Source organism: Thamnophis sirtalis, unplaced genomic scaffold (genome assembly GCF_051295495.1).
Source record: "Thamnophis sirtalis isolate CommonGarterSnake01/CBP01778 unplaced genomic scaffold, rThaSir2_p1.2 scaffold_8, whole genome shotgun sequence".
NCBI lineage: Eukaryota > Metazoa > Chordata > Lepidosauria > Squamata > Natricidae > Thamnophis > Thamnophis sirtalis.
The window spans coordinates 418,958-487,443 of NW_028261388.1; the positions used below are offsets into that span (position 1 = coordinate 418,958).

The 68,486-nt window shown below is 49.6% G+C and overlaps 8 protein-coding genes, 2 non-coding genes and 1 pseudogene across 10 annotated transcripts; 6 read left to right on the plus strand and 5 right to left on the minus strand.

Annotated features, from left to right (window-relative positions):
- Positions 1-2,613: 2,613 nt before the first annotated feature.
- Positions 2,614-3,576, plus strand: LOC106539511 (olfactory receptor 52P1-like). The gene has a single exon (XM_087720925.1). It carries the CDS (start codon positions 2,614-2,616, stop codon positions 3,574-3,576), a length of 963 nt encoding a protein of 320 aa, XP_087577051.1.
- Positions 3,577-7,198: 3,622 nt separating this feature from the next.
- Positions 7,199-8,122, plus strand: LOC106556755 (olfactory receptor 51V1-like). The gene has a single exon (XM_014075740.2). The coding sequence runs from the start codon at positions 7,202-7,204 to the stop codon at positions 8,120-8,122; it is 921 nt and encodes a 306-aa protein (XP_013931215.2). The 5' UTR covers positions 7,199-7,201.
- A 7,564-nt stretch (positions 8,123-15,686) lies between these two features.
- LOC106556754 (olfactory receptor 52P1) lies at positions 15,687-16,797 on the plus strand. Its single transcript, XM_087720926.1, has one exon. The coding sequence runs from the start codon at positions 15,838-15,840 to the stop codon at positions 16,795-16,797; it is 960 nt and encodes a 319-aa protein (XP_087577052.1). The 5' UTR covers positions 15,687-15,837.
- Positions 16,798-22,027: 5,230 nt separating this feature from the next.
- On the minus strand, positions 22,028-24,958 carry RPS11 (ribosomal protein S11). The gene is made up of 5 exons (XM_087720934.1): positions 24,880-24,958; positions 24,593-24,724; positions 23,976-24,051; positions 23,057-23,186; positions 22,028-22,202 (listed from the first exon to the last, which is right to left on the minus strand). Exons 1-5 carry the CDS (start codon positions 24,892-24,894, stop codon positions 22,079-22,081), a joined length of 477 nt encoding a protein of 158 aa, XP_087577060.1. The 5' UTR covers positions 24,895-24,958; the 3' UTR covers positions 22,028-22,078.
- LOC148044234 (small nucleolar RNA SNORD35) lies at positions 22,532-22,626 on the minus strand. The gene has a single exon (XR_015697605.1). It is a non-coding gene; the product is annotated as a small nucleolar RNA SNORD35 (small nucleolar RNA).
- Positions 23,292-23,378, minus strand: LOC148044235 (small nucleolar RNA SNORD35). The gene has a single exon (XR_015697604.1). It is a non-coding gene; the product is annotated as a small nucleolar RNA SNORD35 (small nucleolar RNA).
- Positions 24,959-28,034: 3,076 nt separating the features above from the next.
- LOC106556787 (olfactory receptor 52P1-like) lies at positions 28,035-28,975 on the minus strand. Its single transcript, XM_014075795.2, is given in 2 exon segments — positions 28,035-28,165; positions 28,168-28,975. Coding segments are annotated over 2 exon segments (939 nt in total).
- A 2,717-nt stretch (positions 28,976-31,692) lies between these two features.
- LOC106556753 (olfactory receptor 51H1-like) lies at positions 31,693-37,627 on the plus strand (annotated as a pseudogene).
- A 2,496-nt stretch (positions 37,628-40,123) lies between these two features.
- Positions 40,124-42,882, plus strand: LOC106556752 (olfactory receptor 51E2-like). Its single transcript, XM_014075737.2, has 2 exons — positions 40,124-40,553; positions 41,793-42,882. The coding sequence occupies exons 1-2, from the start codon at positions 40,541-40,543 to the stop codon at positions 42,791-42,793; spliced, it is 1,014 nt and encodes a 337-aa protein (XP_013931212.2). The 5' UTR covers positions 40,124-40,540; the 3' UTR covers positions 42,794-42,882.
- A 3,224-nt stretch (positions 42,883-46,106) lies between these two features.
- LOC106556771 (olfactory receptor 52D1-like) lies at positions 46,107-48,103 on the plus strand. Its single transcript, XM_014075757.2, has one exon. It carries the CDS (start codon positions 46,182-46,184, stop codon positions 47,247-47,249), a length of 1,068 nt encoding a protein of 355 aa, XP_013931232.2. The 5' UTR covers positions 46,107-46,181; the 3' UTR covers positions 47,250-48,103.
- Positions 48,104-52,060: 3,957 nt separating this feature from the next.
- LOC106556751 (olfactory receptor 52K1-like) lies at positions 52,061-53,053 on the minus strand. Its single transcript, XM_014075736.2, has one exon. The coding sequence runs from the start codon at positions 53,051-53,053 to the stop codon at positions 52,061-52,063; it is 993 nt and encodes a 330-aa protein (XP_013931211.2).
- Between the last annotated feature and the right edge of the window lie 15,433 nt (positions 53,054-68,486).

A 68,486-nucleotide genomic window follows, 5' to 3' on the forward strand; every position in this document is an offset into this window, starting at 1 on the left:
TCTCTATTCTCTATTCTCTATTCTCTATTCTCTATTCTCTATTCTCTATTCTCTATTCTCTATTCTCTATTCTCTATTCTCTATTCTCTATTCTCTATTCTCTATTCTCTATTCTCTATTCTCTGTTCTGTTCTATTTCTATTCTATTCTATTCCTGTTCTGTTCTGTTCTCTTCTCTTCTCTTCTATTCCTCTTCCTATTCTTTGTTCTACTCTATTCTTATTTCATATTCCATTCCATTCTCTTGGGTTTCCAAAACCTGAGAAGGTAACCCAGAGGGGAGGGGGATGTTTCCCTTGTCCCAACCAAGATCATATTTTTCTCTTCCACTGTTTCATTTCCTTTAAAATCCATTGGAGCCAAAGGAAGACCAGTTTCCCAGGGTTTTGCAATGACCCCTCCAGGGACTAACAGACAAAGTCTGGATCAACATGGCTTCCAGTCCACCCGTGTGCCCAACTGGTCCCTCCGTGCCAGTCTGCAGAGGCTCCTGCCCTCCCTGGGCCAACTTCAAGGCCGGCAATGCTGCAGGGAGGGCTCTTCAATTCCCCCCAGAGGGGAAGACGTAAAAAAGCAACAAGGAACCAGAGAAGGGCAGAGCCTGAGTTCCAGGCAAGGGTTTTGCTTGCTCTGTTCAAGACAATAAATAGCTATTTCTCATGGAAGGCGCAACACTTGTGCTACACAAGAGGGGCCCCCGGAGGATGCCTGGCACCCCACTCGAAAGGACCCCACAAAGCTGCCTCTGCCTGGTGAGTGTTCAAGCCCAAGAGGTGCAGAAGTCCAAGCATCATCCTCTTTGCTAGCATAGTTGGCTTCCTGGCTCACTTCCTAAATTGGTAGCCCACATTTGTCTGCTTCTTCTGGAGGCTAACGCATGTGAGAGTGGTTGCAGGAATTGGGCGTGTCTGGTTTAATGGAAAGAAGGACTGGGGGAGATGCGTTCCAATAGTTGAGGGGCTGCCACAAAGAAGAGGAAGGGCTCCACCTCTTCTCCAAAGCCCCTGAAGGCCCAGACAAGAAGCAACGGATGGAAACTAACCAAGGAAAGAAGGAATTGAGGAGAAACTTCCTGACAGTGAGAACAATAAGCCAGCTACAACATCTGAAGCTGTTCCATCACTGCAGGGGGATATTTAAGAGGATTTTGGACAACCATTTGTCTGGAATGGCATAGGGCTTCCTGCTTGAGCAGGGGTTGGACTAGGAGACCTCCAAGGTCCCTTCCAACCCCCTTATTCTATTTTTCACTTGTGAAGTTGCCCCTTTAATCCCCCCCCCCAAAGCACATGGCTGTCCCTGTGAGACCGGAGCTGCCCATTTCTTTTGAAGCTCTTCCAAGCTTCTGCTGGAGAGGATTTATTTATAGGACCAGCCCATAGTTGAGCCTAGAACAAGATTTGCATCGTATCTTAGGAGGCTGAGAATGAGAAGGTCCTTGGTGCTCTCTGGGCTTGGCTGTTTCCTTGCAGACGTTTCATGATCAAACTAGGCAGCATCATCCAGTGCTAGGAAGACATGGGATTTGCAGAGTGGTGGAGAAGGAGGAGAAGAGTGAGGTCTATGGGCTTGCTTGTTTTCTTGAAGACGTTGGTTGTGTTCAGTGGTAGATTACAACTGATGATGTGAGTTAGTGTGGGTCATGAAACGTCTTTGAGAAAACAACTGAGTTCAGAGAGCATCAAGGACCTCACTGTTCTCCTCCTTCTCCTTCTCCACCTCTCTGCAAACCCCACGTCTTCCTAGCACTGGATGATGTTACCTAGTTTGATAATGAAACATCTGCAAGAAAACAACCAAGCTCATTTCAGTCCTGAGCTACGAAGATTCTGGGCTTCCTGCAGCTCTGAGCTTCCTCGTCCAACAGCCGACTTTCTCAACTGAAAGCCACAAACAGCCAGGCACCCCGTGAATTCCACCCATAGCTCAGTGCACACATCCTGGAGAGAGGGACGTTCCCCAAGGCTGGGCTCCAATGGAAGTGTGAACATCTGAAAGCTTGGAAGACGAAACCTCTGGTCCCAAAGACCAACTTCATCCTCTGCCTCTTCCTCTGTTGCCATTTTTTTTTCCTAGAAAAGGTTTCTATGTTTTGCTCTTTATATACATTTATAGGTACACATTCACGTAGTTATTCTTTTTTACATTCGTCATTCTTATGCATTTGTTGTTCTATTTACAGGCTCACAAGATTCCTTTTGGATGGCTTTCTTTACCATCCCTTCCACCTGTTGTAACACCACCTTCCTTTTCCCTTTCTTTTCTCCCTCCCTCCCTTCTCTACTTTCTTCCTTCCTCCTCTCCTTTCCCTTCCTTCTTCCCTTACCTCTCCCCTACTCTTCCTCCTCCGCTTCCTACCTCCTCCCCTTCTCCCTTCCATCTTCCTCTCCTTACCTCTATCTTCCTTCCCTCCTCTCCTCTCCTCTCCTCCTGCTGTAGTTACATGTATCGTTAAATAGGTATCTTCTTTCTTATATTTCCCTGGAAGGAGACCCAATAAAAATGTCTCCGGTCTAGCCTCCATCTTTTGTCTTCCTCTGTTGTGATTGACAGGTGCTATGATCTTCAGTGAAGCTGGTGGTCTAAGGGATTGGTGCATCTTACATGATCTGAATGATGGGCAACCTGACATACTCCTGGTCCTTCACCTTTGTGTTGCAAGGCATCCCAGGGCTGGAGGAATACCACCTGTGGTTCTCTCTGGCGGTTTGCACGGGCTACGTGATCACTATTGCTGGGAATTCTATCATTTTACTAGTCGTAGTATCAGAAGCAGCCCTCCACAGGCCCATGTACTACTTCCTCTGCATGCTGTCCGCTATTGACTTAGCAGCCACGACCTCTACGTTGCCCAAGATGCTTTCCATCTTCTGGTTCCAGGCTGGGGAGATCCAGTTTAATACCTGTTTGGCCCAGATGTTCTTCATCCATGCTTTGTGTATGATGGAGTCAGCGGTGCTGCTGGCCATGGCCGTGGATCGCTACGTGGCCATCTGCTTCCCTCTCAGGTACAATTCTTTCTTCACCGGCTCCCTGGCTGCCAAGATGGAGGTGGCAGCTGTTGTCAGGGCGACTCTGCTGATGTGCCCATGTCCTTTCCTGATCAAGAGGCTGACCTTCTGCCGGACAAACGTCATCCACCACACCTACTGTGAGCACATGGCTGTGGTGAGGCTGGCCTGTGGAGACACCAGGATCAACAGCGTTTATGGGCTGAGTGCGGCCTTGGTGGTCATTGGGGGGGACCTTCTAGGCATTGGCCTCTCCTACTTCTTCATTGTCCGTGCAGTGCTGCGCCTTTCCTCCAATGAGGCCAGGCTGAAAGCTTTTGGCACGTGTGGATCCCACCTCTGTGTCATCACAATCTCATACAGCCCAGCCCTCTTCTCCTTTTTCACTCACCGCTTTGGCCACAACGTGGCTCCCCATGTTCACATCCTGCTGGCCAACTTCTACCTTCTTGTTCCTCCCATGTTGAATCCCATTGTCTACGGAGTGAGGACCAAGGAGATTCGGGAACAGGTGATTCGAGTGCTCCTCCCAAACAAGGCCATGGTCAAACCTAGAACTCTCTGAACCAGGTCCCGGAATCTCCTCCTCCTCTTCTCCTCTTAGCTGCTCGGTTGGGGATCCAGTGTTTGTAGACCACCTCAGCTACAAGGTGAACTAGTGGCTCTTAACTAGAGGTTGACTAAAGCATGCAGGTAATAGTTAGCCCAACTGCTTTGGCTGCCAAGGCTGCCAAAATGTATAATCACCAGATTTAGAACTTAATTTTCTCCCTTCACCTTGATTGCTTACGCCAGAAATAAGATGCTGGGAGAAAGAGAGGAATAGAAGTTGAGGGAAGATGCAGATGTTCAGAGTGGATACAGGCATTTGTGCTCAAGTCCTGCTTGTGCGGAGGTTGTGAAAGACTCTCTCAGAAGGAACTGGACGGATCCAATACAGCAGGAAGCCTCTGGACCAGGCCTGGTCCTAACTCCCAAAGGTCAGAAGTGCCCCGGAGAAGGTCACGGAGGAAACATCCAGCGAGATCAGACAAGAATCACCAAACAACAACCAGTGATAAGGAAGTTAACCGTTAACTGCCATTCAGTGAGTCACAATAGACCCAGCAATTTTCAGCTGACAAGCTGACGTGAGAAGGAATATGTACGGGATGTTTTGGGCAAAGGAGAAGAGGACCAGCTGTTGAAGACCCCAATCCATGGGCATAACTGTCATCTACAGAAGATGCTCTTCTCTTCCCCAATTCTTGGACAATCCCTGGGCCTGAGTGTGGCAGGGCCAGTGAATATGTCTCTGTATGCACATGTCCTCGTGTGATGCTGAAGAAATTGTGAATAATAAAGCTTGTGTAGGTTGACAGAGATTCTGTGTGTGCTTTGTGTTCCCCGGAGGCCTCATCATTGCTCCCCATCCTAAATTCCTCTGTCTCCAATGAAAATGAGTAACTCTAAAGGAAGGGACGATAGACTAAAAGAGGGCATGCAAATCTTCTTTGGCGGTGGGTGCTCCCCCATTTTACTGAAACAGTTGACAATTTTAAGTTTGGTATCATCTACACCCTTCTTGTTAGCAACTAATAGAAAACTGGGCGTTGTCCTGTTATTCTCCATCCCAACTCTGGATTCATTTTACCCAGGACAATTCGAACCAATATTTATTTATTTAGCATACGGCAATGATACATTAGTCAGGAGAGAGTAATGTGTTAATAGAGAGTAGCTTTTTGGCTGCCTGGTAGTCCGTTCGGTTCCTGCTTCTGCTCTACCCACTGGGAACCAGAGGGGACAAACTAGCATTCAGAACGGCTAAGGGCATTTGGCAGCCTCATCTGGGGTTTTTCCCTCCACCTACTTGGGGAAGTTTCAGCATTGGCTGGAGCCCCCCGTACTGCATGAAGCACTATTATTTTCCCACCAAAGTGGTACTTATTTATCTATTTGCTGTAACATACTTTCAAACTGCTAGGTTGGCTGAAGCTGAGGCAAGTACGGGGGGCTCATCCCGTCCCGTGGTGCTGGGACTTGAACCCCTGAGCACAGATCTCCTCTAGTATGTTCAAGCCACTACTCCACCACACCTCCTTTGAATCAATAATAAAATGTTTGGCTGTGATTTTTTGGGGGGTGGTTGTGAAGTTTGCTGCTTCCTCACCCCCCCCACATACAGAAAAATCAGGCCCAACAATCAAAATGAAAACAGTAAAGGAATTCGGAGACAGGAGCTGACGTCGCAACGGAAAGACACAGGTTGAGATATGAAAACTAATAACAAAATATTAGTCAAATTTAGTTAAAATTAGAGCATTATGTTAAAAATGAAGTGATAATGGATATAGTTAGATAAATAATTGGTGATAACAATGTACACATATGTATTGGTTTGATAAGAGGAAATTTGGTATAAATTCTAAATGGTGATCATGAAAGGAAGTTTAGAAACTCTGTTATGTATAAAAGCTTATAATATTAAAAAAGAGTAAGTCAAATTTAGTTAAACTAAGACAGAAAAATAAAAAATGAAAATGATGTTGTTAAATAAATGATTGATAATGATAATAATGTAATATTTGTATTGACATGATAAAAGGGAAATTGGATATAAATTGTAAACAGTGATTAAGAAAGGAGGTCTAGAAACTTTGTTATTAAACATAATTAATTTTTATTTAGAAGTGTCATAAAGATGTAATTGTTGCTGGATGATATTGAGGATAACGGAATGCCATCATGTGGTTTTGCTTTAAATTTTGGAATATTTTATATAAAGGGACGTAAAAACAATTTTATAGTCATATGAAGACTGAGGTATGATGATAGTAATATATATAACTATATTTGATTTAAAACATATAACTTGATATGAATTGTAGGTGATGACTGCGGAAGGGATGCACGAAAGCTCACTCACACTCTTTATAATTTGTAATAATTTGTGGTGTTTGCTGTGTTTTGTCTGTTTGTGTTTATTCAAAAATAAAATATTTTTTTTAAAAAAAAGAGTAAAGGAATTCATCTTTCTAGACTCTAAAATTGACCAAAGTGTCGACTGCATCCCTGAGATCAGAAGACGTAGAGCACATCGTAAATAAAAGAATAACAGAGATGACCAGAAGACCACCTCCATGTCATCTCCCCCACTCTCACGCACACACACATTAAAGCACAGGGACTCAGCCCCACCCCACCCTTCCTATGCCAAGGCAAGGAGAACAACTAAGTTCTCATTGTTCATGGACAGCCCATGAGATGGGCACAGGGTGGTCCTCTGGGGGAAGGTCATCCCAAGGACGGGGCAGGGGCCGCACAAGAAAATGGCAGGGCTTCTCCCATCTTTAAGGCCACTTCACAATTGTTCAAAGTTGCAACCGACACCCCTGGGGTATATATGACCAAGGAAGGAGGGAGGGAGGTGCTCCAGCAACAGCTTAGTGGGGCCGGCAGTAGATTCGTCTGGCTGATCCATTGTGTGCTCCCATGATGGGATTGCAGCGCTCTTTCCTGGCCCTCCCTTCACCTGGGAGGCTGCAGGAGGCGCCTGAGCCGAGGTCCAGGGCTGGGAGGTGTTTGTGGTAACCCAGAGAGCCGAGTCTCAGCTCTCAGTCTCCAAGGATTCCCCTCCACTCTTGGCTGAAGAACCCCAGAGGCCTCCCTTCATAAGGACTTTCAGCAACTCAGGTTATTACAGCCATCACTAGGAATAAACCTCATTCAGAGAAGAAGAATTCTCCCTTCCAGCCTCTCTTGGTTGCCTGGTCTGGAGAAGAAGACAGGGCTCTCCTGAAGAAGACTCGCCTTGATGCGCTGAAATAGACAACCCCACCACCACCACCACCAGTTAGAAATCAGGGAGAGGCACTGCTGCTTCTGGGTCGATCTCCTGGCCCAAGGAGGAATCGGGGGAGACCGTCAGCATGGTACCCAGGAGCTTCAGAGTTCCCTCGGTTCCTCTGTGAAGGACCATCTCAAGAAGGTTGTGGGATCATCCAGCCTTTTGCAGAGCGGCTGCTTTCCTCCCACCCTGAAGGCTGAACACGGAGCGTGCAAATGTGAGGCTGGAAGCTCTCAAGGACAGGTAGGTGAGGGAAGGCAAAGCTTGGACCTCCTGGGGCACAGAGAAGGAAGGGCACTAGGGCACCGGCAGGCCCTTGCTGTGACTCGCCATGGCATCAGCTACCCTCTCCAACGTCAGCATGGCAGCGTTTGCCCTGGGTGGCTTCCCTGGTCTGGAGACAGCTTACGGCTGGATTGGCATCGCCATTTTCTGTGTCTACGTGGTTGCCGTGCTGGGCAACTGCTCCATTCTCTACGTCATCTGGGTAGAGCCAAGCTTGCATCAGCCCATGTATCAGTTCTTGGCCTTGCTGGCTGCCACTGACTTGGGCCTCTGTGTCATCACCATGCCCACCGTGCTGGGTGTCCTCTGCTTCCGCCTGAGGCAGATTGGCAGCCAGGCCTGCATTGCCCAAGCCTTCTTCCTCCACTCCTTTTCCCTCATGGAGTTAGCCGTGCTCTTCGCCATGGCGGTGGACCGCTTCGTGGCTATCAGGTACCCTCTGAGGTACTCCCAGCTGCTGACCACCCCCAGAGTCAAGCAAATTGGACTCGCCCTCTTCCTGAGGAGCAGCCTTCCCTTACTGCCCGCCTTTTATTTCCTTGCAACGTTCCCCTACTGCCCAGGTGCTACGCTGTCCCACTCCTACTGTCTGCACCAGGATCTGATTCGCTGGGCTTGCAGTGACACCACTTTCAACAACTGGTATGTCCTGATCCTGATCTTCCTCAGCATGGGCTCAGACCTCCTCTTCATCCTCCTGTCCTACAGCCTGATCCTGAAGGCAGTCCTGGGCATGGTGTCCAGCGGCCGCAGCCCCCTCAAGGCTCTGAGCACCTGTGGCTCCCACCTCTGTGCTGTCCTGGTCTTCTGCGTTCCTGCACTCGGACTGTCCATCATACACCGCTTTGGACAGAATGCGCCTCCCTTTGTCTACGTCCTCATGGGCAACATCTACATCCTCTTTCCACCATTTATGAATCCCATAATTTATAGCATGAAGACCAAGGAGATCTCGGGACGGCTCCGCCAAATGCTCAGGAACCTCTGGAAGATGTAACCAAAGGGAAGACGGGGGGGACTTCCTCTCTGCACAGAAGGACAATGTCACACTCGCTTTCTGTGTCTCCTGCAGGCCAATCCTTTCCTGGTTAGATGGCCAAGCAAGGACTAGAAGGACCCTGGCTCACCAGCCTTCCAAGGGGTTTAGTGCCACCACTGTGACCTTCCTAGAGCCGAGGTGGCGCAGTGGTTAGGGTGCAGTACTGCAGGCCACTTCAGCTGACTGTTATCTGCAGTTCAGCGGTTCTAATCTCACTGGCTCAAGGTTGACTCAGCCTCCCATCCTTCCGAGGTGGGTGAAATGAGGACCCGGATTGTTGTTGGGGGACAATATGCTGACTCTGTAAACCGCTTAGAGAGGGCTGAAAGCCCTATGAAGCGGTATATAAGTCTAACTGCTATTGCTATTGCTATTGCTATTCCTGATCTTTGAATAGGTTTCGCACAAGGACAGTGAGATATTCCGAGCAGCCCCATTTTTAAATATATTCCCCAGCTTGAGACGATTGACAAAATCAGAGGCCTTTTAATTCCCTCTTCTTTGTGGCAGCCCTTCAAATATTGGAATATTGCTGGGGGAGAGATGATAGCAGTCTTCCAATATTTGAGGGGCTGCCCCAAGAGAAGAGGGGGCCAACCTATTCTCCAGAGCACTTGAGGGCAGGACAAGAAGCAACGGAGGGAAACTAATCAAAGAGAGAAGCAACTTAGAACTAAGGAGAAATTTCCTGGCAGTGAGAACAATTCACCAGGGGAACAGCTTCCCTACAGAAATTGTGGGTGCTCCATCACCGGAGGTCTTTTAGAAGAGGCTAGACAGCCATTTGGCTGAAATGGGATAGGTTCTCCTGTTTCAGCAGGGGGATGGACTAGACGATCTCCAAGGTCCCTTCCAACTCTGTTATTCTGTTACTCTGAATGTAGCATATTGATATCTTTTTGATAATTTTTCCTTTCTCAGTTATCCTACCTTCCTCTGCCATCGTGTTTCATGTTCTTCAGCATTTCCAAAAACCACGTGGAACATCTCTTTTCCCATGTCTGGCTCTAATCTGCAGTGGATGACCGTAAGCACCATTTTGTTAGTGTGTGAAATCAACGATAGTGGACAATGACACGCACACTCTATTAACTCTCCTCTGTTTGGTATTGAAATGTAGATTGGCACCGTCTCAAGCACTGTCTCATTCTCCAGGTGTGCTCCACGCTTTGGTTGGAACCTGCAGAGATGATTCTTTTGTCGCTTCCATAAATTCCCCCCCCCCAATGATTTATCCAGCCCCCTTCTAAGCTATATGAATGTTGTGCAATTTTAATGTCTCTTTTTAATTTTTATATGTCCCCCCTCCCTGTTTTTATCTGTAAGCTGCCCTGAGTCTCTCTCAAGAGTGGGCGGCATACAAATCCTAATAAACCATAAACCGTAATTCCCTTATTGGGGAGGACGTCAGTTTTGAACTGCAATGTACTAAAGTAGCAGTCAAATTCTCTGAACTGAATATAATCTTCTTCTAGACATTGAAGTCATAATCTTACATTATGATTATAAAGAGTGCCCTGTGCATGTGTATTTCAGGAAATAAAGCTTTGCTGTTGAGCATTCTGGCTGCTAAATGCAAAAAAATGTATTTCTCCTTTTTGAGTTTTGCAGCCAAAACTGGTATTTTACAACTGGACAGTGGAAAGAATTTGGCCTTTGCATTAAGGAAAATCTAGGCTGTCAGATTCTGATTTCTTGTTTTGTGAAGTTTGCTGTTCCCCTCCCCCAGAAAAATCAAATTTCCTCACCTGTCACTCGCTTGTGTCAGAAGGGCACGTGTGGCACACATTTTCATGAGTGCAAAAGTGAAACAGGCACTAGGCAAGGCAACTCTCTACCACCACCCTGGTACACATTGGCACTACAGCACAAAAAAGCCACCCTCGCTTCTTGTATTCCCGTACACCAGGGGTCACCAAACTTGGCTTCTTTAAGACCACGCTGGCCTAGGAATTCTGGGAATTTAAGTCCACAAGACTGAAAGTTGCCAAGTTTGGAGATCCCTGACCTCCACGTATAGTTTGCAGGAAGCAAGTGGCATTCAATTGTGTGTTTCATGCAAACTGGCCCTTCCGCGTTGCTCTGGGATCATCTCCCAATTTGCTCAAAGCTTCCCACCCCTCTGTGATACCCCTCTGTCCTCCAGGAAAGGGATCCTTGTTTGAAGAGTAACAGTTAGGTAGACTTCATAATATGATGGAGGCAACGTCCCCTTTTCTTACTTTCAAATTGTATTTGCAATTGCATTTACCTTTTATCATTTCTAAGCAGAACTCAGTATAATTAGCAAGGTGAGAATAGCCCTGTTGACCCTGCGAGCATTTCACCCAGACCCCGAGAGGACTGGCAAGCAAGAGGCAGAAGCATCTCTTCCCATCACACCAGGCAACTTTTGGCCAGCTTCCCACAACCAGTGGAACGGAGGTTGTCTTCGGAGGTTGTGGGTGCTGCTCCGTCACTGGAGGCTTTTAAGAAGAGACTGGACAAGCATTGGTCTGAAATGGTCGAGGGTCTCCTGCTTCAGCAGAGGGATGGATTAGAAGACCTCCAAGCTTTCAAAGGGTCATCACCTCCAATACACAGTACATAAACACGACAAAATAAATAAATGAATAGAAAATGATGCCTATACGCACTTATATGACACAGAGAAACAGCACAGTCTGGTTCAGCTGTATACAGGTACAAGTGAGGGGCTTTATTACAGCTGACCCAACATTTAGCAGTAACAGCTAAAAGCCCAGTGCCCTTCAAGATCCAGTGCCCAGGCATTGGGGAAGAGAATGGGGGCTGGTTCCCTGGAGAGGGAGAGAGAGAGGGAGGGAGGGAGAGAGAGAGAGGGGGGGGAGAGAAGGGGGGTTTCTCCCCAAGCCTTCCACCCTTCCTCCTCTGTCCAGCATCCCTCCCAGCACTCCCCCCTCCCAGGTCAAAGGACCCCTTGCAGTCATCCCATCACCCCCATCCCGAGATTTCTTCAGACTCCCGGTTAATTCTGGGCCTGCTCTGGATCTTCCCACCCCAAGGCATCCCATGCTTCATTTAATGACTGCATTAGGGAGAGAAGGCATGAGGGCTCGTTAAGTGAGGCGACTGCTACTGTAACGGCTGCTTATGGTTGTAGGACAAGGACTATCTGTAATTTGATTCTCATCTCTGACTGGCTCTTCGCGGGCGACCCTTGTGGGCATGGGGAGCCCAGGGCTATGGCTCAGTCCACCCTCTGGACGCCCAGCCTCTCCTGCCCGCGAGGAGGAGAGCTCACTGCTCCTTGGATGGCAGCGGGAGAGGGAGGCCCCTGGGAGTTTTCTTGCGTGGATGTTTCTAGTTCTTTGAAGTAACGTCGCAAGTTCTCCACGAGGAACGTAGAGTGTGATCAGAACTGCCAAGACCAAAAACTTTATCACACATGGAATCCAACTTTAGCAACTTCCAATTGTTTGTAACACAACAACCGGAGCCTTGACTCACCTCCCAGCCTCTTCTGCCCATTTATCATTTGGCCTGAATGTTATGAGGCTAAACTGACGGGGATCTTAGGTTTCCCGGAGAACATAACACAAGAGGAGACCACATCTCCTCTTCCACGAGTTTCTTTACTTTTAACTTCAGTGGAGCCAAAGGAAGTGAAACGGGATTTGCCAAGGCTTTTTTTTAATAGTAACATCTCCAGGACTGACACCAAATCAGAGCAGTAACTAGGTTGAATTCTACCGTATTGTGCAATATTAATGCACTATCAGGGGGTTTCCATTCAGTTGTGTTGAATGTTTGTGTTTTATCTTTTACAGTTTTCTTATATCTTTTTTTTTAAAGATTTTTTTTAATTTTTGATTAAACAGGCAAACACAACACACACCCGAAAATCATCTTTTGTTACATATTGTAGAAGTGTGTCGATTGGTTACAAATAACTTTCGTGCATCTCTTCCACAGTCATTTCTTATGGTTCATATCACATTGTATATTTTAAATCATAAATCTTTATATATCTTACTATCAACATCCCACAATTCTCATTTGACTGTGGTTGTTTTAACATCCTTTTGCATGAAATAGTCCAAAATTAAAAAACACAACCACATTGTAGCATTTCATTAATTATTTCTAATGTCATCTAATAACATTACCCCTTTATAGCATGTTCTAAGTGAAAATTAATTATGTTTGATAACAAGGTTTCTAATCCTCCTTTCCAAATTGCTGTTTACAATTTATATCCCAATTCCTTTTATTAAACCAGTACATATATATATTGTTCAGTATATCCCTTGTCATTTCATTGTTATTGTTATAGATATTATTTATTAACAAAAATTCATTCGCTAATTATATCAAGTTTCCTCTCATCAAACCAACACATGTATGTACCTTATTATCCTTATCAATTATTTATTTAACATAGCACTCTAGAAATTACTAAATTACTAATCACTAATTACTACAATTAACTAATTTTTTTATTATCAACTTTCATATATCAGCCTGTGTCCTTCCAGTAATATTACAGTCTTATTTCTTTTGTCATTTGTGGAATTGATCTATTTATTTCCTTAATAAAATTTTTGTGGACTTCTCTCTGCAGCTTGTTGCTTGTAGCATCACTTGAGTAATCTCGATGCCCTCCAGCTTCTATTTTAATCGGCTTATCTTTGGTTGTCAATCTTGCTTCTGAGAAGTTCTCTCTCCTTAAATCCATCATTTTTCCTCTTTTTTCTTCTTCCATGCCTTGAAGTATAGGTATAGGTATAGTTCCTAGGTATAGTTCCTGTTGATCTAATTCCCTTTTCCATACTTGCCTTTTCCCACTTTCAACCACGTTCACTCCACTGGTAAAGTAATCAGTTGTCTTTATAATCATTTTCCCCTTTAATTTTGAATTCCGATCAAGATGTTTTGCAAAGTTATTGTTTCTTTTGAATATTGTGCCATTTTGGCAAGCTGGTAGATACTGCCACTCTGGCTTTCAAGGCTTCTTATATTAAATTAGCTTAAACACAAGTTCATTTATGATCTTCAAAAAAGAAGGTTCTGTTTCTTTTTCTCTCCCACTGCCAGTAAGACTCTCAAAGTGCACCTGTAAAAACAATCCATGCCCTTGCTTCTTATCACTTTCTATAAACAAGTTGCCGAGCCTTGAGTTACAAGGTCAGTGAGATCAAAAGGGAAATCGCATTGTTTCAAAAACTCAAGCCTCCAGCCTCCAAGTGGCAGTATTGCTTCCCACTCTCTAATGCTATTTCAAACTTAAAAGAAAGAGTTCTTAAATAGAATTAATAGCAAGTAATAAAAGTCCTTGTTGAAATAAAGAAGACTTTAATCCATAGATTAAAAATAAAAATATAGAAGAAGAAAAACTGATCCGTTATCTTTTTTTAAAAAAAGTTCCGAGCACTTCAATCCACAAAGAAAAATTACAAAGAAAAAGAAACACACTATCCAAAGCAATCCAATATAAGTTAATTTCGCCGCTTATTTTCTTCTGCTTTTTGATTTAATTTAACTTAAAAATTTTTGAGGGGGGCAGTCTTTTCCAAAACAGTAAAGTTTCCTCACCAGACGGACACACTTTCTCTTTCCGCTTCCCTTCCATTCCGGAGCCGTCCCAACTTCATCAGCCTGGGGCTGGACTTTTTGTCGCCGGCTTGAAGAACTTCTCTTGGATCGATCAGGGACTTTGCAGTGTCCCTGAGATCAGCAAGAAGCATTCTTCTTGTTCACCGTCTCTACGGGACGGTTTGGGTCTGATTGGACCACCCAGCAGCAAAAGTATTGGCAGCGGTCTTCGTATTGTCCATATTGTCGCGACGTTCGATCCTCCTTCAGTTTTCTTATATCTGATGTACACTGAAGATGGCGTTCAATTTTGTTCTACGAGGTGCAATGGCAATAAAGTAAACTTAAACTTAAATGTTGGCTCAACCTGGTGCCTGAGGAGAGGATGTATCCACATGCCCACAACTTCCTCTTCCTGCTGATGGGCTTGGTAGATCTGCAGAGGCTCCGGCCCTCACTTGATTGTCTTCAGGGCCAGCAGTGCTGCAGGGCAAGATCTTCACACACACACACACACACACACACACCCTCCCCTCTTGTCTCTGGTGAGCTACTTAGATGGTCTGCTAAAGTCTCTGGAGAGTCTCCCTCATCCAGGTTGTCCCACAGGTGCTTTTTCCAGCTGGACTTTGTTTTTCCTTGAAGACGTTTCATTTCTCACCCAAGAAGCTTCTTCAGCTCGTGGTCTGCTCTGCCTCCTGGGAGCCCCCAAAGCAGCCTGGAGCTTCTCCAAGAGGGCCAGGCTTCAAAACCAAAGAACCAGAAGATCAGAGAAGGGCTGAGCTCAGATTCCAGGCAAGGTTCTTGGCTCGGGCTGGTCAAGTCTACAAAGACTCCATTCTCCTAGAAGGTGCTGCACTTGTGCTGCACAAAGGGTGCTCTGGAGGATGTAGGACACCCATAATTGACAAGGCTCTTTCTGCTTGGTGAGTTTTTCAAGCTCAATGGCCTTCAGATGCAACAATTCACACATCATGCTTACTAGGATGGCTGCTTGCTAGGTGCTTGGTTCAGTGCCAAAATCCGTAGCCAACATTTTCAATCTCTGAGAAGTGCTTGGTGTTCTCTGAGCTTACGTGCAAATATTTCATTATCCATCTAGGTAACATCCTCAGCGCTCATGAGGTTGGAGTTTGCTCCTTGTTTATATACAGTAGTTTGCTCTGCCAATGTTGCCAATAATTCATAGTTCCTTGATTATTGTTTTCTGCTTGTTTGTCTGGTGTTTATTTCTGCTTCTCTGGGTGTTGGCTACTAGAGGGAATTGTCTTTTGCTTAGTATTTTTATTATCTCTTTTGAATGGCATGTAAATATGGTTTATCTGTAGGTGTCCATTGATGACTGATTTGTCTGAATGCCAACCTTCAAGGAATTCCCCAGCGTCTCTTGGTTTAGCTTGGTCTAGCATGCTTACAGTTACTCAGCTGAAGCTGTGGTTGAGTCTCTACCTGTGTTGTGAGATTAAGGAGTTTTTATTGTGTCTTCTGACTGTTATTCATGTTTGTGTTCCGCTAGCTTTTTGCCTGTCTGTTCTCCTTAGAGGCTGTTGCAGCCCTTACACCGTAAGTTGTAGATGACTTCTCTTTTTTCTTCATGGACTGGTTGGGTCCATAAATATTGGTTTATTTAAAATATTTCAGTTGGTTTGTATGCTAGGGCGATGCCCTGAACCTGTTCTTAGATATTCTGTACACATGGCAGTGTTATCCTCATGCTGGCTGTGCTTAGTGGGTTGAGTGGTTAGGCATTTTTCCATGTCAAAAAAACAAGCTCAGAGGGCATCAAGTACTCCACGGCTCAGTCCTGACTTTCATAGATCCTCTTCACTTTCAGTTGTTTTGCAAAATTGCACCTTGAATCCCGACAGCCCACTCCAACCACTGGCAGACCAGAGCTGCCCACCTGTTTTCTGCCGGGGGGGGGGGGGGCTTGGTGGAGGAACGGCCCATAGATTAGCAGAGAGTCAGACCTGTACAGTGTTACAGGAGACTGAGAGAGAGGAATTTCCTGCAGCTCTGAGAACATTTCCATCTCTCTTTTTCTGCTTTGATTGACAGGTGCTAGATCTTCAGTGAAGCTGGTGGCCAAAGTAGTTGCTGCAACTCTAATTATCTGAACGATGGGCAATTTGACATACTTTCGGCCTTCTTTCTTTGTGCTGCAAGGCGTCCCGGGGCTGGAGGTTTATCACCTGTGGTTCTCAGGACTAGTTTGCACCTGCTATGGAGTTATTATTGCTGGGAACTGTATGGTTTTACTAGTCATTGTACTAAAACCAGCCCTCCACAAGCCCATGTACTACTTCCTCTGCATGCTCTCTATGACCGAATTAATAACGTCCACTTCTACATTGCCCAAGATGCTTTCCATCTTCTGGTTCCAGGCTGGGGAGATCCAAGTTGACAGCTGCCTTGCCCAGATGTTCTTCATCCATGCTCTGTGCATGATGGAGTCGGCGGTGCTGCTGGCCATGGCCGTGGATCGCTACGTGGCCATCTGCTTCCCTCTCAGGTACAATTCTTTCTTCACCGGCTCCCTGGCTGCCAAGATGGGGGTAGCAGCTGTGGTCAGGGCGACCCTGCTGATGTCTCCAGAACTTCTCCTGATCAAGAGGCTGACCTTCTGCCGGACAAACGTTATCCACCACACCTACTGTGAGCACATGGCTGTGGTGAGGCTGGCCTGTGGAGACACCAGGATCAACAGTGTTTATGGGCTGAGTGCGGCCTTGGTGGTCATTGGGGGGGACCTTCTAGGCATTGGCCTCTCCTACTTCTTCATTGTCCGTGCAGTGCTGCGCCTTTCCTCCAATGAGGCCAGGCTGAAAGCTTTTGGCACGTGTGGCTCCCACCTCTGTGTCATCACAATCCTATACATCCCAGCACTCTTCTCCTTTCTTACTCACCGCTTTGGCCACAACGTGGCTCCCCACGTTCACATCCTGCTGGCCAACCTTTACCTTCTTGTTCCTCCCATGTTGAATCCCATTGTCTACGGAGTGAGGACCAAGGAGATTCGGGAACAGGTGATTCGAGTGCTCCTCCCAAACAGGGCCATGGTCAAATCTAGAACTCTCTGAACCAGATCCCGGAATCTCCTTCTCCTCTTCTCCTCTTAGCTGCTCGGTTGGGGATCCAGTGTTTGTAGGTCGCCATGGTGCTTTTCTAGAGCTCCACCAGGGTGCACAGATGGAGGAACTGCTTTAGTTACCAGTAATGTAAAAATGTGCAATCACCAGATTTAGAACTTAATTTTCTCCAGTCACCTAGCTTGCTTAGGCCAGAAATGATGGTGGGAGAAAAAGGTAGCTAGAATTATGCAGAGTGGAGAGATTGATTCATTCTCAAATGCTGCTTCTGGTGAGCTGGTGAGAAGGAGCTAGACAGACACAACGGAGCAGGTCTGGGTCTCAGCTCCCAGAGAACACAACTGCCACAGAGAAGGTTACCGAGAGAAAGGCCATCAAGGTCAGAGAAGGACCAGGCCAGAGATAGGGAGGTTAAGAGTTAACTGGCATACCGACCCAGCAACCAGACAGATCAAAAGAGGGGGAAAGGGGAAGGAGGATCCACATCGTGATGTAACAACGTGCAGGCTCAATACTCCAAGACCACCGTTGATACATTTGCTGCTGGATGGTCCATTGAGACCTAAACCATCCTGTAGAGACGGTGATCAGGAAGACGAAACTTTGCTGGTCTCAGGGACATCGCAAAGTCGTTGATCGACCCAAGGGAAGCGCTTCAAGCCGGCGGTAAACAGGCAGCCCCCAGGCTGACAAAGTTGGGACGCTCCTGAAGGAAGGAAGTGAAAAGAGAAAGTGAGTCCATCTGATGAGGTATTTTTTCTATTTTGCGAAAGATTGCCCAAAGAAATTTTTCTTTAAAGCCAAATTAGATCCTTAAGCAAAAGAATTGAGCAGCGAAATTAACCCTAATTGGGTTGCTGTGGAAAGCTTTTTTTTTCTTTGTAACTATTTTTTGTGGATTGAAGTGCTTGCAACGTTTCTCATTTCTCCTCTTAAAGTGAACAGATTGATTTTTTTTTTCTTCTGCTTTTTGTTGCTTTATTTTTTGACTTCTGGATTAAAACCTTCCTTCTTATTTTAACAATTCTTCCTATTACTTGTTATTAAATTTCACTAAAAGAAATCTAAAGAATTTTGTTTCCTATAAGCCAGAGATAAATATTAGACAGTGAAAAGTAGCACACTGCCACTCAGAGGTCAGAGGCTGGGTTTTTTGAAACAATATATCTCTAATCTTTCTTCTTTGACTTCACTGACTTTGTAGCTGAAGGGTTTGTAACTTGTTTACAGAAACTGATAAAGAGCCAAGGGCACGAACTGTTTTCACAGGTGCCTTTGAGAACTATTTTGGCAGGGGAAGAAGCTGGAGGGAACAGAACCCTTCTCCTTTGAAGAGCATAAAATAACTTGTATTCAAGTCAATCAAAAAACGAAAGTGGCCTGGAAGGCTAGAGTGGCAGTGGCTATTAGGTTCTTTTTTTCTTCTGTTTTGGAAACATGGATCAATACTTAGATGAGGAAGCTTTAAAATCCCAAAATATCTTGGCTGGAATTCAAAATCTATTGGAAGGATATGGGAGAATTGAGAAAAGGTTGGAAAGACTAGTCTTCAGCAAAAGTTGATGGGGTTGGAGCCCCAAAAATTAAAGGGGAGAATGAATATATAGAAGATAAAGATAAGACAATAGATGAATTTATTAATGGAGCAAATGTGGGTGAAAGTGGAAAGAAGGGAATATGGAAAAGGGAATTCGATGAATTGGAGCTCTACCCCAGATTCCAGGACACAGAAGAAAAAAAATACTAATGATGATGGACATAAGAAGGGAAATGTTTTCAGAAGCAAGATTGACAACCAAAGACAAGCTAATTTTAGTAGCAACTGGTGGGCAAGGAGATTATCTGAGAGACTCTTCAAGCAACAAAGTGCAGAGAGACGCCTATAAAAACCTTATAAAGAAGATAAAAAGAAGACTGACTCCACAATTGGCAAGAGAGATAAGACTGTTTTGTTACTGGAAAGATACAGGTTGACAATGAAAGTTCGTAACAAAAAAATAGTTTTTTTATTATTGCTGATTAATAAGTAGGAATTTTGTAACTCCTAGATTGTTTTAGATTGTTATTAAATGTTTACTCGTTAACAATTAACCATAAATAATAATAATGAAATGATAATGGATACAGCGTAATGATATATGTATTGACAATTTAATAAAAGAAATTTGAATATAAATTGCAAATTGTGACTTGGGAAAAAGACCTATAAATTTTATTAACAAATTTTCATTTAGCTCTTGTTATAAAGGTGTAAGGTTATTTTGGGGTGAGGGGGGTCTAACGAGAGGAGATGGGACATAAATAGTAAATGATTTTTAGCCCATTATAACAACAAGGAAATGTTAATGGTCATTGTTTAACAATATATACATGCTATGGTATTGGCTAAAGTAACTTAGATATAAATGTTAGTGAGTTGGGGGGGAAGGGGGGGGCTTAAAAATGTTATCTATTGACTTTTACTTAAAAGATGTCATAAAAGGTGTAATGTTATTGAAGGATTTTTTGAAATAGCTAATGAATGCCATTATGTGGTTGTGTCTTTAAGTCTGAATGATTTGAGGTAAAAGCACGTTCAAATAATTGTAATCAAATGAGAATTGTGATATATTGATAGTAAGATTTTTGACTAAGAGCCAAGGTGGCGCAGTGGTTAAATGCAGCACTGCAGGCTACTGCTAGATCAGCAGGTCAGCGGTTCAAATCTCACCGGCTCAGGGTTGACTCAGCCTTCCATCCTTCCGAGGTGGGTAAAATGAGGACCCAGATTGTTGGGGGCAATATGCTGACTTTCTGTAAACCGCTTAGAGAGGCCTGAAAGGCCTATGAAGTGGTATATAAGTCTACTGCTATTGCTATTAATAAAAATAAAAAAAAGTCTACTGCTATTGACTTAAAGTGTATAATCTAATATGAACTATTACTAATGACTGTGGTAGAAATGCACGAAAGTTATCTGTAACCAATCGACACGCTTTCTACAAGATGTAATGAAGGATGATTCTTTTTTCTGTTTTTTTGTTCAATTAAAATAAAATAAAAATTTCAAAAAGAGAGGGGAGAAGGGATCTATGATGGATGCTTCTGCCGAAGGAACCCATCCATGCATGCAACTGTCATTTACAGTCTCTTCTTCTCCCCCCCCCCCCCCGATCCTTTCAATCCCCTGGGGCCGAGTGTGGCAGGCCAAGTGAACAGGTCCGATGGCTCCCTTGGATCCTGGCTCAGACGAAAGAGAAGCCTCCAGGGACACCTAAGAGGGATCTTCAGGAGCATCAGGGGACCCGGAAGGCTCCACAACAGGAGTGGGCGGGTCAAGGAGAGAACGTCTGAGGGATCCATGAGCCTGGATGAACAGCCGGCTGCCCAGACAGAAGGCGAGATACAGCTGCAGCCAGCGCGGATGACCCACCCTGCTGCATGGGCCAGAGAAGAAATGCAGGAGTGGCACAGAGCAGGCGTGGCCTCCCTTGACGGGCAGAACGAAGCAGAGGAAGTGGCAACAGAGGTTGAAGAGGCTTCTTGCAAGGAGGCAGCCTCACCCCTCCTAGTGAGGGGCATCAATTGGCACCTATTTAACTCAAGGGCTGAGACAACGGTTTGCAATTAATGCACATGCTCTAGATTTCCTTGAGCCAACTGAGTTCCTTGTGCCTTGGCTTCCTGGACCTCCTGCTGACTCCTTCCTGCTTTTGACCTATGGACTGGTATCAACCCCTTGGCCTCCGCGTGGAGCTCCTCATGCTTTGGACCCATAGACGTCTATGGACTCCCTCACACTGTGTCCTAACTCCATGACTTTGGACGGCTACTGAGTTCGTTGCGAAGAGATCCCTGAAACTCTGCCCTTGCACTCAGGAACAGCAACACACATAAAACCCCACAAACACGTGTTTGTGGACTGGGACAGAACATTATGCATGTGTGTATGCACCTTTCCTCACATGATGCTGAAGCAACTGTGAATAACAAAGCTTGTGTAGGTTTACAGAGACTCTGTGTGCTCCCTCATCACCAGTTCAGATCCTGAACTCTCGAATCTCCACTGAAAGGGGTGAGGAATTCTAAATGGGGGAAATTTGTAACTGGTTACCCGTTTTCTGAATGTCTTTTAACAATGGCAGAGCTTCTAATGCAGTGTTTCTCAACCTTGGCCACGTGAAGATGTCCGGACTTCAACTCCCAGAATCCCCCAGCCAGCGAATGCTGGCTGGGGAATTCTGGGAGTTGAAGTCCAGACATCTTCAAGTTGCCAAGGTTGAGAAACACTGTCCTAGACACTTCAAATGTTCCTCAATCCTTGCATAGGAAGGAATTTTATGCAGACTTTCATATTCTAGATCAGTGTTTCTCAACCTTGTCCACTTGAAGATGTCCGGACTTCAACTCCCAGAATTCCCCAGCCAGCGAATGCTGGCTGGGGAATTCTGGGAGTTGAAGTCCGGACATCTTCAAGTGGCCAAGGTTGAGAAACACTGTTGTAATGTCTTTCCTGGAAAAGGCCTAATTCAGGGAGTTATCCAGTCTGGTGTCTGGCCTTGAAAAATGGCTCACACTGAACTCTATAGCAGTCAAACATCAGGAGTGGCGTTTTGCATGACATGGTTTGCTAAATTTCAATTCCATACAAGCTACAGATCGTGGGGAGTAACAACAGACTTCAACCTGTTACCCATCAGCCCCAGCCAGTATTAAGGGCGTTTGTATCTATAGAAAGACCTATAGAAGACAGCTTGGGTCGTCCCAGGCTCGTTCAACCCTCCTTGCCTCATTTAGGCCTCACGACTTCCTCCCCAGAAAACTCCCCAGCTTCTCCCATTTCTACTTTCTATTGCATCTGCTGGTGCTTCAAATCCTTTCCTTAATCACTTTCCAATGGGTGGAAACGAATCAAGGAGAGAACCAACCTAGACCTGAGGAGAAATTTCCTAACACAAAACCAAGAACCAGCGGCATGGCTGGCCCCCCAAAAGTCCAAGAGTTTGCACAGCCTTTTGTCCAGAACGGTGCAGGGTCTCCTAGAAGCCCTCCAGGGTCCCTTCCAATTCTGTTGATGGCGTTCTCAGCCCTTCCACCCCTACTTCCCAAGACCCTCATCACTTCCCTTGCACTGAGAGCGAAGGAGGGGCACAAGACCCACGGCTGCTTCTCCCCCAAGAGGCCCTTCTGCACCTGTTCCCAATGTGGAGGAATGTGCCTGCCATTAACGAAAAGGACAGCATTCAAATCACACCAGCTTGTTTATTGATACAAAGGAAGTACAAATAGTCTTTTAAAACTTCTGGAACTGTTTCTTGGTGCCAGCAGCCTTGGTCACCTTGAGGACGTTGAACCGGACAGTCTTGCTGAGGGGGCGACACTCTCCCACCGTCACAATATCCCCAATCTGCACATCCCTAGGAGGGGGAGCAGAAGAAGAAGAAAGAGCTTTATAGACTCGCCAACAGGATATATGGACGTGTGCTTTTTAAGCAGCTCAGGCTACTCAATCTGAAAGCAGCTGCCTGCAAGTCAAATGCAGCTCATGGTGCTGAAGAGGCTGAGCTAGAAGGTGGGGATAAAGGTGTCATCAGTTTAGACTCATTGCATTGTCACAAAAGAACTAAGACCCACCACTCATCCCCAACGCAGGGTGAGAGGCAAGGCCAACCCCTTTGTGCATTATATGCTAGGCTTGCCAAGTTGCCAGACCTTTGGGGGCTGTGATAAGCCAAAGCAGAGCAAGCTCTTTGGTTCAGTGAGTGCCAGACTGGCGTTTTCAGCAATGCCCCGTTCACTCTAGGGCTCTGCAGACCATCGTGAGATTATACATCATCACCAAAGTGCTTGTGCTGTAGGCCAGAGGTGTCCACCCAGGGCAACTTTAAGACCCGTGAACTTCAACTCCCAGAATTCCCCACCAACCATAGCTGGCTAGGGAATTCTGGGAGCAGAAGTCCACAAGCCTTAAAGCTGCAAAATGGGATGTCAGAAAAACGCAGGCTGCCATTGCCAACTTCCACGGCGGGGGGGGGGGGGGGGTGTCACGCTGCCTGGGTTCCAAATTTTGCAACGTATCTCAAAGCGTAACAATTTCTGTCTTTCTGCCTACGGGACCAAAGGGGGTGTGCTAATTATGCCACCCGACCTGGGAGAGGCTACCCTGGGCCCTGGTGCAACGCAAAGCTGCCTTTGCAAAAACCCTCACAAGCAACCAGGTCACCAGCCCCTGTTGCAAGCCCCCTGGGAGCCTCTTCCGGCCCTTCCTTACCTGAAGCAGGGAGACAGGTGCACCGACATGTTCTTGTGTCGCTTCTCAAAGCGGTTGTATTTGCGGATGTAGTGCAGGTAGTCTCTACGGATGACGATGGTGCGCTGCATCTTCATCTTGGTGACCACCCCTGGGGGGGGGGAGGGAGGAGAGAGGAAAGTCCAGTCAAGGTCACCAACCCCACAGAGGCCCATCCGGGGCTTCAGGGTGGGACAGGAAGGGCCCCCCGAGGCTAGACAGGGCATCAGTCGTGCCAAAGGGCAGCATCGACAGCACCCACTCAGGGGCTCCGCAGACCATCGTGAGAAAAGCATCCTTTGCCACAGCTACCTCCGGGGGGGGGGGGGGGGAGCCTAAGCAGAGTCTGGTAACCCTCCAGGGTGTCCCAAAGGGCTTTTTCCAAAAGGTAAATGGACTTTGTTTTCCCCTTAGAAAACATTTCGCTTCTCATCCAAGAAGCTTCTTCAGGTCTGGCTGAATGGTGGGGAATGGAATGGAAGTTAGCTGTGATAAATTGTTGAGGCTGTTTGGGGGTCAGAATCTCTCTCTGATTCAGGGGACCCTGAGGACCCAGATAAACTGGCACACAGCTCCAATGGTCACAGCTTGCGATCTTCACTGCCAGCTTCCCATAAGTCAAGTGAATGAGGAAGCCAGTCACCCTTAGATGTTGTGCTTAATGATTCCTTAACGATCGCATTTAATTTTGTAGTACAAGATGTAATGATAACAAACTAAACTATAAATCCTTCCACTTTTGGGGGGGGGGGGGAGCATTTTCAGGACAACCAGGACCTGGATGGTGAAGAGTCTCCACAAGGCCTCCAACCCTCCCAGGAGGAAGAGGAAAGAGGGGGCAGAGTACCGGGGGGGGTGTCTTTGCAGGGCCACGCGTGGTGCCACTCCCTCCCCTGCCTACCGGAGAGGATTCGGCCCCGGATGGAGACATTGCCAGTGAAGGGGCACTTCTTGTCGATGTAGGAGCCCTCGATGGCCTGGGAGAGAATGATGGAAACGATATTTACTCTTTTATAAAATGTTAAAAGGTTGCTTTTGTATTCCTTTACAATCTTAAACGTGTTAAGTCATTATATTCTTGCCTAAAATGTGTAATAAGTTACTGGGCTTTTGCTAACCACAAAATGTGTTCAGCAAACAGGACAAGGCAACCTTTGTTATTCCAAACACCTCCTTAGAAGTCAGAGGGGAAGCTCAGGCTAAAGGCACCAGCCAAACAAGAGAGAGGGGGGGGGGGTCTCTCAGGAGCCGGCTTCCACGAAGGAGGAGCAGGAGGGGGAGAGTTGCTTACGAGGGCATAAAATGTTATTGTTTGGATGCCACTCTGGGCTCTCCTTGGACTCCATCCACTTGGGAGGAGGCCTTTGCAAACGCTGCGTTTGTTTCCCTGCAAATAAACCCCTTCCAATTGGGAGCCAGACTTTGTCTCCGTGTTGGAGGGTTTAACCGTCGGGTTTTCGCCTCACGGGAGGCAGAGAGACGGCCGTCACCCCGCCCTCCCCCCCGCCCCGCGGGCACCTCCTTGGGGGTCTTGAAGCCCAGGCCGATGTTCTTGTAGTAGCGGGGCAGCTTCTCCTTGCCGGCGTCGCCCAGCAGCACCCGCTTCTTGTTCTGGAAGATGGTGGGCTGCTTCTGGTAGGCCCGCTCCGTCTGCAGGGGAACCACAGCGCGCTTAGCCGGGAGCCGCCACCGCCCCGCTGCCCAACATTCCCGGCCCGCGAAGCCCGGCCCAAATCCCCAGGCCGAAGCCCGGCCCCAAATCCCGCCAAATCCCCAGGCTGAAGCGCGGCCCGCGAGGGACCCACCTGCGTGTCCGCCATCTTGGCAGCGCGGAACGAAAAGAGGCCGCGCGCGCGGCACGCCGGGAGGTTTATCTCGGCTGGGGGAAGTGACGCAAGCGGCTCGCCTCTTCCGCCGGCCGTTCGGAGCTCCGCCCGCGGCCATTGGCCTGGAGACGGGAGGGGGCGTGTCCCCAAGATCCTGGGGGCGGGGCAAGGAGAGCCTCTTCAACCGAGAAGGACATGTGGACTTCAACTCCCAGAATTCCTCTGCGGGGAGAGCGGCCCAGAACGATCGCCCGGAGGAGGCGCGGGTGGGTGGGTGGCTGGGGAGGGAGAAGAAGAAGGAGGAGGAGGAGGAAAAAGAGGAAGAGGGGGAGGAGGAGGAAGAAGAAGAAGAAGGGAGGAGAAGAAGAAGGGAGGGAGGAGAAAAAGAAGGGAAGAAGGGAGGAGGAGAAGAAGAAGGGAGGAAGGGAGGACAAGAAGAAGGGAGGACAAGAAGAAGAAGAAGGGAGGAGAAGAAGGGAGGAGAAGAAGAGGAAGAAGAAGAAGGGAGGAAGGGAGGAGAAGAAGGGAGGGAGGAGAAGAAGAAAAAGGGAGGGAGGAGAAGAGGAAGGGAGGAAGGAAGGAGAAGAAGAAGGGAGGAGAAGAAGAGGAAGGGAGGAAGGGAGAAGAAGAAGGGAGGAAGGGAGGAGGAGAAGAAGAAGAAGGGAGGAAGGGAGGAGAAGAAGAAGGGAGGAAGGGAGGAGAAGAAGAAGAAGGGAGGAAGGGAGGAGAAGAAGAAGGGAGGAAGGGAGGAGAAGAAGAAGAAGAAGAAGGGGGCACACTGAGACTGTCACGCCTGAAGGGATCCGCCCCGGGGATGGAGAGGCGGGCGGGAGGCCTGGAACTCCTGCGCCGGAGACCCCCGCAAGCCCCCCCCCCCGTGCCTCTTTGGGCCCAGCGCCCCTCCCCAGTTTCCCCAGGGGGGGGCTTTTCTCAGTGCGGCCCCCGCAAAACCTTCGTTGACAACCGCAATAAGTTTCCGAAGAGGAAGTTTTCTCAAGCACGTTTGGCTCCTGGGTGTCATTTTCAAAACACACAAGTTGGGGAGGGGGGGGGTGTTCGTGGGAGACTTTTGGGGGCTTCAGCTCCCATCATCCCCTGGAGAAGCCCTGCTGGCTGGGGGATTCTGGGGGTTCAACAGGTGGTCCCGAAGGGGCTTTTCTCTCAGGCCGCAACTGGATTTTCTTTGTTTTTTTCTTTTGTTCGTGTAAATATGTTTTATTTCCATTTCATTCCGTACAATCACATGTATACTGTGCATAACCGGGGCATATAACATTGAACAATAAACACAGGCCACAACTGGGTTTTCTGGTTTTTTCCTTTTGAAGAGGTTTCGCTTCTCATCCCAGAAGCTTCTCCAGCTCTGACCGGACGGTGGGGAAGGGAGAGGTTGATGCTCCTTGCAGACAGCGGGTCCTTTGCGTCCTTTCAGAGGGTCCTTGAGGCCCCTTGGAGGTTCCTCTGTGACCTTCCGTTCCTCATCCTCCTGTCAGAGCGGAAGAAGCTTCTTGGATGAGAAGCGAAAGGTCTTTAAAAGAAAAAACCAGAAAGTCCTGTTGCCTCCTGAAAAAGCCCCTTTGGGACAACCACGACCAGGAGGACGGAGAATCTCTACAGACTTCAAATCCACAGGTCTTTTTTTTTTTTAAAGTTGACAAACTTATGCAAAATGTTTTATAGGTGGCGCTTTCCACCGTGCCAAGATGAGCAAAGATGTTTAAAAACATGTCGGCCAATTGCTGTAAATGAAATCGGACCCCTGGCACGTATTATCCACATGTGGTGTCCGCAACAGAGGTGCTATTCAGCCAGTTCTGACAGATTCTGGAGAGTTTCCGGTAGCGGAAATTTTGGGTAGTTAAGAGCAGTGTTTCTCAACCTTGGCAACTTGAAGATGTCTGGACTTCAACTCCCAGAATTCCCCAGCCAGCGAATGCTGGCTGGGGGATTCTGGGAGTTGAAGTCCGGACATCTTCAAGTGGCCAAGGTTGAGAAACACTGAGTTAGAGAACTGGTAAATGCCGCCTTTGGCTGGCCCCAGAGTGGGGAAAGAATAGGGATTTTGCAGCATCCTTCCCCTGCCACGCCCACCAAGCCACGCCCACGGAACCAGTGGTAAAAAAAACCGGAATCCCACCACTGGTCCACAACTATTTGACAAAAATACATACATAGAAAAAATGGTAAAGTTGCATATAATTATAAGCCAGAAATATTGTTTTTAGGTATAATGCCAGGATGGTAAGGGCGATTTGTATTGATTACTACATGATTTGCAGTGTGACAGCAGCAATGATCGTATATGTGTAGAATTGGAAAAATGAGGAAAGGAGAGAAGATGGATGTAATTAAAAAAAATATTAGCTTGTGCAGAAATGGATAGACTGACACTAAAGATAAAAGAAAAAGAAGATACAGAATATTTTCCAACATGGGACTTATTTTACAAACAGTTGGATAATAGAGGTAGAAATTAGGAGTGGGGAAAGTATTACGATGCAAGCAAATTGACCCAGACAATACACAGTTCACAAAGCAGTTATATATGTTAAATGAAAATGTATAAACTCTTAAATAAAAAGAAAGTTGACAAGATTGGGCAGCCCTGCCTTACAGTCTTGTTTATTTCTTAAATTCATATGCCTCCCATCTCACTGTCAAACAACTCCCGGCGGCTCTCAGCAATATAAAAACAATCCAAACCTTAAAAGATGAAAAGCCTTCAATATTAAGAATTAAAATATTTAAACTAACCAGGAACTAGACAAGAAGTGACCAGATGAGATCTTCTGCTAAGCCACTTAATCATCTTTAAAGTGGTTCTTTTCCTGGTCCTTTTCATTTCAAAAGCAATGATGGATCGGCTATGGTTGTTGTGTCTGTGAAATTCATGCTAAGCAGAAAAAAATATATTCTTATTTTTAACTGTTTTTATATTCATGCATATCTTTGCTTTTGTATCTATCTGTATATCACCCAGAGTTGCTCTAGGAAGGAGATGGGTGGTCTCTAAAATTGATCTATAAATAAATGTTTAAATGGTTTATGGAGTTACAATATTGAATGGGCTTGATTTGATTTCTATATTCACCCATCTCAAGAAGTGACTCTTGTGTAAAATGCCGTGAAGTCCTTTAGGAAACGCCCTTCCTCCTAAGGACAATGGTGACCACTTGGTCTCTGATCTCCTTGGTCTTCACTCCGTAGACAATGGGGTTCAGCATGGGAGGGAAGAGGAGGTAGAAGTTGGCCAGGAGAATGTGTACACATGATGGCCAGATCTGTGGGTCAGGATGGTGAAGAGCGCCGGCGTGTAGGACACCAGGATGACCACCACATGAGCCGCACAGGTGCTGAAGGCTTTGTAGCGGGCGTCTCGTGAGGGCAGGGCCAGGACTGCCCTGGTAATCATGCAGTAGGAGAAGGTGATAAACAGCAGATCAGCCCCAACCACCAGCAGTGCCACCAGAAGCCCATAGACCACGTTGGCCAGGATGCTTGAGCAAGCCACTTTCACAACTGCCATATGCTCACAATAGGTGTGAGCGATGAGGTTGGTCTTGCAGTAGGGAAGGCGTGCTGCTAAGATGGGGATCGGGGCGATGAAGACGGTGCCTCTCAGGACCACTAAGATGCCAATCTTGGTCAGCAGGGCGGTGGTCAGGATGGAATCGTATCTGAGGGGGTTGCAGATGGCCACGAAACGGTCAAAGGCCATGGCCACTAACACGCTGGACTCCATGACCGAGAAGGCGTGGATGAAGAACATCTGGGCCATGCAGCCCGTGGAACTGATTTCTCCCGCTCGGAACCAGACGATGCAGAGCATCTTGGGCAGGGTGGCAGTGGACAGGACCAGGTCTATGGCGGCCAGCATGCAGAGGAAGAGGTACATGGGCTTGTGGAGTCTCTGCTCCGTGGTGATCACGTACAACATGGTGCTGTTCCCCAGCAGCGTCACAAGGTAGATGGAGGAGAGTGGGATGGAGATCCAGTGGTAAAAGGCTTCCAGGCCAGGAATCCCCAGCAGGATGAAGGAGGAGGAGGTGCCATGGCTCCCGTTAAGCGGAAACATGGCCCCTGGGAGGCGTGGCGCACGCTGGATCCACAGACCGCTTCGTCATCTGCTGCAGGGAGGGAGAACCACAAAGCAGGAGGGGGTGAACTTTGCTGCACCCACCTGCCACATCAGACTACAGAACAATGGTTGGAAGGGTCCAACCCCTGCCCAAGGCGGGAGACCCTACCCCATCCCAGGCAAAGGCTTGCAAAGGCTACTTTTGGGAAGTTCCGGTGTTGGAGGCAGCCGACTCCCCTCGTCCCCCTGGTGCTTTTTTCCAAGAGGCAACTGGACTTTCTTGGGTTATTTTTCTTTGAAAGGGCTTCTTCGGTTCTGGTTCTGAGCCTCTCTTGGGTGAGAAGCAAAACATTTTCAGAGGGAAAAACCCCTCCGGAACGTCCAGTTGCCTTTTGAAGAAGAGGCACCTTTGGGACCACCAGAAGCTCCATAGACATCCAGCCATTCCACTCATCAACAGGGAATTTCTCCTTAACTTTAGGTCTCTAATAGATCTCCACCCGTTGCTTCTTATGCAGCCTTCCGAGGCTCTGGAGAATAGGTGGCCCCCTCCCCTCTTCTCTGGGGCTGCCCCTCAAATACCGGAAGGCTGCTGTCCTGACACCCCGATCCTTCCTTAGACTGGACACCCCCAATTCCTGCAGCCGTTCGTCACACATTTTTGCCTCCGGTCCCCAAGTCATCGTCATCGCTCCCCTCTGCTGGTTATCCCTCAGGTTGGCCTCTGATGGCTTTCCCCCCAAAGAGACCCTTTCAGGTGGGCTTCACAGCAACCTCAGCCGGCCTTTTCGTGGATCATAATGACTTCTAATGGGGGGGAAATATTTCCAAAAAATTTGTGAGCCCCCCGTGTCCCCCGCAAAAAAACCCCACAATCTAAAGAAGCTGCATCTTTGATTTACAGAAGGAGAGGTTTCCCCACCCAGGTGGTCCCACATGCTGGGGGGGGGAGGGAATGTGCTCTCAGGGTCCCAGAGTGGAAACACACAACGCCTTGGGTTCCCCAGGCTCTGCACGAAGGGTTGGGGGGCAGGTGTTAGGGCCCCCTGGCAGTATAGAGAAGCCCTACACTCTCTGCCCCATGGCATCCGTGGGCAGCCTCTCCTGTATGCCCCCTGCATTGCTTTCTGGACAGCAGGAATGTGGAGGCAGCAGCCCCCGTCTTTACGCCCACTTTAAACATAGTTCTCGACTTACAACCGCCTGTTCAAAGTTATCACAGCACTGAAAAAAGTGACAGGTTTCCACACAACCCTTGCAGCATCCCCGTGGTCACGTGATCAAAGTCCAGATGCTTGGGAGGTGACTCGTATTTATGATGGTCACAGTGTCCAGGGGTCACCTGGTCCTCTCTTGCAACCTTCCGACAGGCAACGTCAACGGGGGAGCCAGATTCACGGTGTGACTGCTGACTTTACAACTGGAGTGATTCACTTAATAACTGTGATGAGAAAGGTCGCAAAACGGGGCAAAATTCACCTCACAAACATCTTATTTACCAACATAAATTCTGGGCTCAGCTGTGGTCATCAGCTGAGGTCTACCCGTATTTAAGACCCATGGAAGAGCCGCAGGATATTAAAAAAAAACGGAGGGGCAATAGCGAACTTTGTTTCCTCCAAGGACTGACTGCAGCTGCTTTAAAGCTGACAGCTTGAGGGCATTTAGAGGTGTCAGTTCAAGGGGGGAAAGGAAGTCTGAAAAACCAGCCTTGGAAGGGGGGCTTCAGGGGGGACAGAGATTCACACCAGCTTCTCCGTTCCTTTGAACTAACACCACCACCACCCCTGATGCCTGGCCAGTCTGTAGCTCTGCATTCTGGGACACGTTACTGGAACACACACACCCCACAAACACACCCCACACACACGGCCTGACTCACCCCGCTTCCTGCCTGCCCCAAGCAATGGGTGGAAGGATGATCTGCTCCTTCAGGCTCCTCCAGCAGGGTCCGTCCTCTGAAGGCTGGAGGGCCAGAAGCCGAGAAGGGAGGGAGGAGCATTTATTTATGCGTGTTGCCCCCATCGGAGACGCACCATCCTCGGAGAGCCTCAGGACCCCGGCACCTCCTTGGAGGCTCCTCTCCGGATCGACCGCTGAGCCACCGTTCTCCCTGCCCTTCCCTTGGGCACCAGATCGCCAGGAAGGAGGGATGGGCTCCTGTCCTCTGGGCTGCTTTGTGCCCCCTCCCTCCCTCCCTCCCTCCCTGGTCTGGGATGGGCCCCCTGCAACGCAGGGCCTTTGGGAGGCTCAGGGCTCTGCGGGGGGGCTCTGGCCGCCCTCTGACCCCCAGAGCAGAGCTTCTAAGTAGGAACTGTGTTAAAACTCCAATGGGGAGACCCCACTGTTGCAGAAAATTAAGTTTAATAATATTAAGTTTAATAACATTTATATGCCGCCCAATCCTGTGGGACTCCGAAAAATGACAGGCTTTAGACTTCTCAGGATGCAGGAAAAGTTAAGGTGGCGCAGTGGTTAAATGCAGCACTGCAGGCTACTGCTAGATCAGCAGGTCAGCGGTTCAAATCTCACCGGCTCAGGGTTGACTCAGCCTTCCATCCTTCCGAGGTGGGTAAAATGAGGACCCGGATTGTTGGGGGCAATATGCTGACTCTCTGTAAACCGCTTAGAGAGGCCTGAAAGGCCTATGAAGCGGTATATAAGTCTAACTGCTATTGCTATTTATTTGGCAGCCAGGTTCAGAAAGCGAGCCCATGGCTAGCATTGGAAGTTCTGAACACCATTATGGAAGCAGGCGTTCTTATACGTTCTCAAAAGCATTGCAACACGGACATACTTAACACATTTCTTAGTGGTTACCTTGAGGAGAGAAGCCTCATAAGGAGATGGGGGTCTTACTTCTCCTTTTGTTTATGGAGTACGTGTCATTAACAAACTTTAATTGAACCTTGGACTTTTGACATAGGCTTTTGTCATAGGGACATCCTGTGGTTAGAAGTAAAGGGGCTCTAAGAGGCTGCCCAGCCTGACCCAGTAGGTTTCACACTTAATGTCCAAATCTCACTATACGTCCTGCTTTACCACTGAAAGCAGAAGGAGCCTCACACACACACCCCAAAAGAGTGCCCATCCCCACAGAATACACAGGAGGAGGAGGAGGAGGAGGAGGAACCTTGGAGGTCTTCACAGAATAACAGAGTTGGAAGGGACCTTGGAGGTCTTCTAGTCCAACCCCCTGCTCAGGTAGGAAACCCTACACCATCCCAGTCAAATGGTAGCCCAGTTTCTTCTTGAAAACCTCCACCGATAGAGTCCCCAAAACGTCTGGAGGGAGGCAATCCGTTCCCCTGGTGAATTGCCCTCCCTGTCAGAAAATCCCTCCTCAGTTCCAGGTTGCTTCTCCCCTTGATTAGTTTCCATCCATTGCTTCTTGTTCTCCTGCCTTCAGGGCCTTTGGAAAATAGGCAGAGCCTCCTCTCTTCTTTGGGGCAGCCCCTTAGCTATTGGATCTGATTTAGGTTCGCCTGCATTCCTCTTGGATGCTCCCTGTGACTCTCTCTCCTTCTTCGGATCCTGAACCTGTCCAAAGAGATCTACTACTCCCTTCACTGCAGGCCTTGAACCTCTCACACCTCCCAACCAAAGCCGGGAGTTGCAGGGTCTGCCAATCATTAACCCTTCCCCACCCCCAGCCCCCACCCTGATCTCAGCTCATTGCAAGCCCTTCCCCGTACTTAGGCTGACTTGCTTAAATTCCTATTTTCAGTGTAATTTTTTAAACGTTACAATAAAAAGGATATAAACTAATGCAAACAAGCAAAAAGAATAAAAGCAAACAATAGAAAGTGCAGAAAGGAAATAAAAATATCAAAGAATAGCATTTTTTTTTCTAAGCAAGAAACTCTAGACTTCCTTCTTCATTGCAACTAATGAAAGCAGTTTTAGCAACCTATCAGCTTAAAAGGCAACGAATGAATCTCTTCTTCCTCCATCATTGGAACTTTGGAACCAGGTCATAAGGGGAGGACTGCCTTCTGCAGGAGAAGTCGGGGGTCTCCTGCAGCTGAAGAACCATCCTGGGGGGTTTTCCTGCTACCTGGAGATCTGGGGCCTGGATGTGGGAATGGGGTGGAAATTGCCCTGGTACCAGCTCCTCCCAATTCACCCTAAAGTCTAAGATGGGGTGGTAGAACTTTCTAGAGCAGAAGTCCAAGAGAGAAAGTATAAAGACATATTTCTTCAATCCTCTGAAGAAGAAAGAAGTTTTAGAAGATGTCTCCTGGGATCTTTGGGGGCCTCCCTCAGGAGATGTTGGGGTACACCATGGGTGGACATAGGACAGAGATACAGCCCAAAGTCATCAACTGAGATGGGCAGCCGTAGAGAAAGAAAAAGAAAGAAACAAAGAAAGAAGGAAGGAAGGAAGGAAGGAAGAGGGAGGGAAAGAGGAAGGAGGGAAGGAAAAAAGAAAGAAAGGGAGAGAAAGTGGAAGTGGATAAAACATACCTGAGCGCCCTCAGCCACCACAAGGTAAGAGAAGCATTATAAGCTCAGGTCTGTGTGCCCGGGGAGCCCCTCCAGCAGGTCAGTCACAGGGCCAGTCAAAGCCCCCGTCCAAGATGCCCAGCCTGGGAAGGGTCAACCGTCCTTAGTTCTTCTCTGAATTTGGCCATTCTGTGCAGGGAGCCTTTTGGTTGGTTGAGGATTCTGTCCCTGGAGCCCCACAATCAACGGGTCAGTTCAATGCGGTGTTTAACTTCAGCCGGGGGAGGGCCGGGGGGGGGATTAAAAAGGAACTTTGAGTAAATCAGGAGATCTTGCAAGAGAGGACTCTGCTTTCCCCAGCGGCTTCTGCTTAGGGATTCTCCACTTCTGGATGAAGTGGGTGCAAAGGATCCTCATATTTAGGTGAGGTAGATGGGGCTTGAGGTCCTGATTGGTCCAGGGGGGATCTGGGAGGGAGGGCCGGGCAGCCCAAGGAATATATTAGCTGGGTCAGATGGGGAACCCCTTCTTGGAGACCCAGAAGTAAATAAGCAATAAATCTCTTTGAGAGACCAGCCGGATCCTCGCTGGGCTGAGCCCCATTTAGGCAGGAAAGGAGTCCACGGGACCCTTGTCAGGGGAGGAGGAGGAGGAGTTCGGGGCTGGGGGGCCCAGGGAGACTTTCCTTCAAAGGAGGAACCGGTTCCTCAGCCTGTTGGCCAGCAGAGCTCCCTCCGTCTCCGGGCCCTTTCGGAGTGGAGGGAGCCAGGAGGGTCTCGCCCCTTCGGCAAAGGTCCCACCGACTCACCTTCCGCGGCTGTGAGCTTATTCATTTGCTTGTGGTTTGTTCATTTGACCTGTCCCACCCAGGGGCCACTCGAGGCAGCTTATGGTAACAAGAAGGGAGAAGAAGGAAAGGAGGGTAAAATAAGGGAACCATCAAATAAACCAGCACAGAGGAGTCCAATGGGAAGAGGACGTCCCTCCGTTCTGGCATCTTCTGCTACTGAGTCTACGGGGTGCAAAGTGTAGAGAGGGGCCCTGATCCCCCTGCAGCCAGTTGGAGGGTTAAGTTTTAGAAGTTTTTTTAAGGTTTTGATTTCAGGTTTCCCCCCAGCAACAGCCGGAGCTATTGGCACGTAGGAGCTCAGTCGAGGGGACGGAGGCTCCCTTGCTTCCAGCCAACAAACAAAGAGGAATTTGCAGATGACCCAGAATTCAGGGAGGTCTCTAAACATCGGAGAAGGAGGGGGAAACCCAAAACGTCTAGACCAGCTAAGGCTGCGGGCTGAAACGTATAAGATTGGAATTAACAGAGGGAATGCCAAGTTCTGTTCATTTAGGATGGATGGATGGATGGATGGATGGAGGGAGGGAGGGAGGGATGGATGGAGGGATGGAGGGATGGATGGATGGATGGAGGGGGGAGGGAGAGGGAGAGAGAGAGGGAGAGGGAGAGAATCTGCCCCACATAATGTAATTCTGGATGGCAACCCAAAAACACAATAGAACCAATTCTCCAAATCTTATCAAGGTCCCTGAGGCATTTCTTTAGCAAAATAAAGCCAGCGCTCGGATTCTGGATCCACTTAGATCCCAGCCCAACACCTGGACGGGGGCGATGGGACCTTCAAGGCAGCCTGGGGGGCCCAAAGGGCCTGGGCTCTCTGGAGTTCAGAGGGGATCTTGCTCCAGGCAGGAGCCGCAACGGAGAAGAGCCACTTCCTGGGTCCTGCTAGATCCTTTGGCTTCACTGAAGGAACCCGGGGCAGCCCTCCCCACCTACAGATCTGGCCGTGTGGGCAGAAACCCCTCGCCTTGTGGGGCTTTAAAAGGGACCGCCTGAACGGCCTCCAGAAGCCCCCTGGCAGCCAGTGGGGCTCACAGGACTGTGGTTGCACATAGGGGTCCCACAGGCTGCCCAAACTGTACGCGGGATTCCATTGTGGGCCAGATGAAGCTCCTAAATGCCCCTGGAGATTCTCCATCATCCAAGTCATAGTTGCCCCAAAGGTCTTTTTCCCAAATGGCAACTGGACTTTCTTGGTTTTGTTTTGAAGAGGTTTCCCTTCTCATCCCAGAAGCTTCTTCAGTTCTGATTGCATGGAGGGGAATGGAACATGCTCCGTCCCTCACCATTCAGTCAGAACTGAAGAAGCTCCCTGGAGGAGAAGGGAAACGTCTTCAAGGTAAAAACCAAAGAGAGCCCCCCTTCTGGGACTTCCAAATGCTCTTCATGGGCAGCCTTGTGGAGCGCCTGGAGCTTTGCATTTGGACAGGAAGAACGGAAGGGCAGTCTGTGGGGAGGGAAGGGCCCAGTCTGGGCACTGGTCCATATGGAAGGGATCCTTTCTGTGTATCCTTTCTTAGCCAAAGTCCAACGTAACCCAACAGAATGACGTTGCTACTGAAAAGTCTGATGCTGCCTTTGGGTACCTCAGCGGGACGGAAAGTTCAGGCGGTAGGAAGCAACTGTCGCTCTCCACCCGGGTGGGCCGGATCCCCCTGCCAGCCCCCTTTCACAGCCCTTTCTGAACGGTGGTGAGGACAGTGACAGGTCACGTTTAGAGCCAGGCCAGCAAGCCAGAAGAGGAGAATTCGCCGGTGGTGGAAGGGTTTCCCTGCAGAAGCTGTGGGTGCTCCATCCTTGGAGGTCTTCCAGAAGAGACTGGGCAACTGATAGAGTCTCCTGCTCGGCAGGGGGTTGGACTAGAAGACCTCCGAGACCCCTCCCCACCTTGTTGTTCTGTGTTCTGAGATAAATGAGGGTCTGGAAACCAAGTCCTATAAGGAGCAACTAATGGGTATGTTTCTTCTACAGAGCAGAGCGGATGCCCAGGTGCCTGGCTGATTCCTAGCTACAAGAGGAAGCCTTTGAACCCAGAGTCTGGACTCAAAGCCACCGGGAGTCCTAAAGCGTTGAGGTCTGGGGGTGGCTCAGGGTGCCAAGAACTGAGAAAAGGGACTACAGTTTAGAACGAGAAGAGGACACCGATGACCAGGGAGGACGGAAGCTGAGGAAACGACCAGGCTGAGCTCCATTCTTTACATTAGGTTGTAAGCGCTCATAATCTGGCCGGTCTGAATCAACTGGGACATTCACCTCCTTCGAATGACTGTGGATATTTTGCAAAGAAATCGAGCACAAGGATTTCTCCCCCCCCCCTCCCTCTATGGCTTCCCAGCACGGCTGCCTCCGTTGTTCCTGCAGAGGCCACGGTGTCCAAATAACAGAACCCTCAACCTGCCCACCTTTCTCCTGACCGGCCTTCCTGGTATAGTGGAGAGGAACGTTTGGATGGCCTTCTTCCTGTTTCTGCTCTGTGCCTCCACGCTGCTTGGAAACAGCTTCCTCCTCTTCGTCATCAAGACCCACCGGAGCCTCCATGAGCCCATCCACCTCTTCCTCTCCATCCTGGCCTGCTCAGATCTGGGACTCTCCGTCTCCACCTTCCCGACTATGCTGAGCGTTTTAGTGGTTTGACGCTAAGGACATCCGATTGAATGCTTGCCTCACCCAAATGTTCTTCATCCATGCCTTCCAAGTGTTGGAGTCTGGCATTCTTTGGGCCGCCTGGTGGCCATCCGTCAGCCACTGAGGTACCGAACGCTCTTCCCAAACACCGTCGTGGCAAAAATAGGAGCGGCTGCTGCAGTGAGATATATCTCGGTCTGCTTCCCGGTCCCCTTTCTGATGAAGCGCCTGCCCTTCTGCAGGTCCAGGAGACTTTCTCACCCCTACTGTCTCCATCCTGACGTCATGAGGCTGGCCTGTGCAGACATCAAGGCCAACATCCTCTATGGTTTCAGTCTTCTGCTTCTGACGTTGGGGTTTGATGTGGCCGTCATCCTCGCCTCCTACGTGGCGATTTTGAAGACGGTTCTCAACATTGCATCCCGCCAAGGACGCCTCAAGGCTCTCGCACGTTTGTGCCATCCTCATTTCTTACGTCCCCATGATCAGTGTCAGTCTGCTCCACCGGTAGGGGAAGCCCTTCTCCCCCCCTGGTCCACAGGCTGATGGCCAACGTCTACACGGCGGTCCCTCCGCTCCTGAAGCCCCTCGTGTACAGCATGAAGGCCCAGCAGATTCGGCAGAGAATGTACGGCGTTTTTTCCAAAGAAGCAACGCAGGATTTTATGCTGGGAAATTCTGGGAGTAAGAAAAAAGGGACCTGGATTGAGCTGAAGCTAAGAGGTTAAAAGGAGGACCAGAATGCTAAAATAAAGCGTTTCTGGAGAAGGCTGCGGAAAACTCACCTGTCGTGGCCAACATTCCTTTTCCTACACGAGAGTCTGATGGAGAAACTACCCACAACGTTGGGGAAGACGCTCGGAGTTCTCTTCTCCCTCCCCCCCCTCAGCTTTTGGGGAGCCAAACCAGCCTTGAATCAATTCCCCTGATTTGCTGTGGGGTTTGGTTTGGTCTGGCAGCCCATTTGAGGTCGACTGAATGTTTTGGTCACCACGATGTAGAAAAGACGTGGAGACTCGAGAAGAGTGCAGAGAAGAGCAAGAAAGAGGGTTAAGAGCCGAGGTGGTGCAGTGGTTAGGGGTGCAGTACCGCAGGCCACTTCAGCTGACTGCTAGATCAGCAGTTCAGCGGTTCAAATCTCACCGGCTCAGGGTTGACTCAGCCTTCCATCCTTCCGAGGTGGGTGAAATGAGGACCCGGATTGTTGTTGGGGGCGATATGCTGACTCTGTAAACCGCTTAGAGAGGGCTGAAAGCCCTAGGAAGCAGTATATAAAAATCTGCTATTGCTATTAGGGGACTGGAGGCTAAAGCAGGTGAAGAACGGTTGCAGGAACTGGGTAGGTTTATAGTCTGGCAAAGGGAAGGACCAGGGGAGACAGGACAGCTGCCTTCCAACATTTGGGGGGGCTGTCACAGAGAAGAGGGGAGGGGGGGTCAACCTAACCTCCAGAGCACCGGAAGTCAGGACACGAAGCGACGGGCAGAAACTAATTACGGAGTCATCCCACGCGGAAGTAAGAAGAAGCTTCCTGACAGCTGGAACCATCAACCAGTGGAACAGCTTCCCTCCTGGAGTCTTGGGGGCTTCTTGGGGGCTCCATCACTGGAGGTTTTCAAAAAGGAATCGGACCACCATTTGGGTTTCCTGCCTGAGCAGCAGTTGGACTAAAGTCCCTTCCAACGCTCTTCTTCTGTTTATTATCAGGGGATGGAAAACAGCTGGACTCCCTTAGCTGCAGAGGTGGTGAGCCCTGGGCTTGGAAGGGGCTCCGTAGGGCAGCCGTGGGACCCAATCCCTGCTGGGGGGGGGTGCAAATTAAAGCCTCCAGGCAGGGGAGCCACCACCTGGGAGTGGAGGAGGACTTACATGCCATCCCTCCAGAGAGCTGCTGCCCCTCCTAAGTGGGGCCACCAGGGATCTCCCCGCCACCTCTGCATCTCCTCTGCCCCCTCTTTCCTCCAAGACTGCCCTTCCAGGGGGGCTCACCCCCCCTGCCTCTTCCCTTGAGCCTTCCAGTTCCCCAGGAAGCCCCAGCCGCCCTCCCTGTTCACATTATTTCCCTTTATTTATAGAAAAAGAAGCCTCTTCCTTTCTCCTTACAAGGCCTTCAGCCCCTCCGTCCTGGGCTTTAAAAATAGCAGCAGCAGCAGCCGCGCATCGGCCTCTGCTGACTGCAGGGGAAGCTCTCCCGGGAGATGCCCAGGGCCCGTCCAGGGGCAGGCAGGGAGGGAGGGGGCCACGCAGGACGGCCTCCAACGCTGGGCATTAGCAGCATGCCTCACGGGGGGGCCAAGGGCAGCTGGCGGGGGGGGGGGGAGGCGGAAAGACTGGGGTGAGTCAAGATAGCAGCCCAAAACACCCCCCCACACACACACAGACACCTGGCAGGGACGGTGGGCAGAGAAGGACAGTCCAATGAGGGGGTGGGTCTGTCTGGAGCCCCCCTGCCTTGGCTGGGAATGCCGAGTTCTGCACCCACCAGCAGGGCTGAGAGGTCAAAGGGGGAACCCCCCCTTACTCTCCCTCCTCCCTCCCTCCCTCTTATTCCCAAGGAAGCCCAGGGATTTCTGGGTCACCAACAAAATTACTCCATGGTGAGTTTCCCCTGGGGACGTCCCTCCTTCTGGTCAGCCCCTCTGGCCTCCAACCAACTGCCATGGCCGGGGGGGGGGGGCTGGACGGGGGAGTCTCCAAAGGGGGAAGGCGCATGAGGGAAGCCTGCGTCTTCTACAGTGTTGAAGAGATGGGGCTTTGGGCAGCCTCGGGATAACTGCACACACACACACACAGAGAGAGTTGTGTTTTCTCGCACTAGGCTTCCGTGCCCTTCCTCAGGGTCTCCGGGTGGTGGGAGATGCCTCCACAGCCTTCCCACTCGGTGTCCCAAAGCTGCTTTTCCAAAGGCAATTGGCCTTTCTTGGGTTTTTTCCTCAAAAACTGTTTCCTTCCTCTCACCAAGGAGCTTCCTCAGTTCTGGCTGGATGGAAGCCCAGCTGCCTTTGGGGACAACCTTGACCTGGACGGCTGAGGATCTCAAGGTTGGGGAGTTGGGTTTCAACCTGAAAGCAAGGAGAATTTTCCTGGTAGAAGAATGAACCAGTGGGGGGGGGGCTTCCCGTGCAGAAGTCGTGGGAGCTTCATCACTGGAGGTTTTGAAGAAGGAAACTCCCGGGGAAATCCTCTTCCTGGGCTTGGGAATTGTGACCCTCTTGAGGCAGACTCAGCATCCCCCATCGGATCCCTACGGTAGCCCTGGACGTGCGTCTCCTTCCCTGGGCCCTGCCCTTCTGGGGTGGGGCCTTCCCAGCAGGGACAATTGGTCCCGAGGGGGCTGAGCCTGAGAAGGCGCCATCCAGGCATCCTTGCCTGGTTCCCAGCTGGCAGAAAGTCCCCTCGGCTCTTCCAGAGAAACAGCCGGCCTCCTGTGGGGCTGCTGGGAAGGGTCTTCCGCAGGAGAAGAGCCGGGTGGGGCCAGGGGTCTTCCCAGGGGAGCCACGGGAGAGCTTGGAGGCTCAGGGGGCCTTCATGGAGGATGTGTGTTGAAGGCACCAGAGAAGGAAGGAGGGAAGGAAGAAAGGAAGGAAGGGACTCACTGGGGGACTTAATTCACCAAATCTGCGCCAGGAGAGACAGAGGAAATGATCTCACAAGGTAAGTGGCACATATTTAACAAAAGGTTCAGTTCTGCAAGTTTGCTGGGGGTGTGTGTTTTTGTGTGTGTGTGTGTGAGAGAGAGAGACAGACAGACAGACAGACAGACAGACAGACAGACAGACAGACAGACAGACAAAGAGGAAAGATTGATTTTACAGAATAACAGAGCTGGAAGGGACCTTGGTGGTCTCCTAATCCAACCCCCTACTCAGGCCGTAGATCCTTGACCATTCCAGAGATACGATTGTCTAGGCTCTTCTTGAAAACCTCCAGGGATGGAGGAGCAGCCACAACCTCTGGAGGCAACTTCTGATCCACGGGTGAATTGTCCTCCCTGTCAGGAAGTTTCTCCTTAGTTTTCAGTTGCTTCTCTCCTGGATTAGTTCCCCCCCCCCTGTTGCTCCTCCTCCGGCCTTCAGGGGCTTTGGAGGATAGGAGGACCCCCGTCTTTTGGGGCTCAGCCCCTCAGATATCGGAATGCTGCAGCTGCGTTTCCTTTTGCTTCTCTGCTGCCGATCGGCCACAGAAAGGAAAGGGAGGCGGGGGCTGCTCTGGGTGCCGGTGTGGGAGGGGCTGATGTGGCTCTTCCCACGCCCGCCTCATGGGCACACTGAGAGTCCAAGGTGGGAATGCCTAGACCCCCCCCACCCCCACCGTCCCTCAGAGAGTCCCAGTTCTTCCTTCCCCTCTTTTCCCTTCTGCGACAACCCTGCGGGGTGGGCTGGGCTGCGGGAGGGTGAAGCAGAGAGTTTCCATGGCTGAGGAAGAACCGAACGGGGGTCTCTTTAATCCTCCACCCATCCCTTCCACCACCACACACCACCTGTAGGATCCAGGTAGTCCTCATTTAATGACTGTTCAAATGGCACTGAAAAAAGGGACTTATGACCGTTTTTCACCCTTATGACCATTGTAGCATCCCCATGGTCACAAGAGGAACATTCAGAGGCAACTGACTCACATTTATGACGGTTGCTATGTCCAAGAGTGACGGGATCCCTCTTTGGACCTTCTGGCAAGCAAAGTCCCTGGGATTAGCTGGTCAGGCGCCTCTACTGGCCTCCCTCTTCCTGGCCCCCTGGCTGCTGATGTCCATCCCCCCCCAAGAGCCATGGGGCCAGGGGCCCCCCACCGAGGTCCTTTGCAGGGATGGGCGCTCCTGTGGGGGGGAGGGAGGGAGCAAGGAGCCCCCTGCCTCCCCCAGGTTACCAACTCTGCCTTCTTCCCTTTCCGCAGAGCTGAGCACGGGGCCTCCGGATGCCACCCAGGCAGTGACCTTCACCAACGAGAGCCTGGGCGGCCCCTCCTCCCCCTTCATCTTGAGTGGCTTGCCCGGCCTGGAAGCTGCCCACTTCTGGCTGGCCTTCCCCCTGTGTGCCATGTACATGGTGGCCCTGGTGGGCAACTCCATCGTGGTGCTGGTGATTAAAGCCGAGCCGAGGCTCCACACGCCCATGTACCTCTTCCTGGGGATGCTGGCAGGGGTGGACCTGGTCCTGGCCTCCTGCACGATGCCCAGGGTCCTTTCCCTCCTTTGGCTGGACGCCAAGGAGATCGCCTACGGGACCTGCCTCCTCCAGATGTTCCTCATCCACTCCCTCTCGGGCATGGAGTCCACCATCCTCTTGGCCATGGCCGTGGACCGCTACGTGGCCATCTGCCGCCCGCTTCAGTACTCCACCATCCTCACCAACTCTGTGGCGGTCAAAGTGGGCGCGGTGGCCTTGGTGAGGGGGCTGGTCTTCTTCCTTCCGCTGCCCTTCCTCCTCAGCCGCCTGTCCTTCTGCCCCTCCAGGCCCCTCCACCATTCCTACTGCCTCCACCAAGACATGATGAATCTGGCCTGCGACAAGCAGAAGCTGAACATGAACATCGTCTACGGCCTGATCGCCATCAGCCTGGTGATGGGCCTGGACTTCCTGCTCATCCTCGTCTCCTACCTGCTGATCCTGAAGGCCGTCCTGCGGCTGAGCTCCTGGGAGCAGCGCCTCCGGGCCTCCGGCACCTGCCTGGCCCACCTGTGCATGGTCCTGGCCTTCTACGTGCCCCTGATCAGCCTCTCCGTCATCCACCGGTACGGGCCAGGTGTGTCTCCGCTGCTCCAGGCCGTCACCAGCAACATCTACCTCCTGGTTCCCCCCGTGCTTAACCCCATTGTCTATGGGGCCCGGACCAGAGACATCCGGAAGCGGGCCTTGAGGTACATGAGGCTGAGCAGGAACAGGGAGCCTCACTGAAGCCGGCTGGGGGTAGAAAACCAAGCCGGGAGTCGCTTTCTTCATCCCAGGAGGAGGCCGAGGGAGTCGGGACGCCTCTGAAGTCAACTGCCATCCTTGCAGCCTTCCTGTTGCCATGGCCAACATCCCAACTTCTGACCAAGGATGCCAAAGGAGGGACAGAATGAAACGTCAGTGACAAAAATGACAGACTTGAACAATGGGCACTATCTAATAAAATGAAATTCAATGGTGAAAAGAGTCAGGTTCTGCATTTAGGCAAGGAAAACGAAATGCACAGGTACAGTATAGGTGGTACCTTGCTCAACAGTAGTAACTGTGAAAGGGATCTTGGAGTCCTAGTGGACAAGCATTTAAATAGGAGCCAGCCGTGTGCAGCAGCTGCCAAAAAAGCCAACACAGTTCTAGGCTGCATCAACAGAGGGAGAGAATCAAGATCACGTGAAGAGTTAATACCACTTTATAAGGCCTTGGAAAGGCCACACTTGGAATACGGCATTCAGTTTTGGTCACCACAATGTAGAAAAGATGTGGAGACTCTGGAAAGAGGGCAGAGAAGAGCAACAAAGATTATTTTAGGGGGCTGAAGACTAAAACATACGGGGAACGGTTGCAGGAAGTGGGTCTGGCTAGTCTGGTGGAGGGAAGGACCAGGGGAGACAGGAGAGCAGCCTTCTGATATCTCAGGGGTTGCCACAGAGAGGAGGGGGTCACCCTCTCACAGTCCAACCTACCCTGCAGGGTTGTCGTAGAAGGGAAAAGTGGGGGAGGAAGAACGGTGCCCCCTGCCTGGGACTCTCTGAGGAAGGGGGGGTAGGGGGTTTGGCACAAAACCTCATAATATAAATACAAGGCTATAAAAATATCAAGCTAGCTAAATGGATGGGGAGGGAGGGAGTATGGTGAGAAGGGGGGAGAGGGGGGGTATGTTCTTAATCTATCAGCCCCCCCCCAGCGTGAAAGGCCTCCGTTGGGGCCTCAAGACCTTCTAGCTCTGGCAGAAGGGAGGGGAGGGGGGGCCAAGGGGTCCCAGAGGGCAATTTTACTCCCAGGAGCCGTGGGGCTCCAGAGGAGACGTTGTATACACCTGGGCACCTGTGCAGCCAGAGATCCCCAGAGAGGCCTTGCCTGCCCAGCATCTCCATTCGGCCCTTTTGCTACCTGGCGACACCTGAGCTATATATCCCAGCAGATTCTGTGCCAGGTGCTGTTCTTCTTTGGAGGTTGCTGATCCGGTCACTCAGACCTTAGCCATCTCGCAGGTGTGTCCGTGTTGTGGCTCGGAATGGTTGAGTGGGAGTGTGCGTGTGCGTGTGTGTGTGCGTGTGTGTGTGAGTGTGAAGTGTCAGTGTTGCCTCTTTAAGCAGGGCAAAATATGCGGATGAAGATAGTTTATTTACTTTTAAATTTTGAATGCTGCCCAGCTCTCCACTCTCTCTGGCTGCCTTGCAATGCCATAAATAGCAGAATAAAACAATGGCAGGATTAGAACAATAGAGCATTCAACATTACAAATTAAGACGTGAAATCAATATTAAAATGGATAAATGGAACCAACGCATTTCCCGGCGGGAGGTAAGTGGCTTTTAAGGTTGCCCCTGATTATAAGCCTGCTTAAGGAAGGGGTGCAGACAGGGCACCCCCTTAAAATGCATCATCCTGTGTAGCTCTTCGGCAAAGGACATCAGATGGGTGCACACCTGAATGGGAAACCATAGTTAACCATAGCTGGACTAGCATTGGGGATGTTATACCTAGTTTGGGTGATGAGGCATCTGCTTGAAAACTAGCAAACTCAGAAATCACCAAGGACCTGTCATAGTTACTCTAGTTAACCATAGTTAACCAGGACAGTGAGAACCATCAAGCACAGGATTTTTAGATTTTAGATTTTAGATTTTATTGGAAATTTATATGCCGCCCTTTTCCCTGAGGGGACTCAGGGCGGCTTACAACAATAAGGGAAGGGAGTGCGAGACAAGACTTAAAAAGAAAAGAATCGTGATTAAAAGAAAATTAATCGTAAAAACACAACATTCACTCAACATTCGGGCGGGGTTAGAGTAATCCTATCCCCAGGCCTGACGGGATAGCCAGATCTTGAGGGCTGTGCGGAAGGCCTGGACGGTGGTGAGGGTACGAATCTCCACGGGGAGATTGTTCCATAGTGTCGGAGCCGCAACAGAGAAGGCTCTCCTCCGCGTAGTCGCCAGTCGGCACTGGCTGGCGGATGGAATTCGGAGGAGGCCTACTCTGTGCGATCTGATGGGACGCAGGGAGGTAATTGGCAGGAGGCGGTCTCTCAAATAGTCAGATCCACTACCATGGAGCGCTTTATAGGTGGTAAGTAAGACCTTGAAGTGCACCCGACGATCAACAGGAACCGAAGTTGCCTTCAGAAGTTGTGGGAGCTTCATCAGTGGAAATGGTGTAGGCTCTCTCCTGCTTTGGAGGTAGAGTGGTGGTGGACTAGATTACCTACAAGGTCCCTTCCAACTCTGTTAGTCTTCTATTCTATTCTTAGTTCTAGTCTAGTCTATTCCTTGAAGTAACTCAATAATGTGCAGACTTCTGATCTTGGGAAGTCAACATAAGAAAAAGGGATGAAATGGGAGGAGGGAGCTAAGGTGGAGCCTAGAATAACAGGGTTGGAAGGGACCTTGGAGGTCTTCTAGTCTGCCTGTATCATTCCAGGCCTTCTTGGGGCTTGATGGGATGGGCAGACATGGTCACAGGATAACAAAAGGGAAGGAGGGAGAGGGAAGTGACCTGGAGGTCCCCGAGTCCAACCTCCCACCCAAGAAGGAGACCCTAGTATACCATTTCAGCTATCGAATCTCCTCTTAACCCCCCTTTTAAAAACATGGAAGGCTCTGGAGTAGGAGTTTGTGGATTGGCTGACTGAAACCCCAAAGAGGAGCATCCCATTGGACGAGGGGTGGGGGGACCACTCAGAGCTTGGGACACTTCACTCCACCGATAGCAGCTGAGCTCTGCTCCGCCCCTCTTTCCTTCTCTTTGCAGTTCTTCCCTTGCACCTTGAGAAGACGGCATGGCCAGGATGACGCTCTCCTCCTCCTCCTGAATTCTCCCTTTTGAGGGGAGGGAAACCCGTGTTCTGTGCTGGATCCTGGGCTGGGTGCAGCAAGGAAATCCCCTCATTGTTCCTAAGGAGGAACTGGGGGATGGAAAGGACGCTGGGGGCTATTCTTAGCTTCTGCCCCACAAAGCACCGGGTGGGATCACTCACGTTCTTCGTCCCTCCGAGAGGAACACCCAGTTCATCGTCATTCTCCAGAGGCAGGAAACTGACTCACTGACCAGCAGAAGCACAGAAGGCCCCGTGACTCAGGAGAAGACATTAACCAAAGAAACTGCGGGTCAATTGATGGGGTGGGAACCAAGGCAACTTTTAGATTCAGCAGATCGTATCGAAACGTCCAAGGAGACCCAGGCAGCCTGGAGAGACGGGCATCTGCTTCACTGGAGAAGGTTTTCTATGGCAGGAGCTGCCAACCTCAGTCTCCATGCCCCTCCCACCTCCTTCCTCCTCCTGGGTTTCCTAGGGCTGGAGAACGTCCAGACCTGGCTCTCCATGCCCTTCTGCTTGGTCTACGCCCTGGCTCTCCTGGGCAATGCCACCCTACTCTGGGTCATCTGGACGGAATCCAGCCTGCACCAGCCCATGCACCTCTTCCTCTCCATCCTGGCACTCACTGACATGGCCATGCCCACCTGTATCCTGCCCAAGATGCTGGGCATCTTCTGGGCCAATGCCCGAGAGGTCACCTTCGCTGCCTGCCTGGTGCAGATGTTCATGGTCCATGCCATCTCTGCTGTGGAGTCTGGGACGCTCACCGCCATGGCCTATGACCGATACGTGGCCATCTGCGACCCACTCGGCTACGCAACCCTGCTGACCCCCAAGACGGTGGTCAAATTCGGAGCAGCCATCGTTATCCGGGCCTTTGTCGTCGTCTTACCCATCCCTTTGCTTTTGCTGCGGCTGAGATTTTGTCACTCCCGAAATATCTCTCATACTTATTGTGAGCACATGGCTCTAGTGAAACTGGCGTGCGGGAACACCACTCCCAACAACCTCTACGGGCTGGTTGCGGCCCTCCTCGTTACCGGTGGAGACCTGACCTTCATCTTCATCTCCTACGGGCTGATCCTACGGACCGTCTTCCACCTGCCTTCCTCGGAGGCTCGGCACAAAGCCCTGGGCACCTGTGGGGCCCACGTGGGAGTCATCTTCATTCTGTACACCCCCGGGCTCTTCTCCTTCCTTTCCCACCGCTTTGGCCATAACATCCCCCACAGCGTCCACATCTTCCTGGCCAACTTCTACTTGCTGGTCCCCTCCATGCTCAACCCCATGGTTTATGGCGCCAAGACCAAGGAGATCCGTGTGCGGGTGCTGATGGCTCTGGGTCTGCGAAGCAGGAGATTTTAGGTCCGAGGAGAGTCCAAGCCAACTCTTAGTAGTGCTGTGTGAAATTAACAATCTTTGTGTCTTTCGATCTTTCTGTCCAATGTGGATGCAAACGTATCCTTCGTTTCCCCTAAGACATTTTGAAGGGATAGTTGTGGGTAGGATGGTCATCTACTCTTCTATATTCACTTAATAGGTAGTGGCTTAATTAGGCCATTGTAGGAGGCTGAACCCGAGGAAGGACGGGTCAAGAGTGTCATATGTTTGGAGTCCTTTCGTGCCCACAAGAGATCCAGCCCACCTAGAATTCCTTTGACTCACATCTACCACCTATTGGCTTCAACTGTTAGTAGTTCGGATTCTTGTAGAAAGTGCTACCAGGCATTAAACCTGCATTCATTTCTTCTTATAAAGAAAGTTTATATAAAATGTTTTATAGATGGCATTTACCACCTGCTAGGTTAGCTAAAATGTTTAAAAATATGTCTAGCAAAGGTTGGAAATGTAATCAAAAGACAGGCACATGTTATCATATGCGGTGGACGTGTGCTAAAACAAAAAAAAATGGGCAAAAATACATAGATGGCTAGAAAAGATAATAGGGAAACGTGTAGATTTTAAACCTGGACTGTTTTTATTAGGGATGATATCAGAAAAATGTGATAAGAAAAGAATGTATTTAGTATTACATGTTTTAACAGCAGCCAAGAGATAATTAAGAAGATATTAGACTGTGCAGAAATGGACAGACTGACAATGAAAATCAAACAGAAAGAAGACACAGAATATTATCAAACTTGCAACTTATTTTACCAGTGGTTGGAAAAATGAGGTGAAGAGTAAGAAGGAAATGTGTATTGTTAAGCAAATTAAATATCCAGACAACACAATGTTTATTAAGCACTAAGGAATGTAATTAATAGAAAATTAATAAAATTTATTTTTTAAAAAACTTGTATTCATTTGAACTGCCTGGTCTCCTGATTTCTTGCCCTTGACATTCACGGATTCATCCCTGGAGCTTCTGGTCCTCATACAAATACTTTACCAGGTAGCAAAATAGCTAATTCACTTCCTGTTCTGTCAGCAGCACCTCTTGAGGTCCAGAAATGCCTTGAAGGTTCACATATTAACCATTTCCATGTGAAACCAACTGTTGTGATTCACAGCTTGCTTAGATGTTCTCCTTGACGTCCCTCAAGAGGTCTCCTTCCCTGGCAGCCGAATCAGAAAACAAGGCATCGCCATTTCTCCTCTAGGCCAGGAAGACCCTCCCTCTGGTTCTCCCCAATCTCCCCTCTCGGGGCCTCCATCCCCTCTCGTGTTGAGCCAACTCAGCCTGTCCTGCCACTCTGGAGCAGAAGGGGGCTGGGCTGCCCCTTCCCGTTTTATGTATTTACTGCGTGGCCCCTCCCATGCTCAACCTCGTGCTCTATGGTGCCAACGCCCAGGAGAGCCACTTGCGGGATGACGTGGATGGCTATGGGCTTGAGAAACATCAAATTGGATGCCAAGGCAGAGTTGACGGGGTAGGACAGTTAATCAGTGGAAGAGGTTGCCTACAGAGGTTGTGGGTGCTCCATCTCTGGAGGGTTTGAAGAAGAGGCTGGACAACTCATCCCAGATCACACAACCAGCAGTGGTGGGATTCAAAGTTTTTTATTACCAGTTCTGGGGTGGGCATGGCTTGGTGAGTGTGGTGTGGCTTGGTGGGTGTGGCTGCTTGGTGGGCAGGGGAAGGATACCTCAAAATCCCCATATCCTCCCGATCAGCTGAGACTCAGGAGGCAGAGAATAGATGGGGGCGGGGCCAGCCAGAGGTGGTATTTGCCAGTTCTCCCAACTACTCAAAGTTTCAGCTGCTGGTTCTCTGTGAAGTAACCATCCTCTGCCACCAAATGTGATGTTCCTGTGGTTCGCCCATGAGGCCAATGTGGAGAAAAGACAGGACACGATCTTTCTCAGGATGGAGCGACCCAGATTGGGGGTCTGAGAGCCCCTTTTATTCAGATAGGACAAAGGCAGGAGGAGCAATAGCATGTGCTTAAAAACAGCCTGTAAAAGTACAATTTCTAATCTACTGCTCAGGGAAGTTCTGTCTATATATGGTCAAATCCTGGGCGTCCTTGGTAGGGCACATCTCAGGATGTTATGTTATGCACTATCAGGATGTTATGAGGTTTTAGGAGTTAGTTTTCTCCTGTGTGGTTCAGCGTGGCTCCGCATGCCCTGGTATGAACTGGGCCATGGGTGACACACAAGGACACACCTACACAAGGAATTATATTACAACAGTTCTCCAGAACTGGTCAGAACCTGCTGAATGCCACCTCTGATGACCAGACTGTACATCCAAGAACCTCGGCCTGCTCTGCTGTATCAGAGTCCGAGATAGGGTGGATCTGAGAGCCTGAATAATCTTCACAAGACCCCAGGAGATATCCCAGGAGACCTTCCTACCCAATAAGGGACAGGCCACCCTCAACAGGGCCAACGGGCAGCTGATGCCAGGAAACTGTCAAGTGAGGGCCCAGCTTGGAGTCTTTGCACAGCCACCAGAATCATAAGCTTGACTTCCTCCAAAACCCACGAATCCTTATCCGGTCGTGTCCAGGGGAAGGCAAGAAGTCTGGGTAGATTCCTGCAGCTTTGTCAAGATTTGTCAAGATTTGAATAAACGTGTGACTCAGAGAGAATCGGACTCCGCCTCTTTGTCGGTGCTGGGCCGGCCCTAGAAGTCCTGCTTCACAGGACCCATCCAATAGCAAGAGACCAGGGACTGCGTGGAGGCCCTTCCCCTTCCCTTCCCTTTTCCTTCTGTCTCCTATTGGCCCTGCGGCCAACGTCTGAACTGCCCCCTCCCTGCCAATCTGCCATGAGCTCTGGGGGGGGGGAAGCCGGAAGGGAGGGCCAGGGGCCGAGGGCCTGCGGGAAAGTGAGACGTAACTGTGAGAAGTCTTCTCCATGAGAACCAACCAAGCCTTCAAGGCCATCTCCCTGGGAGAAGAACATCCACCTGATGTTGATGTTGATGTTGATGTTGATTTTATTTATATGCCGCCCTTTTCCACCGAAGGGAACTCAGGGCGGCTCACAACTCAACCAGGGAAGGGGGATACAAACAAGAATTTAAAACGACATAAGAAACAATGCATGATTAAAAACACAACAGTCATACCATTCGAGACGGGGGCAATAGTTCATTAGCCCCAGGCCTGTTGGAACAGCCAGGTTTTAAGGGCTTTGCGGAAGGCCTGGAGGGTGGTGAGGGTTCGAATCTCCACGGGGAGTTCGTTCCAGAGGGTCGGAGCAGCCACAGAGAAGGCTCTCCTCCGGGTAGTCGCCAGTCGACACTGGCCGGCGGATGGAATTCGGAGGAGGCCTAATCTGTGGGATCTAATCGGTCTAGTGGAGGTGATTGGCAGCAGGCAGCACCTGCTTCCAAACCATCTCTTTTAAATTTGACTGGACAACGGGAGACAAACAAAGGGAAGGGAGCAAGGGAGGAAAGCCAGCTGGCACAAACTCTCCATTCATGACTGCCATTCACATGACTTCTACTCAACTGTACCACTTTTCCCAACCAATGGAGCTAAGGATCGCCTTTACCTAGGAGCCCAAGTGGAGGCAGATCTGACAGCAGGCCCAGAGGCTTCATAGATGAGGCAACCAAACAAGGTGGCGCAGGGGTTAGGGTGCAGTACTGCAGGCCACTTCAGCTGACTGCTAACTGCAGTTCAGTGGTTCAAATCTCACCGGCTCAAGGTTGACTCAGCCTTCCATCCTTCCGAGGTGGGTAAAATGAGGACCCGGATTGTTGTTGGGGGCGATATGCTGACTCTGTAAACCACTTAGAGAGGGCTGAAAGCCCTATGAAGCGGTAGATAAGTCTAACTGCTATTGCTATCTATCTATCTATCTATCTATCTATCTATCTATCTATCTATCTATCTATCTATCTATCTATCTATCTATCTATATCTATCTATCATCTATCTATCTATCTATCTATCTATCTATCTATCTATCTATCTATCTGGGTGAAATGAGGACCCAGATTGTGGGGGCAATATGCTGACTCTGTAAACCGCTTAGAGAGGGCTGAAAGCCCTTTGAAGCGGTATATAAGTCTAACTGCTGTTGCTATCTATCATCTATCTATCTATCTATCTATCTATCTATCTATCTATCTATCTATATCTATCTATCATCTATCTATCTATCTATCTATCTATCTATCTATCTATCTATCTATCTATCTATCTATCTATCTATCTATCTATCTATCTATCTATCTGGGTGAAATGAGGACCCGGATTGTTGGGGGCGATATGCTGACTCTGTAAACCGCTTAGAGAGGGCTGAAAGCCCTATGAAGCAGTAGATAAGTCTAACTGCTATTGCTATCTATCATCTATCTATCTATCTATCTATCTATCTATCATCTATCTATCTATCTATCTATCTATCTATCTATCTATCTATCTATCTATCTATCTATCTATCTATCTATCTGGGTGAAATGAGGACCCAGACTGTGGGGGCAATATGCTGACTCTGTAAACCGCTTAGAGACGGCTGAAAGGCCTATGAAGCGGTATATAAGTCTAACTGCTATTGCTAAACAAGTCCCAGCAGAGGAGACTTTTCTCCTTACTTTGGCCGGTTGCAGTGACGGAGAGAGCCAGGCCTGGGGGCCTCATAGCTCCTAGCAGGTAGGGAAGGTGGAGGCTGCCTGCCAGGGGCTCTTCCAGAGGAATAGGAAGGCGTGGAGAAGGAAGTAGCCACATCTACATGTTGCATATGGACAGGAACACGAGTAGGCGGCTCCTCTACAAGGCTGCCTTTCCTGACAGCTGCTGGGGATAGAAGAGTTGGAGAACCCTCTCTCGGATCTGCTTTGTCTGCACCCCATAAATAATGGGGTTCATCATTGGCGGGAAGAGCAGGTAGAAGTTAGCCAGGAGAATGTGGATGTAGGTGGGAACGTGGGAGCTGAACCTGTGTAGGAAGGAGGAGAGGATCACCGGGACGTAGAAGATCAGGATGGCGCAGACATGGGACAGGCAGGTGCCAAAGGCTTTGTGCTGCTCCTCCTTGGTAGCCAGACTCAGGACCGCCCGCAGGATCTTGGCGTAGGACAGCACAATGAAGCTCAGGTCAAAGCCAACGACCAGGAGGGCCACGAAGATCCCGTAAATGCTAGTGAAGCGGGTGTTGGAACAGGCCAGCCTCACCACGGCCATGTGCTCGCAGTAGCAGTGGGCGATCGTGAGGGAGTGGCAGTAGGAGAGCCTCCGGAGCAGGAAGGGTACGGGCAGCGTCAGGGCAACCGCTCTCATCAAAACCACCAGCCCAGCTTTGGCCACCAAGGAATGGGTCAGGACGCTGTGGTACCTCAGAGGGTGGCAAATGGCCACGTAGCGGTCGAAGGACATGGCCAAGAGCACCGCGGACTCCATGATGGAAAAGGAGTGGATGAAGAACATCTGCGCCAGGCAGCCAACCAGCCCAATCTCCCCGGCTTTGAACCAGAAGATGCCCAGGGTTTTGGGCATGGTGGTGAGGGACAACACCAGATCAATGGAGGACAGCATGGAGAGGAAGAAGAACATGGGCTTGTGGAGACTCAGGTCTGTCTTGATGACATAGAGGAGGGTGCCGTTGCCCAGGAGGGAGACGAGGAACATGGAGCAGAAGGGGATGGAGATCCAGGGGTGAGCTGGTTCCAGGCCCGGAATCCCAGCCAGGAAGAAAACGAGGGGCTCCCGGAGGGTCTGGTTGCCTGCCAATCTATCGGACGATCCACTGAAGAGTTGCTTCATTTCGAGATCCTTCTGGGTGGGCTTCTCTTGTGCAGACGCCACATGGCTGGTGGTGGGATGGGTCCTCACTGAGGCTGGAGACCCCCTTCCCTTCTGAAATGCTGCCAGCGAAACAGAAGGTTAGCCCAACATTCATCTTTTCTGCCGCTCTGCCTCTAACTCAGTGTTTCTCAACCTTGGCAACTTGAAGATGTCCGGACTTCAACTCCCAGAATTCCCCAGCCAGCATTCGCTGGCTGGGGAATTCTGGGAGTTGAAGTCCGGACATCTTCAAGTTGCCAAGGTTGAGAAACACTGCTCTAACTAACCAGCATCCTTCAGGGATTTGTTCCTACGTTTGAGCCACCAAAAAGAAATCAGAAGAATTTTGGGATGAAAATCATCCTCTTTTTGCACCCAGTTAGGCAGCCAAGGATCCTCCATGCAGAAAGCTAAAACTCCAGGACTTTTGGAAACGCACAAAATTCCCCCCAAACTATCTCAGGCAAAGAAAGAAAACCTCCCTTCCTCTTTCTTCAGTTCTGAATCTTTCATTCTTTCCTGACCAAACATTCGGCCAGGTGGTTGTGGAGCTAACAAGAGCACAAGCCCTGAATTTGAGAGAGAGACTTTTACCTTTGCAGATGGGCATCTCTGCCAACCTGATCTCCAACGTCCGATGACAGATATGCCAGGAGGAGGGGTGGGAGGAGGAGGAGAGGAGGAGGAGGAGGAGGAGGAGGAGGAGGAGGAGGAGGAGGAGGGAGGAGGAGGAGAAGCCCATCTGAAATATGAATCCCCAGGAATTCAGGCAAAGCAAAAGAGATTTTTATTAAGGAGAAATTTCGGTCTTTTTATGGGGTACACAAACGAAGGGTACATGGGATGTGTCAGAAAGCAAATGATCCACACAATGAAGGGCGTTGATTAGACGTGTGGCTCGAACAATGGAAATAATGGATTCTACACAACATTCCACAAGTGACCAATATATTTTTAATAGTATATTATACTTTGTGAGAAGCATGAGCAGCGAGGGAAAGCATTGGGCAGCATAGAGGAAGGGAGAATGGGAAAGAGAGAGGGAGGGAGGAAGAGGGAGGAGGGAGGGAGGAAAGAAAGAAAGAAAGAAAGAAAGAAAGAAAGAAAGAAAGGGGAAGGAAAGAAGGAAGTAAGGTAATAAGAGACTGAGACAATGAGAGAGAAAGGGGGAGGAAAAGAGAGAAGAGGGAGGAGGGAGGGAGGGAGGAAAGAAAGAAAGAAAGAAAGAAAGAAAGAAAGAAAGAAAGAAAGAAAGGGGAAGGGAAGAAGGAAGTAAGGTAATAAGAGAATAAGAGACAATGAGAGAGAAAGGGGGAGGAAAAGAGAGAAGGGGGAGGGAGGGAGGGTTCACAGTAGCCACAACATTCCCTCCCTCCCCCTTCCTCTCTCTCTCTCTCTCTCTCTCTCTCTCTCTCTCTCTCTCTCTCTCTCTCTCTCTCTCTCTCTCTCTCTCTCTCTCTCTCTCTCTCTGAATATCTGGTAGGTTAGAGGTTTATAGCCTCAGTCTGGCAAGATTCTGTCTACTGATGCTGGTGGGGGGGGAACAGTGGTTAGAGTGCATTCTTGCAGGCTAATTCTGCTGACTGCTGGCTAACTGCCAGCAGTTTGGCAGTTCGGATCTCATCAGGCTCCAGGTTGACTCAGCCTCCCATCCTCCCAGGTTGGTTCAAATGAGGACTCGGATGGTTGGGGGCAAGAGGCTGTAAACCACTGAGAGAGGCTGGGAAGTGGTATGGAAGTGCTCTTGCTATCCATCCAGCTGAGTCCAACGTTGATGATTCCCTCAGCAGGTCTCTCCACGTCCTCCAGTCTTGTTCTATGTTGTGGCTGGTGGCAGCTTTGGTGGGCTGCAGGGACCCTTTTACCTCCCCCTCTTCCAAAGGCAATTAATTTTCCCGGCCATCTGCCTACGAGGCCTAAGCAAATAAAGGATGGGACTCGATTGGATTTCCCTGCGTTGCCTCTGGGCTTCACCATTTGGCTCCACCTGGCTCATCAACACCAGGCTCTCACCAACTCAAAAACATCTGGAAATCATCTAGAGCAACCTCCGGGTGGCTGAAGCCCTTCCGGTCCTCCTTCCCTCTGGCCATCTGCCCTCGTCTTCAAGACAGCCTCTTCTCCCCTCTGGGTCATGGCTGGTTTTCTCCAGCATAACAAGAACAAATTGAGCCAGCCTGGTTCCATGGTGAAGGTAGGAGACGGGGGTTTGTTCTCCCTCCCTCTCTGCCCAGTGATGGGAGCTTCCTGGATGATGTGGGGCCGGTCCCTGCCTCCCACCCGACCTCTTTCACGGGGTGGCTGCTGTGGGGGAAGCTAGGAGGGAAAGATGCCTGAAGCTTCATCTGGAAGATGGACTTTAAAGTGAATCATAAACCTTTAAAAACTGGCCCTTTTGCCCCAAAAAATACCCTCCCCGTGAAGCATGAAATGTATCTACAGAAGGCTTCCCCTCCCAGATCAGGTACCTGCGGATAATGCTCGGCTGCTCTCTTGAATGGAACCTGGAGGGGAGCATCAGTCACAGCCCCGTGCGAAGGCAGAAGAGGGCCTGGTCATCAGAAGCCAAGAAGCCTCTCCAGATAAAAGCTTCTCCCCCTCCCTCTGCCAGAACTCACCCAGTCTCCCGCAGAGGCTGGGGGGGCCCCACCTCCTGCCACAGGGGAACTTCCTCTGCCCCAGCAGATCTCCCTGGGGTCTCCTGCCCCGTGCTCTGCCCACCCCTCGGCCCCTCCAGAGGATACGCCACCTACCCAGCGGGAAGCAGGCGAGGCTGCTCAGGAGATGCTGCCCACGTCTGAGAGACGGATAATATTCCCAGACCTGAAAAAAGTTTCCCCAAGTTCCAACTTTGTCCTGGCCATGGAGGGACTTCGTAGTAGCATCCAGGTTCAGGATCTCCAGGCTGCAAAGATAGGAAACTTACAGGGGCTTTTGAGACGTTTAAGGGTAAGGAGAATGTTAGGTAAGCTCCCCGTTAGGAGAACGAGTGCGTGCAGCAAAGCGTAGTGAGAGTGATGTGGAAGAACACATAAACCAGCAGACGGAGACACTGAATTGTAAAACAGGTAGTATTTTACTTCTGTGGAAATAGAGGCATGCAGAGTCCAATTCATACACGGTTAAGACACTCAGTCATCAACGTTCTCTGTTAAGGGGTGACCCATCAAACACCAAAGTCCAGTATCACATAATCAGTTCAGCACACAAAGTCGCTAACAGTAGCAAAACTCACAGTAACTCACGCTGAGCAATACACCACACATCTACAACCAATATCCAAGGACCAGCATCTAACAATCAGAGAGCTAACAGTCATTCTGGCTCCATCTTATGGCCGCTTGAGGTAACAGCAACCAATCCCATTTACAGCAGTACTTAAAGATACAGTACTACTATCATGGCTTATATATTGCTAACCCAACTGTTAGATTACATTCCTATCAGAGAATTATGAACGTTTTACGCCAGTTCCGTGCTTCCGTTTTTGGAAAACATACTTGCCACCTTACTTATTTTCCATAATTGGACGACTGTCACGTATCAATAGAAGAGAATCTTTGTAGCTCAGCATTGAATTGCAGGGTCTTTGGTGCTCCCTGAGCTGGGCGGGCTTCTTGCAGATGTTCCATCATTCACCTAGTTTGGTAATGAAACATCTGCAAGAAAACCACCAAGCTCAGAGACCATCAAGGACCCCAAAGTTTTCCTCCTCCTCCTCCTCCTCCTTCTTCTCTTCTTCCTCCTTCTCTTCTTCCTCCTTCTCTTCTTCCTCCTCCTAATCCTCTTCTTCCTTCTCCTCCTCTTCCTCTTCCTCCTCCTCCTCCTTTTCTTCTTCCTCCTCCTCCTAATCCTCCTAATCCTCCTCCTCCTCCTTGAGAAAGTCTTCTCATGCTAAAACATGGACTTTCTGCAGGGAAAGTTGGATAAGAAATTCAGATACATCCATACAAAAAAAAAATGGAGATCCCTGCTTTTCAAATCATCCATTCATAACCCAGAGCAGAAGGCCTGTGTCAGCCTCTGTTTTGCTGCTTGTTTTTCGGCTGCCATTGAAACGGGGAGGGAGGGCATTTGGTATTTGGGTGGGGGAAATAATCTGTACAGGAGGACTGTAAAAAGGGAGTTGTTCTTACCATCTTCTGCACAAGGAGGGGAGTTTCCTGCCAAGGCCAACTGTCCGGCATACCAACCTGATGATTATTTTTGAAGATGTCTCCCACCTGACAGCTGTGGAGATATGGGATTGGACTGCGGGCTGGGGTTACCAAGGGGAGGGGAATGGGGCATGTATTGATATCTAATGCTTTGCGCACGCTTTTGCTCAGATCCAGCTTTGCTTAGCTTCTATTTACTTATAATCAGTAAAAGTACTCTTAATTCTGCGAAATGGAGTTGAGTGGTTTCTTTCTTGGTTATTAAGTGAAGCAGCTACTGACAGCCTGTGAATGAGGTCTTGGTACAGTTCCCTGTGTTTAACATCTGGAGGAGCCCCTGCCTGGAGAACAGCAGGCATTGTCCTCCTCAGTGCACCGACTCTAAGAGTCCAGAGCAACTTTTTCTGAGGCAGCCGGACTTCAGTGGATTCCCTGATCATCTCCTCCCCTTTAACCACCTGGTGCAGTGGTTAAATGCAACACTGCAGGCCACTTCAGCTGACTGCAGTTCTGCAGTTCGGCTGTTCAAATCTCACAGGCTCAAGGTTGACTCAGCCTTCCATCCTTCCGAGGTGGGTAAAATGAGGACCCGGATTGTTATTGGGGGCGATATGCTGACTCTGTAAACCGCTTAGAGAGGGCCGAAAGCCCTGTGAAGCGGTATATAAGTCTAACTGCTATTGCTATTGCTAACCTGGGCAGCAGGAATCAGCTGGACCCCCCCTTCAAAAGTTACCCCAGAAGGTCTCCCCGGGGTATTTCTGAAAACAGGACCCGGAATCAGCCCTCAAAATTGAACACAGAAAGAGAGAGAGACAGAAAAAAGAAAGACAGAAAGAGACCCATGCACACATTTTAATTATTTAAGAACAAGGTATTCATAGTGAAACTACTCATTATTTTTAAAAGAATTCCCCAGTTACATATTTATTATTTTGCTTGTGGAGGTCTCTTATAGATGACACATGAAAAGCCACCCATAAAAACTGTGTGTGTGGGGGGGGGGGGGAATCTGAAATTCTGGAAGGCCTTCTAAGCCCTTCCTTGTTTAGGTTACACCTAAGTCCAGCCTTGTTTTATGACAATAGAGTTCATACATTGAGATGTTACAGATGTCGGGCCTGCAGCCATATTTCTCCTGGATCTTCTGCCTGCCACACTTTCTATTATTCCGCTATGCATTTTCTATGGTGGGAAAATGGGATTGTACGGAGTTAAATGCTATGTAGCCATAACAACATTCTTTCTAGAAAGCCAAGGTCATCTTTTGTCTCTGCACCTGACCGGAACTGGATGGGTGGAAGCTGCCAGCAGGGCAGTGGGAGATTGGACCATAGGATGGACTTGTGGGTGTGGGGGGCAAGATGTTGAATTTCCAACTGGGTGGGCAAACCGGGAAGCTTTCATATTCAGGTTTTCCCAGATGTGCCAACATGGCTCCCTTCATAAATTGGAACTTTGAGCAATACTTTGCCTTGGACTCTGATTTAACTTTGGATGCTGTTTGGAACCCCGACATTAACCCAAATCTGGCAACAGAAAGATTATTGATTGATTCTTTCATTGATATAAATTTGATTGACTTGTGAGCAATTTGTGACATATTTTCCATTTTTCTGCTTTTTTTGTTTTATTTCTTGTTAGCGTGCATAACTGTATATCTTTTGTGATTTTTGACATATTTATCTTTTTGGGGGGGTTATTGTGTTTATTGTTGTTGGTGTTGTTTAAATAAATCACAGCTGTCTGTTCTTTAAGTTGTGTTAAAAACCTCATTCACATTGGGGTTTTTTTTCCTGGGATGTCGTAATGCCCTGGCATCATCTCTATGCTGATCCAAGCAATATTGGGGTTGACAAGATGGAAATTTTCTTAATTTTCTAAGTGCCACCCAAGTGGGTTTGGTGTGGCACCCTGCGTGCTGATGACCACCAAGAGGGAGGGGGGAGATGGACGGATAGATATAATGGGGTGTGGAGAGGAATACAAATGTTCCACATTGCTCACAAAGCCAAGCACACACACACAGCTATCTGAATGGTTTCTATTCCCTGAATCTGCTGAATTAAATCTGAGCCCTGATCTTTTGCTGAGTCTTTCTCCATTCTGCCTTGACTGACAGCTTTGGAGATGTGGAGGAGGCACAGATATGACAATCGGGGGGGGGAGGGGGGCTTTGCAAAATCCTTGCTTTCAGCCTGGTAGCAACAAAAAGGAAAACTGAGCCAGCTTTGTTCATGGAAACGGCTTTTCCCAGCTGGCCACTGCCCAGAAGAGCCGCCATGATCCTCCTGGGAGGAGCTGGGAGGGCAGCCATGGTGGAGAGCCTGTCCGGAGCCTTCCAAGGGCTCTGCGGAACACAAGGCCACTTCAAACGTTCCTCCTTCTGGTCTCCTGGACCTTCAGGGAGCATCTTGGCGGCAGAGAGACCCCTTCGAGGCCAGCAGGTTCTTCTCCTGCCACACCCCCCCCCCTTGAAGGTGCGACCCCCCCCCAGGGGAGGCTGTGCGGTGGTTGGGTTCCTGCAACAGTTAATGGCTCGTCCCTCCTGAGCGCCTGCTGGACCGAGGGGGCCACCGCCAGGGAGTCTTGCAAGAGAGCCCAGTAATTAAAGCCCAGGATGTTTCCTCTCATTCGGCATCCGAGAAACTTTAGACACTTTTAATGGGTCTCCTGGGCTCCCTGTGCGAAAACAGCTGTTGGGGCTTCGTCGGCTGGTGGGAGAAGAACTCCGAGTCCAAAGGAAGCAGCAGCCATTGGCCCCCAAAGTGGACAATCGCCCCCCCCCGCCTCCTCCTGCCAAGTTGAAAGGAGGGGGGGGCGCACAGAGGCAACCACAAATGCCAACACGTCACCTGGACTTTGTGGCTGGCGCTGCCTCCACACCCTCCGAGCGAAGGCTCCACCTGGGCCTGACTTAGCCAGACTCCATCCAAAGACACCAAGCTGGGTTTGTGGATAAATAAGATTTCCTGGAAGGAGGAACCGGTCTCCTTAGCAGGTTGCCTCCATAAGAGCCATGAGGCTGGATCAGCCCTTCTGCTCCTCCAGCTCCACTGCATCCGTGTGCTGGGTCTGCCATTGAAGGCTGGGGGGGGGAGCCCCGAAGTGGGGAGGAAGGAATAAATGGGCAATAAACATGTATGTGATGGGAAATGGGGAAGATGGGGAAAGACAACTTGAAGAGTTACTTGTTTCTGCCAGCAGCATCCAAGGGCCACAGAGCCCGAGAAAGAGTGTGCCTTGCCCCAAACATCTCGGCCTTCTCAAAGCACCCAGGCAGAGCCTCGTTGGCTGAAGAGAGGCTGCCCATGGAGGGAGGGAGGGAGGGCTGGGATTTGGGGAGACCCCCTGTATCTTCTGAGCGTGGGAAGTTCAGTTCTAGCCCGACTTTCTTGCAACCGGCACCTTTTAGTAAAAGGGCCTCCCACTTCGACTGACCCCTGGGAGTTGAGGGTCTTTCTCTCCTCAGAGATCGGGCTGGGACAGGTCTGACAGAATGTGGGGAGCCCCAATCCCCCCCACCTCTCTCCAGCAACCGCTATAGGGAGTTGCAGCTGGAAAAAAGCCTCAGTATAGCACCCACACCCACCCCTCCCCCCCTTTCACCCCCCACCCCCAATTGGCTGCCATTCCCACAACTGCTGATCATCAATTCCACTCCTGAGCTCTCCAAGCCACGTCCACTCAGGGATACTGAAAACCATATTTTTTCCCCCAAACTGAAGAGAGGCTGGCATCACTGCTGCCTTGATAGGGAATCACATTTTGTGTGTTTTGTAAATATTTCAGTGGAAAGGAAGTTGCTGGAAATAGCCGAAAGATCACCTTATCAAGCCACATTGTGGCCTCTCAGGCTTGAGCGTAGTGTCTTGTGTGCATTCTACCATTGTGGTTTGTTCAATGAGCGATAACTAAACTGATAGTGGTTTAGCAGATAGCAGAACATAGAATAGCACTAGTGCTTAGATTTATGTGCCACTTCACAGTGCTTTCCAGGCCTCTCTAAGCCAGTGTTTCCCAACCTTGGCGACTTTCAGTCCTGTGGACTTCAACTCCCAGAATTCCCCCAGCCAGCTATGCTGGCTGGGGGATTCTGGGAGTTGAAGTCCAAAGGACTGAAAGTTGCCAAGGTTGGGAAACACTGCTCTAAGCAATTTACAGAGTCAGCACTTTGGCCCCAACATCCTGGCTCTTCCTTCCTTTTACCAGCCTCGGAAGGAAGGAAAGCTGAGTCAATCTTGAGCCAGTGAGAATCAAACTGCTGGCTGTGAGCAGAATTAGCCTGCAGTTCTGCATTCTAACCACTGTGCCAGCAGGGCTTAGAATACAGAAGATCAGAGTTAGAGGGGACCTTGGAGGTCTTCTAGTCCAACCTCCTGCTCAAGCAGGATGTATGAACTCGGTCAAGTAATAACGCCAGCATTGTCCCTCTGGCTTGTGCACAGGAGGGGCATCCCGCAAGGCCCCCAGAAGAGGCAGGACAAGAAGCAATGGATGGAAACTAACCAAGGGGAGAAGCAACTTGGAATTAAGGGGAGACTTCTTAACAGTGAGGTCAATTAACTAGTGGAACAGCTTGCCACAAGAAGTTGTGGGTTGCACCAACAGGGGACATTTTTAGGAAAAGATTGGACAGAGACCTGCCTGAAATTGCCTAGGGCCTCCTGTTCCTGTTAGTGAAGGGGGCTGGACTAGAAGACCTCCAAGGTCCCTTCCAACTCTTTTATTTTGTTAAATGAGCATCCCAGTTATTCCTCCCCCCCCCCAGGGCTGCCCAGCTTCCGCCTAGGGGCAACTCCAAGTCTGTGACTCCCTTGGCAGTCTGCCAGGGAGGCATCAATCATGCGCCAGACCCAGCTGGCATCGTTCTTCTTGACTGGGTGATGCCACAAGAGGAGGAAGAGGAGGCAGGAAGTCAGGAGAGGGCAGAGGTGCAGCCAAGAGATTGGGCCGTTGCCTCAGAGAAGGAGCCCCCCCACAGGTCTTGTCCGAAAGGTCAAGCATTTGTCTTGTGGAAAGGCCAGAGAAAAGTATTCCAACAATAGTCATAATAAACCTGTCTGCCTTTGAGTGATTTCCTACCCATCTTTAATTCCAGAAAGAGAGACGTTTACTTAACTCCTGACTTGACCAAGATTGTCATAAATTCAGTCACGTAGGGGGCGGGTGGTACGAAGGCAAGGATAATAATCAGAACTTTTTCAGATTTACTTGGTAAGAAACTAGTAAACGAAGGTATTAGCCCCAAGGTTTATTGTGAAGACTTGCAAGCCTGAATAAAAGAAAACGGTGGGAGAGAGTAAACAGCTGATGGGGAACGGAGGCATTGAAGCCATGAAATTTAAACTCCAATTCTTTTAAATCCCATAAAAAAAAACTTCCCACATTTCGCTCTGGAACCTCAGTAAATGAAGCCACACTGCCACCTCGTGGGCTTTGTTGGAATCGTTTCTTAACCAGGGATAAAATCCTGCCAGGTGAGATTTTTCATCTGATAAAAGTCGTTTTTTTATACCTGTGTGATTTAGCTGCATGTACAGCTAAAGTCCTCGACTTGCAACTGATCACTTAGTGACTCTTTGAATTACGTCACTGAAAAAACGTGATTCGTGACCATTTTTTCACACTTACGTCCGTCCCCTGATTTACATTCAGATGCTTGGCAGCCGACTCCCAGTTTCCCAGGGCCATGTGGTTCCCTTTTGTGACCTCCTGACAGGCAACGGGGAAGCCAAATTCACTTAACGACTGTATTACTAATTTAAAAACTGCAGTGATTCAGTTAGCAAGTCTAGCAGGGAATGTCATAAAACAAGGCAGGACCCATTGAACAAATGTCTCACTTAGCAACATAAATTTGGGGCTCAATTGTGGTTGTAGGTTGAGGACTACCTGTAGAATATTTATGCCTGAGCATTTTCAAACAGATATATCGGCTGTGTTCCTACAATATACATACAGTTAGTTAGTTAGCTAGCAGTTAGACTTATATACCGCTTCCTAGGGCTTTCAGCCCTCTCTAAGCGGTTTACAGAGTCAGCATATCGCCCCCAACAACAATCCGGGTCCTCATTTCACCCACCTCGGAAGGATGGAAGGCTGAGTCAACCTTGAGCCGGTGAGATTTGAACCGCTAAACTGCAGATAAGAGTCAGCTGAAGTGGCCTGCAGTACTGCACCCTAACCACTGCGCCACCTCGGCTCTTACATACACCCTATGTTAGAAGTAGAGTAGAGTAGAGTAGAGTAGAGTAGAGTAGAGTAGAGTAGAGTAGAGTAGAGTAGAGTAGAGTAGAGTAGAGTAGAGTAGAGTAGAGTAGAAGGGACCCGGAAGGGACCTTGGAGGTCTTCTAGTCCACCCCCTGCTCAAGCAGGAGACCCAAGACAATTTCAGATAAGCGGCTGTCTTAAAGGCCTCCACGATTTCTGAAAGCCACGTTTGCTCCGCTTGTTAATTGTCCTCACTCTTAGGAAGTTTTTCCTTAAACTTCTCTTACCTGGGTTGATTTTATGTGGAACGACAGTCCAGAAAATGAAGGAGTGACAGGATTAAGGAGACCACATCAGGGTTTTGGTTTTTTTAGCAAACGAGATCCTATGACCACCAGTGAGCCCAGAATCACAGCTGGAAGTCATTGTGGCCATTAAGCAGCTCCTCGGGTGACCAGGCCTGACCTTACAACCTTTTGGCTGCAGTTGTTAACCTCCTGCTATGGACGCACCCACAACATCTGGAGGCAACTTCCATTCCATGGAGGAATCCCTACTGTCAAGAAATCTCTTCCTAATTCTAGGTCTGTGTTGGCTTTTATGTTGGTTCTTTAAGGCTCTGCCCCAAAGAAGAGGAGGTCAGCTTAGTGTCCAAAGCGCCAGAGGGCAGGATGAGAAGCAATGGATGGAAACTAAGCAAGGAGGCAGCTGATTTAGAATCCAGGGGAAATTTCCTGACAGTGAAAAGGGCTTCTCTCCAGGGGTTGTGACTGCTCCATCACCGGAGCAGTTTTTAAGAAGAGATTGAGCAGCTGTTTGCCTGAAATGGTATAAGGACTCCTGCTTGAGCAGGGGGTCAGACTAGACGACCTCCAAGGTCCCTTCCAGCTCTGTTATTCTGCTTTCCACACATGCCCATCACAGACCTTGAATTTCCTCCCTGCTTTCTGCGTAGGTCCCACCTCGGGAGCCCCAATTAGCACAGGCTCCGGGGCAAAAGCCACGGGGGGGAGGCAAACAGCGAGGAGACGCCAGGGAGAGGGCAGAGTTGTCTGAAAAACACCCAGAAAAGTTTCCTCCAACAAATTAGGGCCCAGAGGAGAGGCTGGACCTGTCGGCCTCAGGGGTGGCAATGGTGGCAATTGTTGCGCCAGCCCTGGTGCCAGCCGGTCCTGGGGGGCCCTGCGGGACGTCCGGCTCATTACAGCTAATTGGCCTCTGAGCTCAGCGTGGCTCTCGGGAGGGGAAGGCTGTTGGCTTTGTCCAGGGATCAGAGTTTGAAGCAGGGAAGCCGCCACGGGGGAAAGAAAGTTTCTGGCCTTTGCGGAAACTTTGCCTGCAGGAGGGAGGGAGGGAAGGAGGGAGGGGGGAGGTCAAGTGAAGGCAGCCCGTCCCTCCCAGTCCAGGCAGGGAGAGCATCCTCTGACCTGTAAGGAAACTAGATACAGAGGGTCCTCGATTTATGACTGCAACTGAGGCCAAAAGCTCCATTGCTGAGCTAAGATGAGGTTTGCTACAATTTATGACCTTTCCAGCCACAGTTGCTAAGTGAATCACTGCAGTTCTTAAGCTAATGACATGGTTGTTAAGTGAATCTGGCTTCCTCGTTGATTTTGCTTGTCAGGTAGTCGTAAAAAGGGATGACTTGACCCTGGAACACTCCAACCGTCATAAATATGAGCCAGTTGCCAAGCCTCTGAACTTTGATCACATGACCACGGGGATCCTTCAGTGGCGGTTGAGTGTCATGAGTCACTTTTTAAAAGTGCTGTCGTAACTTTGAACTGTCACTAAATGAATGGTTGTAAGTTGAGGACTACCTGTGTACCAACCTGTTACTCTACTGAGCAAGGAAACTTTATCCACAGCAAGAAAATCCCCATTGCCCCCATTCCTTTCAATGAGCCATTCGTCTTCCAAGGAGGCAGAGCCAGCTCCAAGGGGAGGCCTCTCTGGAGACCCTCGCAAGATGCAAAGAGGACCCCCTCCCCATGTCCCACCTGGGGAAAGGGACTCCAAAACACGGGGGCTACTGCAGGAGTGGAATCCTGCAGGTTCTGAGCAGTTCTGGAGAACCGGTAGCGGAAACTTTGAGTAGTTCGGAGAACCGGCAAATACCACCTCTGGCTGGCCCCGCCCCAATCTATTATCTGCCTCCCGAGTCCCAGCTGATTGGGAAGGAATGGGGATTTTGCAGTAACCTTCCCCTGCCACGCCCACCAAGCCACACCACGCCCACCAAGCCACGCCCACAGAACCGGTAGTAAAAAATAAATGCATTTCACCATTGGGCTACTGCCAAGAAAACCTGCCTCCCTCCTCCTGCCCATCCCATGCCCATGGGCTCCTCAGAAGGTCTCTCTCCATCAGAGGTGGGTTCCTACCAGTTCGCACCTATTCGGTAGAACCGGTTCGTCAAATCTACCGAACCGGTTAGAAGAGGTTCCACCAGTGGACCCGGAAAGCAGGCCACACCTACAGAAGAGGTTCCAAAAAATTTTGAAACCCACCACCGCTCTCCATGTTCGGACTGCAGAGGCCCTCCTGCTTGGCAAGGGAACTTCTGCTCCAAGTGGGCAGCCCGGAAGCCTACCAAGAACCCCTGGGCATGGCCACGCCCTGCTGTGTGGAATTGTCCCGCTAGAGAACCAATTGCCAAGCGTCGGTCATGTGATCAGGGGGTGGGGGTGGAGAGGACAGCGCAATGTTTTACGACGGCCAGAAGTGCTTTACCAGCCGTTGAGCATCTTTGGGGAGGTGGCAGTAATTTCCAAGGGTCCTTAAACAACTGGTTGTAAGTCAAGGACTGCCTGTGAGGCCTTTGAACATTCCTCAATGCATCCACATTTTCTCTGAAAAAATATGAATTAATAGGACGTGCTGCGACTGGCCTTTGGAGATCTCTTATGCCCTCGCTTGCTTACAAAATAAGGGGCTGAAAGTTCTTGCTCTGGCTTTTGACCCTTTGGAAACATTGGGCAGATCCTTGCTGGAGACCGAGGCCTTGTGTGGAGTTAGAGAGTCAGAGGATCCTCCACCTGAAAGGGATCTTGGAGGCTTCTGGAGTCAAGACCAAGGAGCCCTCAGGCAATTCAGCCTCTTCTTGGAAACTTCCAGGGATGGCAGCTTCTGGAGGGCAAGCTACTCCATCTCTCTCTCATACACTCTCTCTCTCTCTAGTCTATCTTAAAATGTCTGTCTATCTATTAATCCCTCCATCTATGTCTATCTATATCTATTTATCTATCTATCATCTATATCCCTCTATCTCTATCATTCATATCTACCTACCTATCTAATTTCTATATCTTTCTATCTATCTTATCTGCTATCAATTCTCTCTCTCTCTCTCCTATCTATCATCTATATCAGTGTTTCTCAACCTTGGCAACTTGAAGATGTCCGGACTTCAACTCCCAGAATTCCCCAGCCAGCATTCGCTGGCTGGGGAATTCTGGGAGTTGAAGTCCGGACATCTTCAAGTTGCCAAGGTTGAGAAACACTGATCTATATCATTTGTCTATCTCTATCTTATCTGTCTACCATATCTATATCATGTCTTCTATCTCTGTCATATGTATCTTATCTCTCTATTTCATCAAGTCGTCGAACTGGAAGGGACTTTGGAGGTCTGCTAGTCCACCCCCTGCTCAAGGCAGGAGTCTTTATACAACCCCAGTCCGATGGATGCCCAGAACCTTTCAACCCTAACCCACAACTTCAGGAAGGAAGCTGTTCCATTGCTTGGAAATTCCTCCCCAGGACAAGAACCTGGGCTAGGAGCCACGGATGGGCTGGAGGGGGGGGGGGCGCTCCCCAGGCCCAGCATCCCACAGGACAGGGGGGGTGTGTGACTCCCTGCTGGCATGCTGCACACACCGCGCCTGCTGAGCCACGTTTGCCACCTGGGGCCACCTTGTCTTCTCTCCTCTGCTGGGGGAAGACTCCCTCCCCGCAGGGGGGCTGCCCTGGTGTGGGCGGGGGGGGGGGAGGCCTGACCTGCAACCCGGGGAGGAAACCTTTGGGCTGATCCTCCCCAAGGATCCCTTGGAGAAGATTTCAGGCCTTGGGGCTCCGGCAGAAGGTGGGCATGGCTCGGCCTTCCTCGGACCTTGGTGAGTAGATGCTGTTTGCTGGGAGGTTTCAGGACTTGAACAGGGAAAGCTGGCGGAGACGGGAGGCTGACGGCTGAGAGGGCTTCTTGTAGGCACCCGGTCCTCTAAGGTTGATTCTCTGAGGGGGCATCTCCGCTCAATCTAGCCGGCTTCCCTGGGCCCATTTCTTGAACCGGCCCTGAGCACTGCAATTCCAGGAGGCCAAAAAGAACCCCTCCCCACACAGAGCAAGCCTTTTATTTTAAAGACATCTGGGAGGGAGAATGGAAGGGCCCTTGGAGGTCTTCTAGTCCACCCTACACCATTTCAGACAATTGGTCATCCAATCCCTTCTTAAAAGCCCCCAGTGTTGGTGCACCCATAACCTCCGGAAGGAAGCTGAATCCAGGAGAAATTTTTCTGACGGTGAGAACAATCAACCAGTGGGTGGAATTCTTCCTTAGTTCCAGCTTGCGTCTCTCCTGGATGAGTCTCCATCCACTGCTTCCTGTCCTCCCTTCGGGGCTTTGGAGGATCCCTTCCTCTTCTCTGTGGCAGACCATCAAGTACTAGAGGATTGCTATCATTTCCCACCTTCTCCTTTCCCCCCCCGTTAGAAAAGAGCTTCCCCGTTTCCTCCGTTGTTTCTCACACGGTTCGGCCTCCAGGCCCCTGATGGTCTTTGTGGCTCATCTCTGCCCTCTTTCTGGGGTCCCCTTTTCTCTTCCTTCTCTCCGAAGAGTCCTGGCCTAGTTTGACTCCATGCAGTTCCCATCATCTGTTAAGGATTCGTTTCTTCTTCTGCTTTCCTTCCCCTGATACTTTCTGCCCCGTCTTTTCTTCGCAGGCGATGGGCTTCCTCACTTAATACTCCAGGTATTAAACCGTTTGGTGAGGTCATTCGGGCCACATTTCTGCTCAGAGTAGGAGTCCATAGAGCAGGAAAAA

Excerpts from the sequence above, each read along its gene's own strand:
- LOC106556771 (XM_014075757.2), top strand. The coding sequence starts at position 46,182 with ATGGGGTGGGAACCAAGGCAACTTTTAGATTCAGCAGATCGTATCGAA.
- LOC106539511 (XM_087720925.1), top strand. The coding sequence starts at position 2,614 with ATGATGGGCAACCTGACATACTCCTGGTCCTTCACCTTTGTGTTGCAA.
- LOC106556755 (XM_014075740.2), top strand. The coding sequence starts at position 7,202 with ATGGCAGCGTTTGCCCTGGGTGGCTTCCCTGGTCTGGAGACAGCTTAC.
- LOC106556754 (XM_087720926.1), top strand. The coding sequence starts at position 15,838 with ATGGGCAATTTGACATACTTTCGGCCTTCTTTCTTTGTGCTGCAAGGC.
- LOC106556751 (XM_014075736.2), bottom strand. The coding sequence starts at position 53,053 with ATGAAGCAACTCTTCAGTGGATCGTCCGATAGATTGGCAGGCAACCAG.
- RPS11 (XM_087720934.1), bottom strand. Across the intron at positions 24,052-24,592 it reads GCTTCAAGACCCCCAAGGAG|GCCATCGAGGGCTCCTACAT; the intron begins GTGCCCGCGGGG and ends ATTCTCTCCCAG. Across the intron at positions 22,203-23,056 it reads CACCTGTCTCCCTGCTTCAG|GGATGTGCAGATTGGGGATA; the intron begins GTAAGGAAGGGC and ends TCCCCCTCCTAG.